The sequence below is a fragment of the Fulvia fulva genome, chromosome 5 (genome assembly GCF_020509005.1).
Source record: "Fulvia fulva chromosome 5, complete sequence".
Taxonomy (NCBI): Eukaryota; Fungi; Ascomycota; class Dothideomycetes; order Mycosphaerellales; family Mycosphaerellaceae; genus Fulvia; species Fulvia fulva.
Window position 1 is genome coordinate 3100730 of NC_063016.1, and position 72089 is coordinate 3172818.

The 72089-nt window shown below is 45.0% G+C and overlaps 2 protein-coding genes across 2 annotated transcripts; both read left to right on the forward strand.

The window, feature by feature from the left end:
* Window positions 1-30988: 30988 nt before the first annotated feature.
* On the forward strand, window positions 30989-31297 carry CLAFUR5_06050 (uncharacterized protein; the record flags this gene model as incomplete). Its single annotated transcript, XM_047905198.1, has 2 exons — window positions 30989-31116; window positions 31174-31297. 2 exons carry the CDS (start codon window positions 30989-30991, stop codon window positions 31295-31297), a joined length of 252 nt encoding a protein of 83 aa, XP_047761859.1.
* Window positions 31298-36396: 5099 nt separating this feature from the next.
* On the forward strand, window positions 36397-36729 carry CLAFUR5_06051 (uncharacterized protein; the record flags this gene model as incomplete). The annotated part of the gene is made up of 2 exons (XM_047905199.1): window positions 36397-36469; window positions 36530-36729. 2 exons carry the CDS (start codon window positions 36397-36399, stop codon window positions 36727-36729), a joined length of 273 nt encoding a protein of 90 aa, XP_047762478.1.
* Window positions 36730-72089: the final 35360 nt, after the last annotated feature.

A 72089-nucleotide genomic window follows, 5' to 3' on the forward strand; every position in this document is an offset into this window, starting at 1 on the left:
GGCGCTTCCCCTTAGTAGCGGGAGGAGCGTAGAGGTAAAGAAAAGGAAGAGGATCGGAGAGAGCGATAAGCCCTACGGGATCCCTATTTCTATAGGCCGTATCTAAGGTTTACGCTACTCCCCTAGTACGAGCTAGGTAGACCGGTTACTAAGAAAGGACTTAATAAACGCGACGAGCTAGCTAGGCAGACCTTTCGCCCGGAGGTTATAGAGTAGTCGGGCGTAGGAAACCTTATCGAACGCCCCCGAGATATCGAGGGATAGTAGGGTAGCGACCTATTATCGGCGTATTACCTAGATTATATAAACCTATTCCGTAACGAGTTCTAGGGCGGTCATCGTAGACCGCCCTAGTCGGGCTCCTATCTACTCGGCTAGGAGGAGCTAGTACTCCTCGGCTAGCTTAGAGATATAATCGGCTACGATACGCTCTAGCGCCTTACCGATCGTACTAAGTAGGGCTATCGGGCGGTAGGCCTTCCTAACGTCGTATCTAGCCTTACCCTCCTTACGGAGGACGACTATGCTCGAGTACCTAAAGGGAGTCGGTACGTATAACTACTAGAGGTATACCGTAAATAGCCCCGCGAGGTACGGGGCGAGCGTCTAGCGGTAGTACTTAAGGAAACGGTTAGGGATCTTATCTAGTCCTAGGGCCTTATCTAGTAGCGCCGCTTTTAGTACTATTAGTACCTCCGCCTCCGTTACTTCTTAGCTAGTCTCGAGCTCCGTTAGGTATACGAAGCCTTCGATATCGTCAAGTCGGGTAGTAACTAGGGGAGGGAAGAACGCCTCTACTAGCGCGTCGGCTCTACCTTACTAGGCTTTCTAGAGGACCTCTTACCTATTACGGATAGGTAGGAACTATAGTAGTAGTAGCGGCGTCTCTAGCTTCCTTATACGCGCCTACCTAGCGAGCTTCTAGACCTTACTTCGGTCTCCTATAACTTCGCGGACGGCCTTACGCTACGTAGTATTGCCCTAGCGCCTAATAATCCTACCCTTCTCGTTATCTAGTCGGCGGTATCGGGCGTATTTAGCGTCCTATTTTATCTCGTTCTACCGGCGCCGCGCCGCTACCGTTATACGGACTACGTCTACGTATTCCTACGACTAGGCTAGCGACACGTACTTCGAGGGTCGGGTATAGGGGATCTTATCCCGGATTACTCCTACTATATACTACTATAGGCTTCTTACCGCCGCGTCGATTTCTGCCTCTAGGCGGAGGGGTACCGGCGGTACGAGGGCCGTTATTCGTTCTTATAGTGCCTTATTAATCTCCTTCTAGTCCGCTCTCTTCTACTAAGGCCGTAGTTCGAGGGCTAGTAGCGCCTATAGATATATTACGTCGAACGTCGTACGGATAGCTAGGTAGTCTAGATAGCCGGTATCGAGTTCTAGGTCTATACCGTAGAAGATAGTCCGCTAGGCTATCTACTATATCGCGAAGGTTAGATTAATTATCTAGGTCGTATTTTTCTACTAATACGTAGCCGTACCTACGGCTAGTACTAGGCTAAGGCCGGATACCTCTACTAGACCGATAAGCGCGTCTACGGCGCTATAGGCCGAGAGTACGCTATCGCCTCCCTATCTTAGGTAGTAGAGGTTAAGATCGCCGACTAGGATATATAAATTAGCTTCCTCTTAGAGAGCTTCTTAGAGCTAGTAGAGGGTAGCCGACTAGCTATAGTCTTCTATCGAGCCCGGTACTAAGTACGGGTTATAGGCGTTATAGATAGCTACTGTCTTACCGTCGGCGAGGCGTAGCCGTAGAGAGGCTATATCGCTAGAGTAGGTATAGGTCGTCTACGTTATTATCGCGATTTCTTTACTTACGTAGAAGTAGACCCGCGCTACCGGCTAGTTACCTTAGGGTACTATAAGGTAGTATCTTAGGTCTACGAGTATCGTCTTCCCGCTTATCTACTACTCTTAGATAGCGACTATAAAGTGCCGGCTAGGGTGTAGTAGGCTAAGGAGTAGCTTCTAGGCCTTGTCCTTACTCTTATTAGCGTTATACTATACGATAGTTAGCTAGGTAAGCGTACTATATATAGTTAGACTATTATGTTAGCTATAGTTCCCTATTCTATCTCCGTAGGTTTACTACTACATTGTCGTTCTCGTTACCCTCGCCCTCGCCTTTGCTATCCTATCGCGGGGCCGGCGTCGCTAGCGTGGCTACCGGTAGGGGCGCGCTACCTCCGTAAGGGCGGAATATCGTCGTATCGAGGCGCGCCTATCAGAGGCCCTAGGCCCGGGGGTCGGTAAGCGCTAGTCGACCCGCTCCGTATATTAATCGTCTATCACTATTTAGCCGCCTCTTCTTGCTCCTATATATAACCGGCTAGAAGCCGTTAGTATCGAATCCTAGACGGTATAGTACTATCGCTATCGCTATCGCTATTCCTCCTCTTTCCTAGCGTATACCTAGGCGCGCTCCTACCGCCTATTCCGCTACCTACCTCTTTACTCTATATCCGCCTATCTACGCCTTATAGTCCCCGCCGTAGTTAGCGTACTTGCTTATCTTAGGTTAGGGGTATTCGCGGGTATTATATACCTTCGCGTAGTAGCCGTAGTAGGTTTCCTACTAATAATGTTTTATAGTATACCCGAATCCCTAGTACCGGAAGTACTAGGTTACTATATAGGTATAGTCGTACTTTTTAACGTAGTAGTACGAGTAGGCTAGGACTAGTCCCTTCTCTATAGCCTAGATCCTCTAACTATTATTCCTAAACGCGAGTACGAGCGACGAGTATTTCCGCTCTATTCGTTCCGGCTTCTTTAGCTAGTATACCCGGGTAATAACGAGGCCTAGGATAGTAGCCTAGTTATCCTTTACGATAGCCTCTCCTATCGCTACCGGGCTAGTATCTACTAGGAAGGTATTAACTCGGACTCCGTATATAAGGGCCTAGTATACTAGCGCGACCGGCGCTACGCTCTTCGCGTTTAGTACTTCGACTACCTAGGCTACGCTCTATAGTAGCGTCGGTCTCCCCGCTATAGTTACGAGCGTATAGCGTACGTCTCTACTCTTTAGCTTCTAGGCTATAATAATGTCTTATTTACTAGCCTAGCGCGCCTACTCTACGAGGCGTTAGTACAATAGTACCGCTACCCGCTCTCTTTCTTTAGGGTTGTCTATATATATCGTGACCTCGCGCTAAACTAGCCTAACGCGGTACGTTAGTTACTCTACGGCTACTATAGCCGCTTAGGTATATATCGCCGGCCTAGCTCTTCCTAGCGCCTAGATCTCCCGAAGGAGGTCCGCGTTCGTTACTTCCTTTACTAGCGCTAGCGCCTTCGTCGCCCGTAGTAGCTCCTAGATCGCTTTAGCTAAGCTCTTAAGGAGGCTACGGATCGCGCGTTCGTAGGGTAGATTAGCGCTCGCGAGGGTAGCTATAATTTCGTATATAATCGCGGTATATTCTACCGTGTCTATACCGTGTTTCGTATACTAGTTCTTCTAGTTAGTAGCTTATAGTTATTGTAGTCGTTATAGTAGATAGTCTCCGTGTTCTATTTCTCCCGGACGCGTCGTCGCTCTACGCGTCCCCCTTCGTTCGCCGCCCTTCGAGGGCGCTCTTTACTTTTACGACACTATCGCCCCTTCGTTTATTATCCCGTCTTATCTATATATATAGATAGAGGGCTTTATATATATATATATATACTATTCGTAGTAAGTAGTATTACTTCTCTAGTTATATTGCTCTATTGTTTTCAATAGAAGGATCGTCCCTATTTTAGAAGTAGAAGGTATTAATACGTTCCTTAATAGTAATAGTACGTCCGATTATATAATAGAAGCTATTGTAGCGCGTAGAGTTGTCTTAAATAAGCTATAGGATAATAAGTTAGTAAAAGAGATAAATAGGTAGGAGGATAACGATAACGGCTTTTGTTTGGTATATTAACGGGAAGCTCCCGAGCTAATAGATAGGCTTAGATAAGTACTAGCGCCGTTACGTACGCTATCCTAGGTATTCCTTACTTACCTTAAGGTTATTAGATTCCTCTAACCCTTCACCTTCTACTACCTCTCTAAACTCGTCTAACCTCTATATTAAAGCCCTTATCTACTTTATTATATTATATAGCTTACTAATAGTACTACGAGTATACTAGAACGTATCTACCGCCGCGAATACGCCCTCCTCCGTCTTTAGTTCTAGCTCCTTTAGGTCCTAATTAGATAACTCTCCTAGTAGTAGTAACTTCGCGTAGAGGTTAGTAATATAGCCGAAATATCGTAGGCGGCGGCCCTTACGGTAATAGACCTTTATCTACGGGTATATCCTCCTTATTAGCGTATTAACCGCGGTGTCGTTATTACTAGTGTTATCGGTTACGAAATACCCGATTCGGTATAAGATCGAGTACTCGGTAAACACCTCCTAAAGCGCCTCTATAATATTCGCGCTAGTGTAGTCACTACGTAGTCGCCTAAACGCTAAGAGCTTAGTATAACGCTTATCTCGAGTAGAGATATAATAGGTATAAACCGAGACGATAGCGCGATAATTAGGAGAGGTCTAGACGTCGAATAAGATATAAATATCGCTTAGTGCCTTTAGTATCTCCTAGATCAACTTCGCCTTCTAGTTCTCGTACTTATAGAGCACCTACTTTCGAATAGTCGCGCCCGCGCGTAGTAGATACTGTCTAATGTTCTACGATAGGAAACAAACGAGCTCTCGAAAGTAGGCGTTCTCGACTATACGGAAGGCGATATAGTAGTATATAATCTATCGGATAAGTAGTCGCTTAAATTCGTTAAACTTAGAGACTAACGCCTATATTAAAGTCGTCTACGCCGGATTAACGATAGGCTCTTTAATAACGGTAATAGGCTGACCCTACTTATTTAACCTATAGATAGTAAGGTAAGAAAGTGGCCCTTAATTACCGTTAACAATAGGCAGTTCTTAAGGCTTACCCTCTAGCTTATAGGTCTAGTAGTAATACACCTCCTTACTATTATCGTGCCGTATTAATAACTCGCTATATAACTATACCGGAAAGGTCCGTTTACGCGTCCCTTTCGACTATATCGCCTTCTTACGCGTACTCCTTACTATAGAGCTTGAAGTAGTCCTTGTGCTTATCTAGATAGAAGTCTAGGTTCTTTAAAGAGAGGGTTATAATATTAGATACTAGGGCTCGATTGCCGGTAAAAAATAGCTATACGAAGGGCATTATAGCGATAGTAAGGTAAAAGAAAGAAAGGTAAATATATACGCAAAACGCGTAGCTACGCGACTCTAAGATTATACAAATTTAGCGTATACTAACTACGGATCAGCATCCTACTAGAGCGGCTTAGATACGGGCTCTAGGCTATATATAGATCTACCTCGATACTTCCGTTCCCCCTAGATCGCCGCCTTCCCCCTAGTAATAACCGACGATATATAATATACGTAGTATAGCGTATTTGCGCCTATATCGTATACTTAGTATCATTATTACTTCGCTATAAGGAGTATATTAGAATAAGGCTAAGAAAAGGTGTTATTACTACTATCTACTTAGGGCCTATTAGCTTCTAACCTATAGCCCTATATCTACGCGCTATATATACTAGTTTATACTAATTAAGCTGTCGTTACTACTACTAGATATAATAGGCCTATTGTTACTATTGCTAATGTTAATACTTACCTAGCTATTACTACGACTATTAGAAGTACTATTACTAGACGATACTATAGTATAGAGGCCTTACCGGCTAAGTCGATAGATATACTATCCGTTGCTACTATAACTACTATAATTAGTATTGTTATAGCGTAACCTGTCGACGGTATTACTTAGCTAATATTGCTTACTATCGATAGTAGTCAGCCTATAATCTTGCTCGCTCCTCCTTAGTATATTGTCGCTACTACTTACGAGCCTCTATCTTAGCGAGTCGTTAGCGTAGCATATCGACCTTACTTAGCTACTTCGGCAGAGCTGGTTATAAGGACTCCTACCGAAGGTTATAGTACTCGTATCTAGCAGCGTAATAGGCAGGACTATATACTCGATTGTCTCGTTAGTAAGGGTATTACTAAGTACGGCATTAGCTGCCCTTATAGCTACAATTAGGTACTATCTTCTTTAATTAAGTAAGTGATACTCTAGGCTTAAGAACGAAGGTAGTAGTCGTTACTATAGCCGGCTTCGCTCTCTTAATAGTAGCCTTATTCAAGTCGTCTAATTCACGAGTAGTAAGTACTCGCTTTGTAAGGGCGCGCGTACCATAGGGTCCGAATGAGATAGTTGTTGTTCTACGAAGCTACGAAAGAGGAGCGCGAGGCGCGGCGAAGTTATAAAGTAAAGCCAAGCCGCGCTAACCCGATGCAGAAGGTCCGCGGTTCAGCCGGGCCGACGCAGCTACAGTGAGGGGTCGCGGGCTGCCCGTGACAGTACCCCCCCTCCCAAAACACGCCTCAGTCCTCTGAGCGTTATTCACCTTGTGAGGCCACTTGCCTGTCGAGCTCCATAATCGCGCGAACGCCGAATCATCCTCTAGTGCCCTGTCGTCATCCGATAACATCGCATTCGCTCTATCAAGACTATCCTCGACCGGCTTCCTTCGAGAAACATGTTGCCTAGTTAGCTGGCTTGCCCCAGATCTAAGTCTGTCTTCGGCTCGCACTCGCGTATGATCCTTATGACCAAAGTTGGGTATCATTGCAGGCTCTGTAGGCTCCACTCGAGTATCGAATATGTGCGGAGCAGATTCTATTAGAGGCAAGGCTCGAGGCGACTCATTCGTGACGGTGTCTTTCGGAATGACCCTGATCGAGTTGAGCCCGAGTATCTCAGTGGCTGGTAGGGACCAGTCAGATGGAGCTGCGAAGCCTACAGGCGTAGACAACTCCGGCCGGTTATGGTGAAAGTCTGCAACAGCGGCGGCTGCGTGTTCAAGCATGTCCTCTGCAGGTTGCCAGGTCTCACCATCCTCTTCGTTCTGATATCCAGCCCATTTCACCTTGTACCATGTATCTACTTTGCGCTTGTGCCCCTTCTTCACCTTGCCTGCCCGCTTACGGGTGTACATGTCAAGGATCTTTTCCACCTCGTACATGTGCGTAGGTGCTGCCACTACATCGGCTGCTGCATCAGCCTCGGTGGTGTCAGGTTCGATAGTTATCGGTGGTGGCGGCGCCAGATGCTGCCCTTCAAGTGGTGGGAAATCGGGGTGGTCGGCTCGTTGTAGTAGTGAGGTGTGGAAGCAGTTATCAAGTCCTACTAGAGCGTCTGATAGTTTCAGTCGATAAGAGAGTCTGGCCGGCATAACTTCCGTGATCTGGTAAGGGCCGGCATATCTCCTGTCCAGCTTCTTAGATGGTCGAGTCGTGCGGATGTTCTTGGTGCTAAGATACACCCAATCACCCACCTTGTAGTCTGGAGGAATGCTTCGGTGGCGGTTTGCTGCCTCTGCTTGGAGAGCTTGTGACATTCGCATATTCTCTTGAAGGTGTTTGTGAAGCTCGCAAATTCGACGCACAAAGGTTTCTGCTGATCGCGCGTCCAGTCGCTGGAGAGTGGTCAGTCCTCCCTCCTTTCCAGCGTTCAGGTCAACTCGCTCTATGAACTCAGGGTTGTATCCTAAGGTGGCGTAGAACGGCGACACACCAGTAGTCTCAGACAGGTGATTGTTGATCGCGAACTGAGCAAGGCACAGCCATTCTGCCCAGTCATCCTGTGCCTCGTTGGTGAACATGCGGAGATACTGTTCCATCGCCTGGTTAGTGCGTTCTGACTGTCCATCAGTTTCTGGGTGATACGAAGAACTCAGCTTGCGATTTGTGCGGAGCATCTTGCAGAGTTTCTTCCAGAAGGTAGCAACCCACTGCTTGCCACGGTCTGATGTAATGGTGTCAGGAAACCCGCGCCGACAGAACACATGTTTGAGGAAAAGCCTTGCCGTATTCTGTGCTGTCATTGCGCCAATAGGGATCAGCTCGACTTCCTTAGTGAGCCTGTCAGTGACGGTCATAATGTTGTTGTAGACCATGCCGTCAAGAGTGCTGTCTGGGAGTCCGACAACGAAGTCGACTGCAATGTGTTTCCAAGGCCGATCTGGAACAGGAAGTGGCTGTAGTAATCCTAGTGGCTGGGAGTGCAGAGATTTTGTTGTACGGCAGGTGCGGCAATTCGCGGTGTATCTGCGCACGGATCTCGCTAATCCAGGCCAGTAGAATTCACGTGCTACGAGTTCATAAGTGCGAGCTCGTCCTGGATGGCCTGCTGCTGGAGCGTCATGGTTTATCTTGATTATCCTGGTCTGTAAAGCTTGGTCATTTGGTACCCATAAGCTCCAGCCGTCGTATTGGTTTCGAACATATAGCAGGTCGCCATCCACTTTGCAGTGTGCTGGGTGAATCTTCGCTCTCTGTAGCAGTGTAGGAGTGCGGTCTTTCTGCAGGTCCTTAATCGCGGTCTTGAGCTCGTTATCGGTTACGTACGCCGTCGACATTCGATACTCGAGTTCGGCTTCCCGCTGACTTTCACGCGTCGCCGGTTGTTCAGTAGGCGCATCTCGTTCTGTAGGCATAAACTCTTCAGCTTCAGGGTTTAGCGGTACTGGTTCCTCTTCTTCCGGCGCATCTTCTACTGTTGCCTGTAGTGAGGCGATCTTAAGGAATCGCTTAGGAGGCAGCAATGTCTGATGCTGATGCTGGTTCCGAGGGTCGTCCACCCCCTGCGGAAGGTCCTGGCTGCGTCTCGTCAGGCTGTCTGGCTTTGTACCTTGAAGTCCTGGACGGTATATTATCTTGAAGTTGAACTGTGACAAGAACTCAGCCCAACGCGCTTGTCGCCGATTTAGCTGCTTTGTCGTCATGAAGTATTCCAGGTTCTTGTGGTCGGTGTAAATCTTGACTGGCTGTGAGTCCTCATCATCTGCCTCGCAGGCGAGCTCGGGTCTCCATTCCTCAAAAGCCTTGATGATGGCTAACAGTTCCTTATCATAGATTTCATAATTGCACTCCTGTGGACTCAACTTCTTCGAGTAGAAGGCCACAGGATGTAGCACACCATTCTCGTCATACTGCGAAAGCACGCCGGCGTTCACAAAATCTGAAGAATCTGTCTCTATTACTGTTTCCCTGCCTGGCACGTAATGTGCGAGCATGCCGGCTTTGCTGAACGCAGCTTTCAAATTGTCAAAGGCTCGTTGGCAATCTAGTGACCATTGAATCCTTCTGTTCTTGTGATTGCTTGGTCCGTCCGACTTGGTCAGGTTTGTGAGAGGAGCAGCTATGCGCGAAAATGCTTCGATGAATCGCCTGTAGAAGTTGGCAAATCCAAGGAAGGCCTGGACATCCTTCAGGTTCTCAGGAGCTTCCCATGTCTGAATACATTCGAGTTTCTCGGGGTCCATCTCGATGCCGTCAGGGGTTATGATTAGCCCAAGATACTTCACCTTCTGTTGGTGGAATTCGCTTTTGTCGATGTCCACTGTAAGTCCTGCATCGCGTAGCTTGGTGAGAACCTTCCGCACGTGTTCAATGTGCTCCTCCAAGGTGTCACTGAAGATAAGTACGTCATCCAGGTAGGCCGACACAAAGTCGTCTAGGTGTTCTTGCAAGACCTTGTTGATGTATGATTGGAACGATGCTGGTCCGTTGCACAAGCCGAATGGCAACACTAGACACTCGTAGATGCCGTATCGTGTCGCAAACGCTGTCAACCACTCGTGCCCTTCAGCTATCCGTAACTTGTTGAAGGCTGCTACAATGTCCAGCTTTGTGAAGTACTTCTTGCCGTGCATGCGGTTGAGCGTCTCTTGTATCAAGGGAATCGGATACCGGTTCTTGATAGTGATCGCATTCAATCCTCTGTAGTCGATACAAACACGCAGCCCACCTCCAGGCTTACGTACCACTAGCACTGGTGCAGGAGACTGGTTCGTCTTTTGCCCTGCTTTCCGCACCTTCCCTTCAGATGTTTGCTCGTCTAGCCATTTTTTAACTGCCTCGTTCTCCTTCTCAGCTAGGCCGTAGGGCTTGCGGTATGGTGGCTCTTGTGGACCATCAGGCTTAATGTGAATCTCATGATCTACGCCTAGTCGGTGAGGTGGGAGTCCTTCATGATCCTTAGCTGAGAAAGCGTCCGCAATATCGTGGTACATTGGCGGCAACTTCTCCTTCGGGTTGTGATTGAACTGCTTGTTCAAGAATTGGTCCAGATCATCAGCAGCCATTGCACTCAGCTTAAGCTCTCCGCCGTCGCTCTCACGCCTAGTGGGCATGATGTAGAAGCACTCAGCCCCAGGCCGGTGCGCGTACATCCCCCACGCGCGTTGAGAAACGCCCTGGCAGTCCACTTCTTCATCGTCTATGTCTTCCAGGTCATATGATGAGGCATTCAGCTCTGCTCCTCCTGCTGTGAAGCTCGCTACATCTCCAGTGAAGGGCTCTGGTCCGTACCGTACTGGTGCCTGCTTCTTCTTCTCGCGGTGGTTCAGGGATTGCACTGTTGTCGGTGTCTTATTCTGTAGACAGTGACCAAAGCAGTAATCCGACCTGAATGCCACCTCGCCTGTCTCCCAGAAGATGTTTGGGTTGTGCGCTGTAAGCCACGGCAGGCCAAAGACGATGTCGTATTCGAGGTCGGTGACGTAGCATAACATTTGCTCGTGATGATCGCCTATGACTACGTCTACAGGGGCCGCGTGTGTAATCTGCCGCGCAGTGGCCGTTCCATCTCCCAGTGTTAGTCGTCGGCTTTGCGTCAAAGGGATCAGGGGTATTGTGTATTTGCGTGTGAATTTCCAGTCAAGAAAGAGAGAGGTGGAAGCAGAATCTACAAGGCCTCGAGCCTTTCTCTGTTGTATCATTACGGGTAACACTATGTGAGGGTACACAGCTGGCTGTTGCTTATCCAGTGCGCATGCCGATATCTTAAGCTCCTCACTATAGTCTGTTACCGTCTCTTGCGTTCCGTGTCTCTCAATCTCATGCTCTTTCTGTCCTAGGAAGTTCGGGTGACCGCTGTCTACCACGCTTAGGCAGCGGTCGTGCCATTTCCCTGCCGCGGATCGGCGGCTAGGGAACTGAGGTTCGCGTTCGGATTCGGCGTGGTATTGCGTGGACGCGGTGGGCGATAGTCGCCATCGTACCCATACATTGGGCATTCAGGGTTGGTCGACACGTGAGAACCTGTACGGCAGCGGTAGCACTTACCCTGCTTCTTAAGGTCTTCGCGCTGCTCACGGTTGAGCGTAGGCAGGTTCTGTAGATGTGTCGGCAGATCCTCCTTCTTCTTGGTACCAGCGTACTGTAGTGGGCGCTGTACCAAGGCACCTGCTACACCGGCAGCGGCACTAGCAACTGCGTTGCCGTTGTTCTGGTTGTTCTGGCCGCCATTGCTGTTCGAGTTGCCATTGCCCCGGGGGCGCTCCTTCTGCGGGTATAGTCGATCTGTCTCGTAGAAACTCTCGTCCAGTGCGGTGCACTCCTCGATAACGTCTTGCATGCTGTCTAGGCGGCGGTCGACTTCGCGGTCGCCGAAGGTCTTGATGAAGTACTTGCGGTTCAGTCGGTTACGGAACAGCATGAGCTCGGTCTCATCGGTCCATGACATCCAGGCGCGCAACTTCGAGTAGCGGGCATGGAAGGCTACAAAGGTTTCGCCTTGTTCTTGCTTGCAGGTAGCAATGTCAACCATAGCCTTGGTTCCCTCATTGCGTGTGCCATATTGGCGTGTCATCCAGTCTAATAACTCTTCTCCAGTCTTGAACTCGTTGAAGGACTGCTGTCCAGGCACAGGGATCCTCGGCTTGATGCTTCGCTGAGGATCACCTTGTGTCCACCCATACACGAAGCGCAGACCATCTGCCTCAGTGCGGAAGGTTGCTACAGTCAGCTTTAGGAGAACACTGCTGTACCAGCTGTCGAAATTGGGGTCGTCATCGTTCTTGAAGTGCTTAGGGTCGGGCACACCCTTGCCGATCTCCATGCCGCGAGTGAGGGTGCGGTCAATGGTGAAGAGACGTTCTGGAAGGTCAACCAGTGGTGTCTGGGTGCGGGTGTTGCGCATTCTCGAGTCACGACTGTTGTTGGGTCCTGGTCGCGGACGGTCGTTGTCACGTCCTCGGCCATTGTCGCCACGGTCATCGTCGTCTCCATCGTTATCGTTATCACCACCACCGCCACCGCCCCCTCCACCAGCAGCTTCGCGATACCTACGCAATAGCTGCTCGAGTGAGGTCTCGCGTGGGCGGGAACGAGAGGGTCGGCGGCCTGAGCGGCCCCTACCTCCGTTCTGTGTGGTGTCTCCTGCCTCAAGCCGAGCCTTCAGGTCATCGACTTCTTGTTGTAGGGCCTGGTTCTTCGCCTCAGCATCTTGTGCCTTCTTCTTCTCCTTCTCGCAGATCTCGCTGAACTGCTTGCACAGGTTGTTGGCTTCCTTGTATTTCTTCCCCAGCTCTTGCAACTTAGCTGGGTCGCAATCCTTCTTGCTCTTGAGATCTGCTGCCATTTTCTGTGTGACAAGCTCTTCACTTCGCAGCATCTTGTAGATGCGGTCGTATTCGGTGTACAGCGTGGTGTACTGGGTGTTCTGGAGGTCGTTGGCTCGCTCCATTACATCGAGTTGTCTGCCCTTAGTAATTGCCGTGTTGACTGCTTGTAGCACGAAGTCGTGGGTGGTCTTCGGGTGTTGGGATGCAAGGGTCGTGAGGTTGTCTGGGGTGACATTCTGGTATTCGGATGCGAGAATGTGTTCTGCCTCGTCGAGTGATAGATACACCTCGTCTGGGTCGCCGCCTGGGTTCTCTTCGAGCTTGAACTCGAACAGTTCTGTAAAGTCAATCTCACCACCTTCTTCTCGCTCGAAGGCCTTCTGGTAAGCTTTATCAATCTCTTGTTGTAGCGCGACACCGGTGTCTACTGTGACCCGCCGGTTGTCGTCCTGTGTCTGACTCTGAGGAAAAGAGGAGAGGTCGGGGAAAAGAGATGTGCGCTGCTTGCTTTTGCCCTTAGGCTTAGGTGGCGGTCGCATGCCGCCGTTCGCTGTTTGTGAAGTCATGTTGTCTGGGTTCGGGGGAGGCGTGACGGTGCCTGTATCCTGACTGTCTACGAGCGCGCGACCACCTGCTGATGGTGTCGCCGCGTTGCGTTCTCTAGGCATCTGCGCGCTGTGCGCCTTACCGTGTTCTGTGTTCTGATGCGGCTCTGCGCGTTCTCGAGTTCTGCGGTTCTGTCTGTTCCTGTTGTTACGCGTCCCTTACCTAGATCCGCGATCTGGGTAGTAAGGTAGAACAAACTGTAAGGGCGCGCGTACCATAGGGTCCGAATGAGATAGTTGTTGTTCTACGAAGCTACGAAAGAGGAGCGCGAGGCGCGGCGAAGTTATAAAGTAAAGCCAAGCCGCGCTAACCCGATGCAGAAGGTCCGCGGTTCAGCCGGGCCGACGCAGCTACAGTGAGGGGTCGCGGGCTGCCCGTGACACGCTTCGTCGAATATAACGTTATACTACCTATTATAGGCTTACGGTTACTAAAGTAGATGTTAGGCTCTCGTATTCGAGGTAGTAGCTATACCTTCTTAAGTAGCCTTATCTTATCGAACTTAACGAACTAATAGAGGTCGAAGCGCTATAGTAGTAGCTTCGTAGATCGTCGTCTATTCACCTTAAGAAGCTTTATAATATTATAAACGTATAGCTAGCCTAGAGTCTTAGTAGTATAGTCGTTATACTAACACTACTTATAGCCGTAGCTATACGTAGAGTGCTTAATCTTATTACTAGCATCGTCAACCCTATAGTTATTATAGAGTAATACTTCTACGCGCTTATAAAGCTTAAGTACTTCGAGCAGTACGTAGTTACTAATATAGCGAGTTACGCTCTACTAGAAGTGACCGGTTAACACCTTATAACAACGCTTACGGTTATTAGCGAGTTCACTACGTCGACGGTCGTGGCCTTAGTTCTACTAATTTAGTAATGACTCGAAGAGTATAAAGATATCGTAGCGGCTACTATAGTTAAGCTACTCCTTAATACGGCCGTGATATACTTTAACTCGTAATGTTGTCTTCTCGCCGAAGTGCTTGATCTCGTTTGTCTAGTAATAGACAATACGTGTCTTAAAGCGCTACTAGTTAACGTGTAAGTACTGCTTAAACATTAGATATACTATATCGAGCTTCGTAACGTTACTATTAAACTCGTCTTCAGACTAACTCCGTACGGTATAAGTGAATAGCTTTAAGAATTGAGTAGTAGATAGACTATCCGTCTAATAGCCGTCTTGCCTAACCTGTCCGAATTCACCTCTCTCCTTCCGTATACGTATAAGGATGTCTTGCTATAGATACTAATCGTACACAATATTCGTGCTTTCTAGAAAGACCTCGTCGACGGCGAATATAAGTGCCTCTTTACGGTCAGTACCGAAGACCGTAGGCATTAGATAACTAGTCTATTTAAGGCCCTTATAAAGAGAGCGTAGCAATTCGACAAAGTGTGACTTATTAGGCTTAGGTCGAATCAAGCTAACGCCTAGCTCGATTGTATCGTTTATAGGACCAGTAGATATAATGTCAATAAGCTCTATATTGTATAGGTTTGTGCTATAGGTTGAGTTAATATAGATCGTATGCGGCGTATTCTTAAAGGCTTCAAGGCTCTTCGGATGAAGGGCTATTATGCTTCGAATTGAGCCTGTCTCGGAGTCCGTGTAGATGTCATGATATATAGACTTACTGTTGAGTAGATTGACCATCCTCTCTACTTGATTATGCTCACGCCGAGCGTTAATATTACGAGCCTAAGCAATGTTGTGAATGTCGTGAGGCTTTAGCAACACACGCCCCCTGAAATAGGCCATAATCTTCGCTGTCGACATACGTGTTTTCTAAAGGCGTTCAAGCTCCTCTAAGAACGTAGCAGTCCTTAAACTTTAGCGGTGTGTAATAAGCGCTATTACATCGTCCGGCTTATGATTGTGTCGATAGTGTTCAGGCTTGTCCGAATGCCGTATCTCCCACTCCCCTTTAGGCTCGTCTGGTATAGCAGTAACAGCGTAGAAGTAGAAAGGGCAACCACATCGCTTGGACTTCTTCTTCGCCTTGTTCTTATCGGTCTTAGCAAAGCCAGTACAGCAACACACTACCTTGTAGCGATACCGCTGTCTAGCACGGTTGCAATCCTTAGAGCCCTTCGGATCTGGTCTGTATTCGAAGCCCTCCTCTTTTCCAAACGCGTGGTAGTAATCGGTCAATTCCTTCTCGCTAGAGAACGTGTCTTCTCGCGGCATAGGACCATCTGGCACCGGCTTCATAATGAACGCGTGCTTCTGAGGCCGTGGTGATACAGAGCGTGTCGAATATTGAGGTCGTATGAAGGTGTGAGAGGTGATAGACCGCGTTCTTCGACGCCCACGCGCATCTGAGTCGGAGCGGTCAAAACAAGGTGTTTCTGGCAGCACAGGCGGTTCGGCGGCGGCGGTGAGGTCGATAGTAGGTGGCTGTGATGCTAACAACACCGTCTCGTAATCGTCTATGTCGCTATTGAGGTGGTAGTGTTGCAATGGATGAGATTAGGCTTGAGAAAGTGCGAAAAATGAGGTCCTGGGAGGGCGGATTTCGAGATCACCTCCCAGTGCCGCTGCGAGCCCACAACAACCTAACAACGCGATTAGACGCGATAACATTAGCTTGAATTGATGCGATATTGAATGCCATTTGATACAGGAGCCTATATGGCTATATCTGAAGTGTGGGTATTGCTGGGGGGAAGGCGGCGATCTGGGGGGAACGGAAGTATCGAGGATGGATCTGGTTACCAAGGGCAGTGAGGTACCTCACCACTGGATAACCAACAGCGACAGCGAGGTCACCACAACCAACCAATAACCACCGGTTAGCACCACTAACCATTAGGAACCATACCAATAAGCTCACTGCAGAGGCTCACTACAGAGAGCCTACAAGGAAGCTGAAGCATCTGCTTCAAGCCCTGCCTGAGGTGTATCTTGAGACCAAGAACACCATCCTGGCCCAGCCAGGACTGTCATATGAAGATTGTCTATAACTGCTTGAGTCACATGAATCCAGGCTGGAAGTTGCATCTAAAGAAAAAGCAATGTTTGCAGGAAGAGGTTTCCAGGGCAAGATCACCTGCCATCTCTGTGATGGTGATCATGTGATCAAAGATTGCCCACACCTCTCTGGAGCCAAGCATGCTGTCAGGAAGGACAAGCTCAACAGAGGAAACACCTCTGTTACAAAGAGACAATCATCACCACTCATAAGGAGGTCCCCATCCCCAAGCCTGAGGGACATCCTAGTGGTGATGAAGGACCTTATAAGGAAGGTGGGTGACAGCCAGAAGAAGAAAGCCTCATCCACCAAGAAGCCTATAAGAGCCTATGCAACCCAGGAAGACTCATCGGACCCTGAGACACCATCAGAGGATGATGAAGTTGATGAGGTTGCCCATTCAACTGTGGAAGCCAAAAGCAAGTACCCCTCCTTAGAGTGGTTGCTTGACTCTTGTGCTTCATCCTATATGACTGACCAGGATTCACTTTTCAGGACCCTGAAACCTCTTCAGAAGAGGAAGTGGATCAAGGTTAGGGGTGGCTACCTACATGCCACACATGAGGGGAGTGCAGTGATGGGTGGTCCTTCTAGGAAGCAGATTGTCTTGAAGTATGCCTTGTTTGTTCCTGGCCTTGGAGTTAGCCTTGTTTCTTGGAATCAGTTCAGCCAACAATTTGCTGTCCAACCACCCAGTTTCACCCTTAAATCCCTTTCTGGAAAACCTGTTGTCCAGACAAAGCTGAGAGGGGGTGTTCTATTCATTCAAAGTGTTTTAGAGCAGCTTGAAGCTATGCCTCAAGCATATGCCTCTCTACAGGAGCATGACTTGGATCTGTCCAAGTGAGGTACACATTTTGAGTGTGAATTAGAACAGGCTATGACTGCCACTAAGTCCTAGGACCAGTGGGAGCTATAGCATAGAAGATGTGCACACCTTGGCAAGGGACTGCTAAGAAACCTGCATAGAGTCACTGACAAGAAAGATCCTATTCCTGTTCCTTCTGAACACTAGAACTACAAGGTCTGCTCCCTTGCAAACATGAGGAAGTTCAAAGGACCTGCCATAGAGAGGAAAGGAGAGAGGCTGGCCCTCATCTCTATTGACATCTGTGGGCCTTTTCAAGGTGCAGTCTCAAGACTTGGCTTCAAGTACTGGCTTGAGATTGTAGACAACTTCTTATAGAAGAAGTGGGTAATCCCTTTGAAGGCTAGGAGTGATGCTCCTACAGCTCTAAAGGAATAGAAGGTTCAGGTAGAGAACAGCTCAAGGTGTTTTCTATCTGCAATCCGTAGTGATAGTGCAAGGGAAATTCTTTCCTTGCTAAAACAGTGGGAGAAGGAGTTTGGCATTCAGATGGACACAACTGATGCCTACAACTCACTTCAGAATGGACCTGTGGAAAGGTCAATCCAAGCCTCTGAGAATACAGTGAGAGCTATGCTTGAGGATTCAAATATGCCAGTTGAATTCTGGCTAGAGGCCCTTATTGCTCAAACTGTGGTCAGAAACAGACTTCCAAATAGACCAACAATAGATGGTACTACTCTTTCACTAGAAGAAGCCTTCACTGGCCAGGTACTATTGGTTGACCATTTAAGAGTCTAGGGATGTAAAGCAGTGGTCTATATAGACCCGAGATCCCAACCTCAAGGCTTGAGAAGTGACAAGCTCATAAATAGGGGTAAAGAAGTTGTCTTTGTTGGCTATGTGGAGAACACCACAAAGCAATGGCTCTTCTGGGAGCCTGACATGAAAGCCATCAAAACACACGGGCAAGTTGACTGGTTTGAGAATGAGAAGGGGGGTGATATAGATCTTGGCATCACCTTCACAAACCAGTCAAGCAGAGCCCCAAAGAGAAACCCTGTTAGAAGACCTCCTGCTCAGGTCTCCAGTTCATCAATGCAGCCACAGTAGCTCCAGGCAAAGCCTCTGTTTGTGCAACTTCCCTAACATTAGAGAGTACCAGAAGATTGGAGTAGAGGGGACTCCAAGAAAAGAAAAGGAAGAGGAACTTGTTCAGGAGGATCAACCTTAACAGCCACCTTAGCGTACAGGCAACAAGAGGTCAAGGGGGGATGAAGATGATGGCTCTGCTAAGTATGAAGCCAAGCATCATAGGGCATTGATTGCTTAGATGTTTCATCTTGATCTAACTATGAGCTAGGTTGAGGAAATCCTGAATGATATAGAGGGACATGCATTTGCTGCTGTTAGGCATGCCATAGCCTACTAGCAGGAAGTGCCAATCCCAAAGTCCTATAAGGAGGCAGTAGGAGACCCCAATTGGGGACATATATAGAAAGAGGTAATCCAGAAAGAACTTATTGCCTTAGGAAGCAACAACACCTTAGGTCCAGTTGTACCACCAAGGGGTGCAAACCTGGTTACATCTAAGTGGGTTTTTGATGTGAAAAGAATGATCAGTGGAGCTATTGAAAAGTTCAAGGCAAGACTAGTTGTAAGAGGGTTTTCACAGAAATATAGTGTTAGCTTTGAAGAGACCTTTGCACCTACTGTTAGGCATAATACCCTTAGGGTCGTCACGGCTGTAGTATATAAGAGAGATCTTGAGATACACTAGGTGGATGTGAACAATGCTTTCACCGAAAGCAGCCTTCTTAAAGACATCTATATGATCCCACCCCTCGGTGTTGAAATTCCACTATATATAGTCTTCAAGGTCTTTAGAAGCCTATATAGACTGAAGCAAGTAGCTAGAGATTAGAACAAGCTCTATATTACTAAGCTAGAACAGATTGGATTTACCTGGTCCTAGGTGGATCCATGCCTACTCATCTATAGAGGAAGAGACATTATAGTCCTCACCTATATGGATGACATCCCTATTGTAGCTCTAAAGCTGTTAGATGTTCAGTGGTTCAAGGCTGAATTTGGAAGAGTGTTCAAGATCAAAGATCTTAGGGAACCTAAGAAGATCCTTAGAATGAGGATTACAAGAAACAGGTCCTAAGGTACTTTGAAGCTTGATCAAGGACACTAAATCCAAACTAACCTTACTAAGATAGGCATCTCTCTAGAGAAGGCCACACCTACACTCTTACCTATAGACAGCTATAAGGATCTAAGACCTTCAGCTACTATAGATAAGAGGTACAACAAACAGGAGTACTAGAGTTGCAATAGTACCTAGATGTGGCCAATAACAATAACAAGGCCAGACCTTGCTTTCCCCCTTAGAAGGATCAGCTTATATGTTGCTGACCCTCCAAAGCAACATCTTAGAGCTTTAAAGAAACCCTCTAGATATCTGAGATCATACCTAGACCTAGGCTTAATGTATAGAAGGGGAGGAGGTATTCTCTAGGGATACTCAGATTCTGATTATACTATAGACAAGGCAGACAGAGTCTCAATCCTTAGACATATATAGTTCCTTTATAGATCACCTATGTCCTAGATAAGTAGGAAGCAGAAGTCTGTTACTACATCAACAATAGAGGCTAGGTTCATAGCTATAAATGTAGCAGCTAAGCAGTTATAGTTTCTTACTATAGTCCTTAGAGAGATGAGGTGTCCTGACCTGGTTAGAGAGTGTTCATTCCAACCTAGGATCAAGGCAAGTAAAAGTACTGTTGATAAGCTAAGACTAGTAAAGCTTATAGGTGACAACTAAGTAGCTTTGACCTTTATCAAAGATACCTATGTCTATGATAGGTCAAAGCATATTGATGTAGCATACTACTATGTCAGGAATCTCTAGTAGCAAAGGAAGATTATAGTGGATTACTACTACAAAAAGGATATAGTTACTAATAGGCTGGCTAAGCCCCTTAATAGCCAGTAGTTTCAAAACTTTATAAGGCAGCTCTAGCTTATATAAGGGATTGTTTGAGACCTTCTGACCTAAGTAGGAGTGTTAAGAATATACAGGTCATAGGGTCAACATTAGGTGCTTAGGGGGATTAGTAATCAGGGCTTACTAGTCAAGTCCTAAGTGCAGCTGTCCCTCCTAAAACACCTATACTATTAACTAGCGATACTGTATATAGATACACGCTATCCTATTAGGTCCTTCTTCATTTATATAATCTGTAATTCCTATCTTCTACGGCTATACAATTCGTACCTGTTTAATAGGTAGTAGTTTTATTCTTACCTTTAGATCTTAATTTAACTAGCTTCTAGCTCTAGTACCTAGTTTCTAGCGTACTTTAACTAATTTCTAGGCTATATCCTTAGTTTAGGAGCGGGCTTACTACAAAGACTAAACTCCTAGCTTAGCCTCCTTAGCTCCCTTATAGAATAAACTTATAATCTCCTTTATATCTTTAGGCTAGCTACTTTAACTAGACGCCGGATCTACTTTCTTTACGTATAACTTATAGGTATAGTTTCTTGATTTATATTAAGTATTATAGGGGTAGAACTATAGATAGTTTTGTAATAGAGGGGGATATATTAATAAGCTAAGAGCTCCTTTAGACCCTAAGATTTACGCGTCGAATCTCGTTAAACTTTAGTAGTTAATTACGTAGCGGCGGTATATAGAGACGCTACTATAATATATAGAGCCGGAAGGTAAATTTAGTAACGAGGTAGCGATTTCGAACTAATCTCTTTATAAGGCGAAGATACGAGAATCTAAGAAATTTAGATTTCTTATTTTTTAAGATCTTAGTAAATATTTTAAAGTCCGCGGACCGGTAAATACTAACGTACTTCACTACCGAGCGGGCTATACTACCGAGCGGGCCACTTTTACTAAGAACTATACTACTTCTACTTTAATTACGACGGTATCTTAATACGACGACATCCTATAGAATTATTACTAGGAGGACAATTCCTCTTTAGATTCTTCGCTATCTAGCGAGTCTACTTAATAGGTACGTACGTTATGCCCCGACTCGCTATATCGCTTATAGCGTCGTAGCCTTAGTACTAGCCGAACACTATCTAGCAACTCTCTACTCACTTCCTACCTCCTAGTATCCTCTAGAGGTATTAATTGCGACGCCTTATCGAAGGTTAGAGACCCTCTAGACTGAATATACTTGCGCTTTCGTGCTTTCCGCTATATAAGGGCCTCGTTAGACTTACGTAGCTTACTAATCTCGCTTCGTATAAGAGCCATCTGATACGCTATCTCTCTACTCCCTTTTATAAGCTAATACACCCCTTCCTATAACAAGTTTAGTAATAAACCTACCTAGGTACGCATTTTATTGGTTACTAGTGTCGATTAAGAGTCGATTTCTTTTATAGTTCGTAGTATCTTCGACTCCTAAGGGGTAGAGTCCGGAGCTAGAGGGGTTAGCGTACGTAGCTTAATATTAAGCTTATCTATCACTACCTATAGATTGAATAGAACTAAACCAGCGCCTCTAAAGCTCGATAGGATGTTCTCCTATCTAAATATAGTGTTATAGGCTGCCCGGAAGGCGCGTAAGAACTCTACTTTATCGATATAAGTGATACGCTAGCGTACTAAGCCCGAGAGCTAAGTACCGTATACCTTCTTTAAAGGCAAGTAGTAACCTATATCTGATAGCTAGAGTAAGTACGAGGCGTGCGATAGTATATATAGGGCCAAGATCATGTGTTCCTTATATAGATTCTAGAATGCCTTCGAGTTGTAGCTCTCGTAGCTATCGATAATAAGTAGTCTCTATACCCTAGTCGTACGAGCTATAGTATACTTCTAGAAATGCTCTAGCTACCGTATACCGAACTTATTATTAGTCCAGCCGTTCTCTATTAGCCCGATTGTCTAGTCTAGACCTAAGTTACCGTCTTAGTACTAGGTACTAATATACTGTTTGCCTATAAGGATGACATAGAGTAGGAGCGCTATTCCGTCTATATAGATAGTCTTAATCACTATTACCTATTCTTTATTGCCCTATTAAACGACCTTCCTCTTTCTACTACGCCTTTCTAAACCCGTAACGACGCTCTAAGACGTAATGGTATCTATTATAAACCCTGTCTCGTCGAAGTTATAGGTATCCTAGTCAAGGATACTATACTTCTCCTTTATATTACGTATAAGTAAGAACTACTCCTCGATAACGTCTAGATCTTCTATTAGGGCTCGCTAATAATCGTATCTACGTGTTATACGAATCTTTAGCTCATAATACCGCCTAATAAACCTGTCTGTCTAATTAAGACTAGCGGGCTTAAGACCCTTCTCTTATAGTAATAAATCGGCTATTACTCGTATACTAGCCTTTAATAGCGGGAAACCTCTAAGATCTAGCTCGAGTATATACTTAAGTATCACCCTCTCTTCTAGCTCTATAAGCTTCTTTGTATAAGGCTCGTAGTCACCCCGAGGAGGTCGTCTATTCAATCGATACCCTAGTATAGTTCGAGACGCGTCGTATACCTCTATAGCAAGTCGATTCGTAATTGTCGCGTCGCGTTTCGTAGCCTAGATAGCTAAGGTCAGTTTGGCCTCGTTTGAAGACAATATACCTTACGTAAGCGCTATAGTAAGCGTAACGCGAAGGCTCGCGTACGCGACGACATAGCCGCCTTAAAGTAAGTAGATAGACGTAACGACTCCTTTACCGAGTTCAACGTCTTATTTAGAAAGAGTACGAACATTATGTAGCTTTACCGCGATTAAGAGGACTATATCGATATACTTAAGCGTAAGCTAAATTACCGGTACCTCTAGAAGTTTATCTCTAAGGACCTATAGACGATTAAAGCTATAGAAGATTACTTATATCGAGCTGAGGAGGATTTCCGCCTAGTCGATATACTATACCCGAGAAAGTAGCCTACTAAGAAGGATAACAAGAAGGATAGTAAGAAGGACGAGAAGACCGACCTACCTACCGCCGGTTCTAGTAATAATAACGGAGGTAGTAGCGGTAGCGGAGGACGATCTCGACGTACCCGTAAGGCGTAGGCGGATTGTAGCGAAGTTAGTATATAGGCCGCTAATATCGGTCCTCTTGATAACGCTAAGAGCACTCGATATATAAACGAAGGCCGCTATAAGAAGTATCGTAAGACCGGATACCGCCTTACTAATCGAGTATATAAGCTCTTCGACTACGAGATACTACCCCGTCTACCTACTCTATAATAGCGGGGAAATAGTCAGGCTAGTACTTAAGCGTAGTAAGTATTAGGCCTCTTAGAAGTCTAAAAGAACTAGAGTAACTACCGCTACTAGGTAAAGGGCTATAGATATCTTCGCGTTCCTTAAGAACGATTCGAAAGGAACAAGAATAGTAACCTAAGGTAGTAATACACCTAGTAATGCCTAGTATAGCGAATAGTATCAAATCTTAGTCGTTCTTTAATATCGGTACTAACTCTAAGTTTATAGACCGAATATATACGTATAATAACAATTTCAAGGTTTATTTGTTACTAGAGCCTCTACTCCTTACGCTAGCGGATAGCTCTACCTTAGGAGTAGAGATTACGGAATAGACAACGATAGAACTAGACCTAAATAGTTATAAGGAAGTCATAAGTACGTAGCTCGCCGACCTCGAATATAATATAGTCCTCGGTAGGCCTTAGAGTATAGTACATTAGCTAGGTATCTATTATAAATCTAGGACGCTTACCCTCGACTCGGAGCGCTATAAGGAGCTATGTCTATAGGACGGCAAGCCGGTATAGGTATAGTCAGTTTATAATAAAGGAAAGTAGCCTATATAGATATATGAAACCTTCCGTCCGGTAGTAACTATAGAGGATAAACCGGAGCCCCGTCTCTATACTAGACTACCCTTACTAGTAGACGGAAGAGACACTATTAAGAAGCTATATAGGCGCTGCTTAGGAAAGGACTAGAGAACGCCGGTCGAAGCAACCGTAACTATAATACTAGGTAATTAGTTACTAGACATCCTAGAAGTAGGAGTAGGGGCTTTTATAATATATATAAGACGAAAGGGTGCTTAAGTTCACCTTATATATATCCGAGAAAAGGATGAACTACTAGGATCGAAGTAAAGTACCGATCCTCTATACTTATACGCGATATTAACCGCTTAGCCAAGCTTATACTCTATACGGCGTATAATAGGTAATTGTAGTATAGTAGTAGACGATAAGACTACGTAACGACTAGACGCTCGAGCCGTAGCCTTTATACTAGTAGTAGAAAGATCCGGGCCCTCGTTACGAGCGTATAAAATATACGCGTAAGTAGATGTTGACCGGTTCTATAAATCGCTTAATAAGGACAATATTATAGACCCGGTAGATTACCTACTACCCGAGTACCGTAAGTACGCCCGAACCTTCTCGGCTTAGGCGGTATATAAGCTACTACTATACCGACTAGGCATCGATTATAGGATTAACCTTAAGGAAGGAAGCAAGCCACCTTTTAAGTATCTATTCCGTATATCGCCTTAGGAGGATAAAGTGATTAAGCGTTAGACGGATAGCTACCTAGCCGACTAGAAGATTCGAAGGTACGTAGGACGAGTAGATATAGCTTCGCCCGTACTTATAGTACGTAAGCCTAGTAGTAGACTTCGGGCATACGTAGACTATCGCGGCCTAAACGCTATTACGTTAAAGTCTAGATACCCTATCCCCTTAATATAAGACACGCTTAATAGGATAGCGGGCAAGAAGTAGTTTACTAAGCTCGATATAATCGCCGCCTTTAATCGTATCTATATTGCGGAGGGTCACGAATAGAAGACCGTATTCACTACTAGATATAGACAGTTCGAGTACTTAGTAATGCCGTTTGGATTATATAATACGCTAGGTACATTTCAGTCTTATATTAACGACACTCTTCGCGAGTTCCTTAATAATTTCTACTCTATATACTTAGACGACATTCTTATCTTTAGCGATACCCGTAAAGAGTATATAGAATATATAAAGAAGGTCCTTTAGAAGATTTAAGGCGCGGGATTATAGCTAGACTTCTCTAAGTACGAGTTCTATACGTAATCTACGAAGTACCTAGGCCTTATTATTAGTAAGGACGGCGTGTCTATAGACCTAGCTAAAGTATAGGCTATACGAGACTAGGCTACGCCGTAGTCGGCTAAGGATATCCTCGCGTTTAATGGATTCGTAGGCGTTTACCGAAGATTTATTAAGAACTATAGCAAGATCGTCCTACCGCTAGTTAGGCTTACTAAGAAGGACGTAGTTTTTATATAGTCCTTAGAATGTCAATCCGTATTCGAGGGACTTAAATAGGTATTTACGGACGCCGAAGGTATCGTATTAGCTATATTTAAACCCGGAAGAGAGACAGTACTTAAAACTAATATATATAACTTCGTAACGGCTACTATACTTAGCTAGCGAGATAAAGACGGCGTACTACGGCCTATCGCTTACCTTTCTAAGAAGATGTCCCCCTAGGAATATAATTACGATATCTACGATAAGGAACTACTTACGATCGTCAAGGCCTTTAAAGAATAGCGACCGGAGCTTATAGCCGGAGATATAGATAGCGAGGAAGGCTACTTTAAGAACCTATAAGATAGCGGCAAGCCGGTACTCGTCTACTCCGACTATAAGAACCTAGAGTAGTTTATAACTACGAAAGAGCTAAACCGACGCTAAGTACGCTAGGCCGAATTCCTCTCCTAGTTCTTCTTTAAGATCGTATATCGACCGGGTAAATAAGGTAGAAAGCCCGATAGCCTAATACGATAGACGTAGGACCTACCGGAGCGGTATAATACTAACGACCTACGCCGATAACACTAAAACCGCGTACTACTCGGCCCTGAACGATTCCTTAGTATAGCGGGAATAAACGTCTCCGCCTCTAAGGCTCTAAGTCTCTTAGCTAGTAGGATTATATCTATAGCTACGACTACGAACACTAGTATAGTTATCGACTAGGGCCTCGAGACCGATATCCGGAATCTATATAACTAAGACAACGCCTAAGAAGCTCTATAGTAACTCCGCGACAAACAGAAGGTAACTTTACTCCGTAGTAGTAAGCTTAACGACCGCGACGCTATTATTATTAACTATATAATCTATATAAAGAACCGGTTTAGCGGGCTTAGACTATTCGTACTACCGTCCGAAGATAAGTATTATACGGTCTATAGCCGAATTATTAAGTCCTTCTACGATATACCTACTACCGGATATCTAGGAAGAGCTAAGATATATAAGAAGGTCACCTAGTACTACGTATAGCCGAGGATAGCGCGTACCGTTCGTACTTTCTACCGTAGTTATCGAGTATATACAAACACTACGACTTTAACTAAAAAGCTATATAGCCTACTATACCCGATACCGATTCTATTCGATACCTAGGAAGACGTAGCTATAGACTTCGTAGTCGAGCTACCCGAAGGACGCTATACTACCGATAGCCAGACCTATTAGAACGTCCTAATAGTAACTAATAGACTAAGTAAGGAGAGGTACCTAATCCTAGTACTAAGTATAAAGGCCGAGTATATTACGTATATCTATATTAAGTACGTATTTAGTAGGTACGGGCTCCTAAAGTCGATTACGTCCGATCGCGGTCCGTAATAGTTATTAGTATTCTAGTAACGCCTCTACGAGTTGCTATAGATCAAGCGAAAGTTATCTACTAGATACTACCCCGAGACCGATAGATAGAGCGAGAACACGAATAAGGAAATAGAAAAGTACCTCCGAGCTTTTATTAACTATACCTAGGACGACTAGCCGGATTAGCTACCGCTAGTAGAGTTTATAGCTAATAATAGAGTATCTAAAAGTACGGGAGTGTTACTATTTATAGCTAACTACGGCAAACTACCGCGATACGTAGACGGCGAGCTAGACCTTCCGATCCGAGCGATACCCGCTAAGTAGAAGCTTAACGTATAATCGGCCGACGCTTTCGTAAAGAGAATAAGCGATATACGGGAGTATCTATACGAAGCAATAAATATAATATAAGACTTATAAGCCGACTTCCCTAATTAATATCGTACGCTAGTACCTACGTACGAGGTAGGCGATAAAGTCTACTTAAGTACCCGTAACTAGCGTATAGCTCGGCTATCTAAGAAGCTTAACTATCGCTACGTAGGCCCCTACGTAATAACAGAAGTACTACCGAACGATACGTATCGCCTAAGCCTACCGCGGTCGCTAGGGAACCTATATAACGGATTCTATACGAACCTCTTACTCCCTATATATAAAGCGTTGCCTAGCTAAGTAGAACTAACCCTACCGCCAATCGAGGTGGAGAACAAAGAGGGGATTGATTAGTTCTAGTATATAGATAAGATCCTAAATATACGGAGGAAGTACGGCTAGTATAAGTATCTAGTTAGTTAGGTAGGAGATAACGAGGATCTATTATAGGAGCTAGCGGAGGATATAATAATAGAGACAGCCGCCGCCTCTATTATAGACTTCTACTACAATAGCCTAAGGAAACTAATACCTACCGGCTTTATAGTACTAGAAGGATAGGTAGCGAGTAAAGCGAACCCTCCGCGTCGGTATTAGTTATAGCTAAAGTAGTAACTATAGGTAGGCACTGCCTTTAGGCAGAAATAGCGCCTATAGCTCTCCTATATAAGGTAGATAACTATGTTAGTCTAATAGCGATAGTAGCTTTAGATAAAGACCCGTATAGTACGGACCCGAGAAAAGCGACCGATAGTAGGAATACGAGCAATATACGTCAATACGAATAGGAAGCTTCCTATAACTCTATAACCTTAACGGCACCGCTATCTTCGAATAGTATTAGGTCCTATAGCTCTTTAGATGCTTATATAATAGCGCCTATAACGGAGGCCTTCGTAGACTTCGTAAATCGCTACGACTCTCTCGGTATCCGATATAGTAAGGATAATAATAGTATAGTAAAGCGTAAGAGCGTAGCGATAGACGACTTAACGAACGACGACGAAGACGACGTTATAGAGGACAAAGTAATAGATAATAACGCGATAGATAATAAAGCGGATAATCTAGAGAACAATACGACCTTCGCGTAGGCCTACGTCGTAAGGAAGAATAGTACTAAGGACAGGCCGATTTTTTAGAGGGGGGGGGGTGCTGTCACGGGCCTAGGCGGATGTCTAGTGAATAGTAGTCGGTCACGTGACTCGGCACGGGCCGGCCCGTATGCCTCGGCTTATATATTAACTTTCCGTACCTCGTACTCCGCTTAGATAGCCTGTCTAATAACTTCGTTATTTGCCCTATATTAAGAACGGCTCCCTTATACTAAGATTATACCCTAATCTAGGAATTTAGTTCTTAAAGTCTAGAAAAGGACACCTTATTAGATAGTATAATTCTGATTATATAATAGATAAAGTAGATAGAGTCTTAATCCTTAGGTATGTCTTCTTCCTCTATAGGGCACTAGTTTCTTAGATAAGTAAGAAGCAAAAGTCTATAGCAATAATAGAGGCTAAATATATAGCTATAAATGTATATATAAAGTAGTCCTAATTCCTAGCTTTACTACTAAGAGAAATAGATTATCTAGAGTTAGTAGGAGACTGTTCCTATTAACTAAGAATTACTAGAAACTAGGAGACTATATCAAATTTAAGACTAGTCTAATTAAGAGGTAACAATTAAGCTGCCCTTACCCTAGTAAAAGATATATATATTTATAACAAGTCGAAGTACATTAAAATTACCTATAACGCTATTAGTCCACTTTAGTAGAGGAGGCTTATTGCTATTAAGTACACCCTAACCTCTAAGATAGTTATAGATAGGTTTACAAAACTAAAGACTAGTCTACACTTCTAGAGGTTTATAAGCTAGCTTAACCTATTATAGAAAGGTCTAAGTACTATTAATAGGAAGTGAGCAGACTATAACCTCCTATACGAGATCAGTAGGAGTATTGAGATATAGCATCTCAAAGGGAGTTAATAATTAGGAAGTGATCTAGTAGCCTAAGGCATCTACGATAACTTAGCTTATAGGGAGATACCTTCTCTCCCCTTTAGCTTAGATAGACATCTAATATAATTAACATATTGGTTCCTAATATATTGCTATATACTCGTACTATTAGTCAGTTGAAGATTGATCTCTTACTCTACTCCGCTACTATTAATCCGTACCTATTTAACACGGTACGTATTTAGTAGATATAGACTTCCGAAGAGCATTGTTTCCGACCGAGGTACGTAGTAGGTGTCCGTATTCTAGAGAAGACTCTACGCCTTACTAGGCATCAACTAGAAGCTCTTATCCGCGTACTACCCCGAAACAAATAGACAGTCGGAGAATACGAACAAAGCTATAGAGCAATATCTTTAAGTATTCATAGCTTACGTATAGGATGATTGGCCAGATTAGACACTACTAGTATAGTTTATAGCTAACAATATAGTATCGGCTACGACTAGTATATCACCGTTCTACGCTAATACGGGTCGTAATCTACGGTTCTCCGAACTTGAGTTAGAACTACCTATGCCACTAATGCTGCATAAGTAGAGACTCGACGCCTCTATAGTAGACCGGCTCGCGACAAGGATGGCTAATATGCACGAACACCTACGCTAACAAATGGCCTTAGTACAAGCCGTATAGGCGGAATACGCTAACTAGAACCGAACACTAGCACCTCGCTATAAGGAAGGAGATGCGGTGTATATGAGCACATAGAACTGGACTATAGAGCGACCTTCTAGAAAGTTGGATATGAAGTGGTCCGGTCTATACGTGATCTCGGAGGTACTGCCGGGCAACACCTACAAAGTGGGTCTTCCACCTACTATGAATATCGACAATCGCTTCTACTCACACCTCCTATAACCAGCACACGACCCGGTGCCAGGACAATAACAACCGCCGCCACCACTAGTGCATATCGTAGACGACGAACAACACGAAGCCGACCCTGCCGAACCGGACGAGTGGGAAGTGGAGGAGATCTTGGACTGCAAGAAGCGAGTGCCACGCGGAAGAGTGCCTCGAGGGCAGCAATAGAAGGAACCATATTGGTAATACCTTGTGAAATATGTAGGCTATGCCGAGCCTTCCTATAAAGCTGCGGACTAGGTTATTGAGGGAGCCGCCGCCTCTGTCGCCGACTTTCATCACAATCATCCGCGAGCAACCAAACCACCTGGGTTTCATCCACCTGTAGACTGGGTTGCGAATGAGACGGCTACCGGCATGCGCCTAGCACGTCTAGCACCCGAAGCGGCAGCGATGGCTCTAATGTCGGTGGGATCTGGCCTCAAGGATGAGCGTGAGAAGGAGAGTGATACGCGCCGCGATGACGATCTCTCTCGACACACAGAACAAGCATTAGAAGACGAAACAGCTGATGCGAGTCAATGCGAGTCGGACGATTTGCCAAACACAGTGTGTAGCCGCCTAGATAGCGCGAGTGCCGTCCGGACATTAGCTGAGGCTGTTGGACCGTGTCGCCGCGACAACCCACCTGCGTCACGTAGCATCATGGAAGGAGGCGATGGATGGACAGGTGACGAAGATGATTTGACGGACAACGACATGATGGACGATAAGAAGTTTGCAATGGCAATAATGGGCCCGGAGCGCACTCTCAGAGGGGGGGGTAGTGTCACCGTACCGGGGAACATTCACCTCAACCTACGTGCACGGGCTTGGACCCCTGCTTACGTAAGCGGGTTTGGCGCTCGTATAAGAACCTCGCGCACCCCGCGCCTCTCTTAGATAGAACATCTATTCGACTTGTACCTTATCCGACCACGTGCTTGCACCTGCTTATGACATAGGTCAGAGGGTACGAAAGAGGGCTAGCTAAGTAGACGGCGGTATAGTAACTACGGTCGGACTAGCTGTAACGTACGAACGTACTAGGAAGACAAAGAGAACAATTCTGAATCGGATGAGAGTATTAAGTTCACTGCTAGCGCTAATTAGACTCGCTAACGCTCGCCCAATTAGCGCTGTCGCTTTCCGGTGCAGCTTCGCCCATGTTAAAACGCGCCTTCGGCGCAATCATGCGGCTATGGTGCTTTGGACTTATGGGATGATGCTGCGTAATGCTCCCTGGACGGGTCAGCTGAAGGTGTTCTTGGATGAGGGGAGGAGTGGTGATGTTGAGACATTCATACTCATGGGGAAGGGGCATGTGGAGTAAGGCGGGATGCGGGATGCGTAGGCAGGACAGGTTTGTGAGCTGAGGTATCCTAGATCTGTGCTTGCGACGGGGATTGCTTTGTTTGAGGGCAACTATCCAAACGAGTTACAGGGCAACCTGCCGCAGCTTGTGAGGTCGTTGTGTGAGTTGATGCGGGAGCTTGTCACTTTGAAGTAGAAAATAAGCAGAGGAAGATTTTGCCTCATATCACTTGTTATCTGGAACTTGCAAGTCTTGTTGGCGGAGTCAAATTGCCCTGATGCCCACGAACGTATGGGACGGCCAAGGGATTTGTGGTCACAGCCCCCCATGATACGCTCTGAGAGATAGTAGCCATGCTAGTCTAGGCTCAGGACACCGTACCGTTTCGTGGGCGATGATGCAGGCGATCTCCTATCAGACCCATCGAAGCATCGACAATGAGCTTAATTCATCTTGTCCAGTATGACCAGCTGCAAGACGCGGCACTAGAGACTCTAGACGCAAGGTGCTACAACTTGTGAAGTGTTCATATCGTTCTGCGAAGCGAGCTACACACTACCGTCAAAGTAGCACACTATAGGCCGACCAAATGAGAAGGATCAACAGGGGTGGTCGTCATTCAGTCTCGCGAAAGTTCATCCACAGTGATCAAAATGCGTTGAACATGTCATCCACCAAGATGACCTCCACAGGGCACATAGACAAGAGCTGGCCTAGTCTATACGAGCTCGAGGCAGCTACCTTCCTGCTATGCCTGCGGTTCTTCCTCATACGACTCATGCAAGAGTATGGGTACATTTTGTGTCTCCAGTCCGTAAGTGGAGCATCGACCAGTCTCAATCAAGCCCCGGTGCTCACACTTTCTTGGACTTTAATATGTTGTCGCATCTGTGGCAAGGAGGATTCTGTGGAGGCTCGAAAACCGCGACCGTGTCCCCCGAGTCGGCATATGTTGTACCTGGCCATGCTCCGGCAAGAAAGGAGGACTGGCTTTGCGCACCATCAACCACAGTAGAGTATTTGACATCTGTCGTGTTCCCACTACCACGTAGCGTCGTCACGCGAATGCACAAAGATACGCCGTCTGGACCTTGCTGGCCCCTTCTACGCTTTTGATGTCGCTGAGTTAAACGGTCGAATCAGTGGTATTATGCTGAGCCGAAGCAGATTCCACCGCTTGTTGGTGACTAGGCGGAGGCCATCTCGGACGTTCCAACTGCCGCTCTATGATCGGATCACTCGCACAACATCCACTTCTACTTTCGACGAGAAACAACTCGCACAGTGCCAACATCTCATGCGCTGGCACTGCAACACTCTCGCCAAATTCTTCAAACGTATGACCAAATCCAGCGACAAGCGAAGCGCGAAACGTAACAGGCATTCTCTGTCGATGATCCACCTTAGTCACCTGCCTCACGCGGTACTTGTACGACAGACATGTCAAAGCGGGGAGCTACATGCTGCAGGCATGAGCAGAAGGGGCGATAGATCTGATTTTTGTAAGCATCTAGCTCGTGAGGTACGATATGACCTGCCTTGATTCGTTCTGTGCCTATCGCTTCCCTTGCCTTGTGTTCGGAAGAAATGTTGAGGACAGGACCAGTACCGTGGATAAGAGCTGCACTTCGCCTTTGACGTGATACCACTTTGCGACACGGACCATCGAGGGGATGCTTCGGTGGACAGATGCAGATGTCAAGAGAGGGTCATCGGCATATCGTCAATGGTAGGGTTCTGTGGCCACGCGTGTTGGGGTCCAGCAGACTGTGCTGGTTCAGACTGAGTATCGCTTCCATCCAGAATGGCAGATCCGTCTCAAGGCTATCGGGCGTCCTGCGGAGGGTAAGCCGATCCCGTGTGCTTGTTTGCCATGTATGGTGGGCTCATCTCACGACACCAACACGTGGTGCTCTGTTTCGTGGAGCATTTGCGTTGATTTGCACAGCAACCTTCCATGCCACTGTGCCTTTCCAGTCTCGACCCGTCTGTCCGATCCAAGCTGGTGAGACTGATACCTGGCTTATAGCTGTGCCTCGCTGAGGGCCATTATCGTCCGGCCTGGCTGTGGTCCAGTCCGTGGGAGACATACATCATTGGACATGTCCTTCACCATCAGCAGTACTTCGCGATCCGTAGATGGGAGGAACGCTGCCCCAATCAGCTCAAGAGAGGTATCATGCCTGCTGCATCTGCATCGAATGCTCACACAAATCTCATGGAGGGAGTTTCGTTTACGTAGGACCTGTCCCGTGCCTGCCAAGGTTTCAGAGAGCTTGGATGCCTAGTCGATCGTCAAGTAGGATGGCCATCGCGAATGTGGAAGGGACAGACCTAGGTACATCGCACAGTATGGCCAAGGTCGAGTTAAATCCAACACTGTGCTTGTAGATGCAGGCGCACAATGGGTCGCGCACATTCTTCGCACTTCCACCACGTCATCGCTACTGTAGTAGTAAGTGGAGGCCCCGGCGAAGGATCGTCAACTGCTAATGCTCCTCGTGAGTGACTCGGCACGTGGGGTCTCTCTGGCTACGGATCGTCAAAATGGCAGGGACGGCCATTTTCACGCTGTCCAGCGCAGTAGAGCACTCTCTTGAGCGAGGGCCTGCTGCGATGCGAGTGAGGTCGCGACCCCAGCCAGTGCATGCCTCGGGGGAGCCCTCGAAAGTGGAAGTGAGTGACGCGCGGAGCTTTCCGTGCGGTTCTCAGACTCATGTCAAGCTTGACAGCGTTACGGTCGCGCCTTGCAGACATGTTGAACCACTAAAGACGCTCGTGATTTCAATATGACCACTACTCCAGCCCAAAAGAATTCGAATTGACCAGCGAGACCTGAGTGCGGCGGCATCTTCCAGCAAGGCTTGATGAGGACCGGGAGTCTGCACGCATCCGTAATATAGGACAAGGGCACTGCGCCGTTGAGGTGACGGTCCTGTTGCCGGGTCGTGTGATGTCGTAGAGCATTCGTGAGCTATAGCCATCACAGTCTTGCTCCAGCAGGATTTACTGGCAGCTTGCAGTTCTGTCCACTCCAAGACGCCAAGGTCCATATCTGATGTCGCGATTCCGAGTCGAGCGCTCTCGCAAGACGATGCTTTGTGGTCATCATCAGCTTTCCGAATGCCTTGCTCCGGGTAGTGGTTTTTTAACGGGCGGGAGGATGCTGGGTGGGCACGATTGGGGAATGCATAACCAGGAGCGAGACCTTATGGCTGAGGAAGCAGCCGAAGTCGAATCCGCAGCTAAACCCCGGCGTGGACCGCCTCAAGTTCGGACCGGAAACATGAAGACACCTTGCGCTCCTGGCTATGGTGAGGTAGCGTTTGGTGTTCAGAGTCCTTCGATATGCAGAACGCTGGATTGAGCCCTCTTTGCTACAACGGCGTGTCCAGTTGAATGACTTTTGCCAGGACAAAGGTTCAATATCACCAGGTCCTCATGTCGCATGCGACGTGATACCATTGGAACCGATGAGTCGGGAGCAGAGGCGAAAATCGAAGCTCAAAATCCCTAAAGCGGCGCGTCATCACCATGCAAGACGCACGTCGACCAGTGGTGAGCACATGTCGCAGACCAGAAGAGGAAGTCGTCAGCAGTATGGTGATAGGCGGTCCGATGTTTGCGCAGTGCGCTACAGCAGCCAGACTAGCCGTGTCGGTCCCCATGCACCCGCGAAGCGGGTGTTGGACAACCCAGTGATATTGGACACCTCAACGATATCAATGAGGTGTATTCAACTATCTATTGGCTATATCGTCCATACAGGCAAGCCATATTGGCATAATCTTCCGTCTCTCCACTGGATAAGCAGGTCTGTTGTATGTCCCCTTGATATAGCTCATAATCTTGCTTATCCGGTGTCTCAATTCACCTGTTCTTGCACGTGCTAGCTGGGCTTCAAGCTGCTTTACTGTGTTCTCTTCACGTTCTTGTATAGCAGCTCTTGCGTTGATAGCCTTCATGACACCTCCACGCTGAAGGTGTTGTCTCTTCTGAGTGTTGCGAGCATTGCGAGCGTTCTGGCGGACCGTGGTGTTGTTCAATTCAGCTACTGCTTCGGCGCCCTCAACGATAGCAATCTGGGCTCCACGGAAGAGTGGCTCCAGTCGCTGCTGAATAGACTCATCTATCAATGGATCAGCTATAAGCGCAGCAGTGTATCGACCGAAGGTCCTCACTGTTGTTGGAAGCTGCTTATCGTTGACAATCGGCTCCGGTGTTGAGACTCGTTTATTCGATCGAAGAGCAGCTAGGTCTTGCCTTGCACGAGCCAATATTGGCTCCGGATTGAAGGGGTAGATACCACACTTCTCGAAGCCGCTTATGATGGTTGTTGGCTTCATTGCTTGCCTTCTGAAGGCCTCGAAGTCATGCAAGAACTAGATCCAGTATGGTATCGCTTGAGGATCGAATTTGCGCTGATCTGGACCATCCGGAGTCGCGCGGATACGCCTATCTTGTCACACCTCCTCAAGTAGGTTGCAAGAACAGCGTCTTGATCGTCTGTCAACACCGTGTGCGTACGCGGCCGTGTGCTGCGTGAGTTGTGACCGAGAAGTCGTCTTCTGAAGCGTTGGTAATCGACACCCCAGTTGGCGGCTACCTGCTTGACAGGACCTGGATTTGACGCGTCGCAGTACCACTGCACGGCCTCACTGATGAGCTCCTCTTCTTCACGATAGATGGAAGCAACCATATTGATGAGATAACGCGTGTTGAATGGAAGATACGCGTGTTGGAAAGCGTGGTTTTATTGAGGTGTCCAATATCACTGGGTTGTCCAACACCCGCTTCGCGGGTGCATGGGGACCGACACGGCTAAAGAGTGCACTATAGGACAGTAGTGAGGTGCCAACGGCCGTCAGATCTTATCTCACCGGTGCCAGGCCCACCAGCCAGGGCTTCACAGGGGGCGGCCGCCATCTACCCAGGAGCGCTGTGGAGATCGGTTGCGAGGCGACGGCCAGCACAAGCGCCGCATGCACGGTCCGCGTTGGCGGTGCTGCGGAAGTTGAGCCGTACGCGCGACCCGGGACAGCGAGCAGGAACTTGGAAGATGCCGTCAGCATCAGCATATTCTCATGCAGCCCTTGGCACCGTCGAGGCACCTCGTCAGACGCCGGAGGGGAGGCGGCATCATGTTATGCGTTTAGGGAGGCGTGCTGGTCTGGCTGTCTGGAGTGTTTCGACCACGTGGTCCCACAGCAGTATTCGTCCTGACTCCTCTCAGAGTCGTCGGTGGTTGCTCGACAATCTGCCGGTGCTTGTGCTTGCTGGGGGGCGCGACCAGCATGGTTGCGCTACAGCCTACGTCGCTGCATCCTGGATCAGGCGGATTCGATGCGGCTCCACGATCATGTCCGGGTAATAAACAGCAGATGGGCGACGCCATGTCTGATGTTGGTGTGCTGACACAGTGCTAAGCTTCTCATCAGAAGATTGTGGAGTCAGCTGCAGGTGTACAGGTGTACGGACGACCGTTAAAGACTTTTGTGCAACAACTCGACATAGAAATAGCGGCGGCGGATCTGTTCCGGTACTTTGTCTTATCTATAATACGGAAAGCTCTGCTATACCTTAAGCTACGTAATTACATATTTCTAGAAATGTGTATTATGTTTTAAATAGAAAGGGATATATAGGTTATTAGTATATATCTATTATAAGGTTAGATATACCTTTCCACTTTATATATCCTTTAATTAGACGTATAATAGAGGAATAAGGTAGTACGGTAATATAAGAAGGAATATAGATACGACTAAATTAAATAGCTATCTTATCCTATATTCTCCTAGGTCCGACTATCATTCTTCTTATTATAATTATACTATTTTACGCCTCTATACTATATACTTCGTCCTATCTAGTCTTCCTCTAATTATATAGGCCCGTCTGATTGATCCTAGGCCTTCTATATCTCTAGAGAGGCGGGCGATACCTTTAAAGCTATACGCTTATACCTAGAAGTAACTAGAGTTAATAGACGTAGTTTCTATAATTCGTGAGCTAGTATTAGCCGTTAACCTATATGTATAATATATACTAGCTCCGGTTCCGGGCTTCTAACGTCCTCGTCTTTACTTAATAGCTTACTATTAGTTATTAGTAGACTAGGCTCTAGCTTAATAGCTAGTACTAGAGGATCCTTCTTAGTTCACCGCTCTTCTTTAACCTCTCGCTTAATCTAGGGTACTATAACCTCTTATTATATATATATAGATGATTAGAAATAAGTCTTATAATTACAAGCTTAACCTTAGTAGAAAGCTTTACGTTGTCCTTATTCTTCGCCTTCTTACCCCGACCCTTCTTAACCTTTAGCTACTCTTCCGGTACCGGCGATACTATATATAATACCGACTAAGATTTCTCTTTAGCCTTATACTTAAAAATAATCTATATCTAGTATAGATAAGTCTTTATCTTACTTTACTTTATATCTACTTTAAGATTATAGAATCTACTTAGCGTAGTATCTATAAGCAAGGAAGAGGCGATACGTATCGGATCTAACTCTATACTATAAAAATATATAATATATATATCTTTATTAGTAGCGTAGTTAAACTATCTTAGTCTATCCGGAAGATATTTATAAAGAAATTAGATTATTACGGAGTAAATGACGTATATACTAAGGTTTGTTATAGTATATATATATATTTTTTATTATGCTATTATAGAGCCTAGTAGCCTATATAGCTATACTACCTACTTCTAGTTATAAAGGGGAAACTCGTATTATAAAGTAAAAACCCCTCTCCTCTCCTATATGTTCTTCACCTTACCTTCTTTCGTATTTTCCTTATTAAGAGTATACTATTAAGAATATATAGGTCATAGGGTCAACATTAGGTACTTAGGGGGATTAGTAATCAGGGCTTGCTAGTCAAGTCCTAAGTACAGCTGTCCCTCCTAAAACACCTATACTAATACCGGCGATACTATATATAGATACACGCTATCCTATTAGGTCCTTCTTCGTCTTTCGTATGATCCGCCGTCTTCCACTACTACGCAACTCGTACCTATTTAACATATACTAGTGTTATAGGCCTACCCTAATAACTACCCTATCTACACCCCCTTAACCTCCCGCCTCTTCTCTATCTACTCCTCCGTCTCGCTAGCTAGCGCGAACTGTTTAAGAAAGCCCTACTATAGTATCTACTATACTATCCGTCTTACGTCTTACTTATCCGTTACGATTAACTAGTAGTTACGTCTTACTACCTTAGCTCTCTACTAGCCTCGTCCTTCTACCTATTACGGGTACCGTAGTATTATATACTCCGGGTTCTATAACGGGTAGTTATACTAGTATACTAGGCTATATACGTCCGGGACTTTCCTTCTATATAGGTAGGCCCTAAACCTAATATATTTGGACCTAATCTATATCGCGATACTTACTTCGGCCCTTATTAGGTCACGGTAGAGTAGGTCGTTATGTCTCTAGAAGGGGCGTAAGGCTAGGGGTCCTCGATTTAGTAGGGGGTTCTCTTTCTATTCCTATTCCTAAAGGTAGCCCGCTACCTACTCTACGAGGCTTTACGTCTTTACCTTATTACCCTTTTTCCTCCGTACCTTTTCCTCCTCCTCCTCCCTCTCTAACTACTCCTAGGTTTGCTTAACGACTTTAAACGTACGTAGGTCGTCTTACTTTTAGCTTTAACGTGCCCTAAGGCTAGGTAGTCGGTCGTACCTCCTAGCGATCTTCTCCGTAGAGTCCCGAATAGCTTATTATACTAGATAATCCGCCGTCTTCCTAGCGTATTAGATCCTTATTTCCTTAATATAATGCTTAATCGGGGGGGACCCTATCTCTACCTCCGCTACTCTCGTTAGCGTTATCTTATAGGCTCCTAGTATCCGTCTAAGGCTCGCGGCCTACGTCCGGTTTAGGGGTCCCTCTATCCGCTTCGGGATCGGTTTACCTACTCCTCCTATCCCCTATATCTAGGCCCCGTAGAGTATTACTAGTTTTACGATCGTCTTATATATAATCCTTACCTTATTAAACGTAGCTCCCTATATTAACGTTATAAGTCTAGTTATTATAGCCTCGTTAACCCGGGCTCTATTCTAGGCTTTCCTAATCTAGGGGTTCTAGCTAAGCTTAGGGTCTAGCTAGATTCCTAGGACTCGTAATTCGGGAGAGGGCTTCGTTACGTAACCCTAGATAGTTACCGGTACTTATATATTATAGTAGGTTCTTGCCTTACTAAAATAGATAAGCTAGTACTTTTCCGGGGCGAAACGGGCGCCGTGTCGACGTGCCTATTCCTATATACCTCGTGTCTTTCTATAAGTAGCCGGTAGTTTTCTTCGGTCGTCGTTAACTAGGCTAGGATATTCGTATCGTCGACAAACCCCGAGGCCGACGTCTATAGTAAGGTAAGTAGTAGGATTAGGTCCGCTATAAAGATTTAGAAGAGGATCGGGGATAGTATAAAGCCCTAGGGAATCCCGTATTCTATATATATAAAGTTACTCTCCTTACGCTTCCTAAGGCTAATCTACGTTATTCTCTCCTTAAGGAAGGAGTTTACGAAACTTATTACCTACCGTAGGATTCCTTTTTACCGTAGGATATAGAGGAGTCGCTCGTAGGAGACGTTATCGAATGCCCCTAAGATATCGAGAGATAATAGTAATATAACCCTGTTCTGTCTATAGTACTAGAGAGTATAAATCTGTTCGGTAATAAGCTCTATAGCCGTTAGGGTAGATCGTTTGCTCCTACTACCTAACTATATCTCTAGGAGTAGGTTGTTATCCTCGACGAGCTATATAATTCTTCTTACTACGACCTTCTCTAGTATCTTTCCGATTATATTTAGGAGTACGATCGGCCTATAGGACTTTAGCTTTATATAGTCTTCCTTCTATAGCTTCTTTAGGACGACTATAAGGGACCGCCTAAATGGCCGTAGGTAGTACCCCTTACGTAGGTAAGCCGTAAATAGTTCGGCGAGGTGTAGGGCGACTTCTTCTTTATATTCTTTAAGGAGGAGGTTTAGGATACCGTCGGGTCCCGGGGCCTTACGGCCCTTTAGCTTTCCTATAATCTCCTTTATCTCCTCCTCGCCTACTATCTAGTATATATTGAGTAGCTCCGGGTAGATCGTTCCCTCTATATCCGCTAGGTCGCATCTTCTGGGAATGTGAAAGAATGGACACAGAAATCCATAGAAGCACCCACAGACTACTGCAATGTTTCAAGTGCCAACAGTATGGTCATATCTCTACTAGATGCCTAAGCCAAAAGGACACTTGTTCCCACTGTGCTGGTAGCCACAAAGTACAGAATTGCACAGCCCCAAAGAGTGAAGCCAGATGTGCATGCTGTAGGAAGAAACACCCTTCCTGGTCCTAAGACTGCACAGCTAGGATCGAGGCAAAGAGGAGGGCAAGAGAAGCCAGGATCAACACCCCTATCAGATTCCAGACAGGGACAATCACCCAAGAACCCCTAAGGACTGTCTACAACCCTCTGAAAAGAGGCAGAACAGAAGAGACCACACAGGCCCAAGGCCACCCTGCTATGGGTAGACCAAAATCAATTGTGGTTGCAGGAAGAGACCCGTCACAAAGCAGGCTCAACCTTACCACAATCCCAAATAGCAGCCAGCAGCAGGAAGCACGAGAAGACCAGTAGGAGACTAGCATAGATGAGTCATGATTGAGACACCTGATCTTACCACTATCCAGTACAATGTCAACAAAAGCCAGCACAAGGTCCAGAGAAGCTTTCTCCAAGCACTGGACCTAAAGAAACACCTAGTTATTGCAGTCTAGGAACCTTAGATCAACAGCAAATCTAATAGACCATCTACTGCTAACGGCCTAAGGTATCACACACTCCTAGCCAAACAAGGCACCCCTAGAACATGCATGTACATCAGCAAAGAGATGGCAACAGACAGCTAGGAACAAATCCAACAGGAAGGGGGAGACATCACCTCAGTCAGACTCAACACTAACCAAGGCAGCATCCACATCCACAGTGTATACAACCTACCCCCCAGCTCCAGAAGCAGCACCTAGCTAGGCACACTACAACAGCTGCCAGACATCTTGCAGAGTGACTCCTAACACATCGGGCTGGGAGACTTCAACTTGCACCATCCTACATAGGGATCAGACTTTGCACCTGCCCATCACTTCCTAGCTAACAGACTCCTCTCCACTACCCAAAGCAACAACATACACCTAGTTACCCCAAAGGGCCTAACTACCTGGTCACAGAGAGCAAGCTCAAGCACTATTGACCTGTGCTTTGCATCACATGACCTGCAGCAGAAGGTCACCAGATGCTGGGTTAACCAGGACTTGGAGTCCTCATCAGATCACCTCCCAATTCAGGTGGATTTTGAAACACAGACACAGCAGGAAGGAGACCTAGAACCTCAGCTGGCCTAGAAGGCAGCCAACTAGGAACAGATCAGACAAGACCTGGAACAGAAGCTAGCTGGACTAGAGACCAGGAGACTGGAAACAGCCTTAGACATAGACCAAGCAGGGGCAGAACTGGTTAGAACAATGCAGGAAACTGCAGCAGCCTACACCAGAGAAAAGAAACAGTCACTGTACTAGAAGCCATTCTGGACAAAGGAATGCTCAGAGAAGGTCAAGGCAGCCAGGCAGGCCAGGAGAGCCCTTACCCAGAGTCACTCCCAGGAAGCATAGGACAGATACAACCAGGCAACCAGAGACAAGAAGGCCCAGATTAAGAAGGACAAGATGCTGGAGTGGAGGTCAACAGTTGGATCCATTACCCAGAATCCTGAGAAGATGTGGAAACTAGCAAAGTGGGCAAGACAACCCACACAGGACAGAAACATGCTGCCCCAGTTTCTAAACATTAAAGACCAGGAAGGAGTAATCCAACACACTCTCCCAGGAAAGGCACAGGCATTGGGGAAACATTTCTTTGGCACATAGGTAGAAGCTGACCTGCAGGATCTGGAGGGCAGTGTGTACCTAACACCACTAGAGCAATCCTACACAGTGGGAGAGGGAGAGATCAAGAGCATCATTAAGAGACTCTTAGGAAACAAGGCCCCAGGACCAGATGGGATTCCAAACTTGTTCATCAAGACATGCAAGGACCAGATCTCCCCTGCACTGTCAAACATCTTTTCACAGTGCATGGCCCAAGGACACTGCCCTAAACACTTCAAGGAGTCACTGACTGTGGTCTTGAGAAAACCATAGAAAGAGGACTACACAAAGCTAAAGGCATACAGACCTATTGCCTTGCTCAACACACTAGGCAAACTCCTAGAAAAGATTATAGCAGAAAGGCTGACAAACCTAGCTGAAGAACATGGAATCCTTCCTGAAGAACAGATAGGAGGCAGGAAACAAAGATCAACACTAACAGCTGTAGAACTTATTACAGAGCAGATCAAGACCCTATAGCACTTTAGGAATAACAAAGCAGCCACACTCCTCTCACTAGACATATTAGGAGCCTTTGACAATGTCTCACACTAGAGGCTGATCCACATCCTGAAACAGAAGGCTATCCCCAACTGGACAGTCCAGTTTATCCAGTCCTTCCTCAGAGGCAGAACCACAAGACTAAGACTGGGCAGATACAAATCTGACAGCATGCCTACAGAGACAGGAATCCCACAGGGATCAACAATGTCTCCAATCCTGTTTCTCCTCTTTATGGCAGACCTGCCAGCAAAGCTAAACTCCAGAAACACATCAGCCTCAGGGTTTGTAGATGACACAAACATCCTAGCCTGGTCAGACAGCACAGAAGAGAACTGCAGAATCTTGCAGAAGAAACACAAGGAATGTGAGGAATGGGCCAGGAAACATGGAGCCAGATTTGCCCCAGAGAAGTATCAACTCATCCACTTCAGTAGAGCCAGAAACAGACACAATATGCAAGCCCCAATCACTATTCAGGGACACACAACAGAACCCTTAAGTGAATTAAGGGTGCTAGGAATATGGCTAGATCTAAAGCTCAGCTAGGGACTATAGGTCAAGAAAGCACAGGCAAGAGCAGACAACAATAGGCAATCAATTGACAGGCTTACAGCCTCTACATAGGGAGCCACATTTGCGAAAGCAAAGGTTATGTATAAGGCCATTGTGAAGCCAGCCATGCTATATAGAGCCCAGATCTGGTCAGCCCAAGACAAGATCATAAAGAGAATTGCAGATCCCATTAGCAGAGCCCAAGCCTCCTGTCTGAAAAAGGTGCTTGGAGCATACAAGTCAACTCTAACAAGGGTGGTCGAAATGGAGTCTGGCTCCCTACTAGCCAAGCTCTACCTTCAAGGGTTGAGATGCCAGTATGTAGGAAAGACGTCTACATACCTAGCCTAGCTAGTAATCTAGATAGCAGTCAACAAAATCAGGAGCTAGTGCACAAGAAGGCATAGACAAGGAAGACCCAATCCAGCCCTATAGAAGCAGCAGGACCTGCAGAAGTCCAAAGAACTAACAGAACAGCTGCACCTAGCCCAGCAGGAATAGGACAGAAGGGCTCAAGGGAGAGGATCAGCAGCTAGCTAAGGGAAGAAGCAACAGTCTCTAGCTAAAAGGATGGCAGGACTCCTCTAGAAGACTGAATAGACAAGAACCCCATAGAGGCTAGGAACCCTAAAGGCACTCTAACAGTTTGGTAGCCACAACTACCTACTGTACTCAGACCTGACCAGGTTAGAAGCAAGCATAGCAATACAAATCCGCTCTGAACACATCGGAGTCAGGGCATACCTGCATTAGAGAAAAGTCCTAGGTATCGAAGACAAGAGTTGCCTATGCGGCTACCTGTCCTAGAATGTCGAACATAGACTTCTAGTTTGCAAAGAATGGAGTACAGGGAGAGGTGAATAGAGGGCAAGGGCAAGGAACAGATACTTCTAAGCCATGATCAGCAATAAGGGAGACCTCTAGAGAATTACAAGGTGGATCATCCACTAAGGATTTTTGGAGCAGTTCTCTCTTACTAGGGAAACAGAGAGATGGATTAAGGAGAGAAAGAAGGAGGAGGAGAGCAGGAAGAGGGGGACAACTCCAGGGTTGTAGACAAGGTAGTCAGAGGCTAACCACTATGACACTAGTGCACCCTAATAGAAGGAAAACTGAGAACTCATAGCAAGGAAGCTATTAGAGAAGGAGATGAGGTTTTTACCTAGGAACAGGTTTCCTACCTTATGTAGCAACATATATAGACATAAACCCGTATAGGCCGGAGGGCACTATAACGGGTAAATGAATCATCTATCTATCTATATCCGTTAGGTCGGCCGTTAACTATATCGTAAAGAAGTGGTCGGCGAACGCCTTCGCCTTCCCTTCCGGCGTTATCTATATTATGCCTATCGTATCCTAGATTAGGGGGAAGTACGGTGTCCTGTCCCCGTCTCCGGCCCTTACCTACTTTATAAGCCGCTATATCTACTCCGGGTTCTCTATTACGAGACCTATAGTTACCCTCTAGTCTTATCGCTTATCTTGTCGTATTTAGGCCTTCTTTGCCTAACTTGCTTCCTAGTACTCGTCCTACGCTTCTTAGCTTTGCTCCTTCGTCTATTTTCGCCTTGCCCTCCTTACGTCCTTGACTTTAGCTAAGCACTCTAGGGTCTAGAAGGGCTTCTAGTACTTTAAGGGCCTTAGTTCTAGTATATATTCCTCGGCCGCCTAATATATCGTCGTTATTATCTATTCTACCGTACTATTAAGCTCGACTTCCGTCTCCCCGATACTAGTGTTATTTAGGTACTATTTAAGTAAGCTCCGGATCTCTTCCTAGGGAGCTTTTTCTAGTTAAGGCGCTTTTTACCCCGAAGCTCCTCTTCTATCCCCGTCGCTATCGTTGTCTAGATAGGGATGTAGTCTAACCCTACCTCTAGGGCAAGGTTAGGTCTATACTCTACTAGTCTTATTACTACGTCCCTCGATAGGAAGTATAGGTCGATAGTACTCGCGCTTATTCTTACCTTCTACGTCCCTATACCCTTTAGGGTTACGAGCTCTATATCTATACTTTCCGTGATCTCTAGGAGCTTACTACCTAGATATACGTAAGGGGGGGTGAATTCTAGACCCTACGTTAGGTAGTAGAGGTTAAGGTCGCCTAGGAGGATATAGTTTATACCCCCTTAGTCGAGTATCTAGTCAAGTCGTACTAGCGTACCGAGGTCTCTACTCGTTCTTCCCTAAGGGGGAGGGTTATAGACGTTATATATCTATATAGGTCCTTAACTCGTAGTAATTTAGATAGTCGTAATATCTCCTTAACTCCCTTCCGGGTACGAGATTACCTTCTAGGCGTCCGTACGTAATACTTTACTAACGTATATATATATCCTTAGGGTATAGCCTATACCTCTCTCGATAGCTATATAGTATCGTAGGTCGGTATAGGTAGTAGGTCTTCGAGTGTATAGGTTTATCTATAGCTCTTATATCGCTACGATATAATGTCTTTAGTCGTCGAGTTCCTAGAGGAAGTAGAGCTAAACCTTATCCTTACTTTTATTAACGTTATACTATATAATAGTAAGGTTGGCTTATATTAGTATTACGGACTAGCTAGGATAAGGTCTATTAGGGTGCTCGTTCGCTATATAGCTCCTTCGTTTGTTATACTATCCTATTAGATTAGTTAGCGTTCGGTTATTAGGGGGCGCCCGAAGATCCGTATCTATCTAGCTTTATTTACCGCCCTCTATAGCCCCCTTAGGCGTCCCGACGGCGGGTAAGTACTCTACTATATATTTTGTATCGCTTCGTCTGTCCTTTTTCTCTTTACGGCCTCGAATCCTCTATACTAGGAATTACCGAGCGTTAGTATAGAGTACCTCGCCGGGGTTATAACCCTAGCCTAGCGGGCCTTTTCTTACGCTACTATCCTTATAGGGTATTAGTTCGAGTATGCCGGGTGTTTACGGCCGTAGTACGCGCACCTTAATTCCTCCCGTAGGTATTATTTTCCCTATTTTAGTCCTACGTAGTATAGGTACTTAGGGGTCTTCTCGGTATACTTTAGCGTAATATAGCCGTATTATTAGTAGTTAAAGTATTAGAGCACTCTATAGCTACTTTTATATATCTCCGTATCGAGGCGTTCGTATTACTAGAATAGTTCTCCTTCTAGGACCTAGTTCGCTTATTCCGCGGTAGCTATCTAGACAATTAGAGAGGAGTACGTCTTAGTAGCTTCGACGTTCTTGTTTAGCTACGCTACTTTAGTAAAGCGTACTCCCGGTAAGGTGTTACTATACCGGCGTATATTTACTTAAACCCGCGGGCACGTACCTAGACCTCGCGCCCGCTAACTAATCCGACTAGCGGCTTAGCGCCCGTATATAACTCTCGCGCCCTCCGCGCCTCCCTTAGATAGAACATCTATTTGACTTGTACCTTACCCGACTACGTACTTATACCTACTTATAACACTTCGAATAGATTATTACTAACATATAGAGAGACACGAGAAGCTATATTCGGGAGATTATAGAGAAACCGCGATAGTATACGAGGAAGTACTAAGATTAGGTATCGTACTCGCTAAGTCGTACCTTAGAGTAGATTATAGCTAATATAGTAATAATAGCGAGACAGACCGGTACCGGCGTACTAGGCGTAAGTATAGAGAACACCGACAGACGCGTTTATCGCGCGTCCCTTAATAGATTATCCTTCTTTACCCTACTATCCGATCTACCCGATAATAATAGCGCGAACCCGGCGATATAGACTTAAGGACGTAAAGAGGATATCGTAAACAGGCTCCTCGACGAGAATAACTAGTACTATAAGTAGTATAAGAAGGTGTTCAACTAACTCAAGGCGATTAAGGAAGAGGAGGTCGAGATAGAGCTAAACTTAGCTAACCTATATAGGGCGGAGTTTATCGAGGATAAGACAGAAGATAAGGGTACTAAGGTACCGAGGAAGAGGAGGGTTACTATCGACAACTTCTAGGAAGCCTTCGACTCGTTACACGGGTTAAATATAGACAAGTTCAAGAAGACGGTCAATAACTATCCCTAGTAGATCTATAAGATCCTCTATAATATCGAGTCCGATTACCGACGTACGTATAAACTTAATACTACGCTCGATATAGCTAACCGTATTAACCTCCGTAAGGCGTAAGATACTAAGGACTAGATAGACCGACTCGAGGATATAATCGATACGGAATAGGCGACTAGACAGTCCCTAGAAGAGGAGGTTACGCGACTAAAGGAGGAGCTCGCTAAGCGCGATAATACTATCGTTATCGACCTAGACGAGCTTACGAGGGCTAAAGATATAAAGAACGTATATCGTACGTAGTATAAGGTAGCGGAGAGCAAGCTAGTAGAGACCGAGACTAAGCTCGTAGTAGCCGAGAAGCGTATTACTAAGCTTAAGAAGTAAGAGATAGACCGTAGCCGGTCTAAGGAAAAGCAAGACCTACTACCTTAGCGAACCGAGTCTAAAGAATTACTAGAGCGTCGGCAAAATAGAGGCAAGCCTAATAAGAAGAAGTCGGACCCGGATTTATCGGACTTATTAGACGACGAGGACGACGGTAATAAGGGCCGTAAGAATAGCCGTAAGGACGGTAGTTATAAGGGTAGGAAGAATTACCCGAGTACCGACTTAGATAGTAACCCTATCTCTATATATACGACTTATAACGCCGATATAACTACTAGTATCGAGTCCTCTAACGAGCTAAAGGCCCCTACTAAGTTCGATCTAAAGAGCGACAATATTGAGTTCTAAGAGTAGTAGCGTACTACCGAAGCTAAGCTCTAAGCCTCGAAGTACCGTACTATAAAGGACTCCCTTTAGAACGTCTAGAGCTAGTTAAAGAACGGTATATAGACCTATATCGACTTAAAGATCCCTAGTCTTACTAAGTCTACGGAAGGTACGACTACTTAGTATACTTCTATAGATAAGATAATAGAAGATCTAGCCCGGCGCTACGGTACCCTTAATGCCTATACTAATACTATAACTAAGCTTAATAGTCTATAGTAGGGTAATAAGGAGAAGTTTAGTAACTTCTACCTATCCTTCCGTAAGAACGCTAATATCGTTAACCTTAATAACGGCGCGAAGGAAAAGAAACTCGAGAAGGACTTCCTACTCCGTAAGTTAAACTCGCGCTACGACAACCGTATTATAAACGAGGACATAGTTAATATAACCCTTAAGCAAGTCGTGTCTACGCTATATAACTACGAGGACAAGTTCGAGGCGTTCGACCTTAAGTACGGTAAGACCGGTAATAGTAATAAGACCTAAGATAATAAGAAGACTACTAAGGGTAACGACGATAAGAAGGATATAGCTTCGAGTAGTAGCGGCAACAATACTAACCCGAACGCTAAGACTAAGTAGGCTAATCGACCTTAGGTATTTTAGTATATCTAACCTTTAGATACTACTCGTACCTAGGAATATATCGATTAGAATCGGAGCTTAAAATACGAATAAGAAGGTTACCGCCGTGTCGATACCGATTAGTACCCCCTTCGAGATGTCGCCCGCCGCCTATTTACGCTAGGCTATAACCTAAGTAATAACCGCCGTAACGGTAGTAAAAGTAGTAACGCTAATAATACCGGCGGCGCGGGAAACGCCTAGTCCACTCCGTAAGCGCAATACGTAGTAGACCGTACGAGTTAGAGTTACGAGAAAACGAGAAAAAGTATAAATATAAATATAGGCCTCCTAAGGGAGGTAAGGTTTTGAGTATATCGGTATACTCCCTACTAGCTACAAACTACTCTATAGATAAACACAATCTAGTAATAGCTTCTTATCTAGTTATACTATATATAGTAAATAGAAAGATCCCTACTTGAACCCTTTATAATAATAGTACTAACTCTACGTACTTTAATATCGACTTTACGTATAAGAATAACCTTAATATAATATAGCTACCTAATCCGTTAGGGCTAATATTAGTAGATAGCCGACCTACTAGTGACCTTATTACTTATAGAACAACGGTATAGATTCAGATCGGTAACTACGTAGAGACTAGGTCTAGCTACTACGTATTACTAGAATACGATATAGTCCTCGGCCGTCCCTAGTACGACGAGTATTAACCTACGTTCTACTATACGTTAGGAACTATAACCCTATTCTTACTATATTGTCGACAGAACTATATACTCGGAACTAAACTAGTATACGTATAGTCTATTAACGACAAGGGTATTGTACTAAGAGGCGTTCTTTAGACCGAGATACTAGTACTAGAGAGTTCGCGACCTTAAGCTCTATCTAATTACGCTAATCCCTACGTAGAGGATAAAGACAAACCTATAGTAGTATAGGAGACGTATACGACGGAGGTAGTAATACGACATACCGTCGACACCTACGATAAACTAGAACCGTCTTACTACGTCCGCTAGCTACTACCCGCCGATAGGGTTGAAACACTTAAGCGCCTAGCGCGTCGAACGAAGAAAGAACTAAAGGTCGAGACTGAGCCGGAGATCGATATCAAGCCTATTAATGTAGAAGGACTTCGGCGTATAAGCCGGAGGAAGGGCTATAAAGTATATATAATATAGATGTTTAACCCGAAAGAAAATCCTAATAAGTAAGTCGCGCGAGACCCGCTATCCGCGTATATACTAAAGGCTTTCGGTATAAGAGCGAAGCTAGTACTAGGAGGTAGCGCGGCGATATTAGTAGATACTAATACTTAAGAAAACATAGATAGATAGGAGGAGCCCCGGGGTGACTATACCTAGCGGTAACTTAACGCCTCTACTATATTAGCTAACGACTATTAACGTTTTATAAACGGTAAGGACAAAGACTAGGATCCTATCCCTTTGTTACTAGTAGAGTTTAGAGAAATAGCTAGGCTATTTAGCCGTAAGGAAGTAGATAAGGTCCTACCGCGACGGCCTAGCGTAGACTATAAGATCAAGCTAAAGAATAGTTAGACACCGCCATTTCGAAGACTATACTCCTTCTCTATACGAGAGAACGAGGTGATTAAGAAGTGGATCGACGACCAACTTAAGAAAGGTTTTATTTAGAGAAGCGTGTCACTAGTAGTAGTACCTGTTCTAATAGTTAAAAAGCCGGGTAGAGGGCTACGAGTATACGTAGACTATAGAGCTCTAAACGCGCTTACGACGAAGAGTCGCTACCCAATTCCACTATTTTAAGAGACCTTAGATCGCATTACTAGCGCGCGATAGTTTACTAAGCTAGATGTTATCGCTACGTTTAATCGTATCCGTATTGTAGTAGGAGACGAGTAGAAAACGGCCTTTACTACTAGATATAGGCAGTTTAAGTACATAGTTATACCTTTTAGACTATATAATATACTAGGAACGTTTTAGTTATTTATAAACGATATACTAAGGGAGTTTCTAGATGACTTCGTGTTATATTACCTTGATAACGTACTTATCTTTAGTAAGACAAGAGAAGAGTATGTCTAATATATCCTAAAGGTTCTACGAAAGCTAGATACCGCCGGGCTCTAGTTAGATATTAATAAATGCGAGTTCTTTAGACACGAGACTACTTATTCAGTTGTTATTATCATAAATAAGGGTATTAAGATAGACCTAGCTAAGATTAAATGCGTTAAGAATTGGCCTATACCCGCGAATGTTACCAACATCTTATCGTTTATAGGGTTTACTAACTTCTACTATAGGTTTATTAAGGATTTTAGTAAGATCTACTTACCTATAACGAAGCTTACGAGGAAGAATGTCCTATAAGACTAGTCTCTAGTATATTAATAGGCGTTCGAGGCATTAAAGTAAGCATTTATCGATACGCCTACCTTAAAACACTTCTACCTAGGGCGAGAGACTATTCTAGAAACAGATGCCTTAGATTACGTAATAGTAGTAGTACTCTTATAACGTGACGAGCAAGGGATATTATATCCTATCGCTTATATATCTAAGAAGATAGATCCCTAGTAATATAACTACGATATCTACGATAAGGAGCTCCTAGCTATTATATAAGCTTTCGAGGAATAGCGACCGGAGCTAACTATTAACAAATACGGTACTAACGATTATAAGAATCTACTAGACCCGGAATCTAAGGACAAGCCGACGCTTATATACTCCGATTATAAGAACCTCGAATAGTTTATAAGCACGAAGTAATTAAACCGTAGATAAGCTCGCTAGGCCGAGTTTCTCTCGTAGTTCTCCTTTAAGATCGTCTATAGGCTAGGAGTTCAAGGTACTAAGCTAGATAGCTTAACCCGACGTTTATAGGACTTGCCGAAGCCTAGAGACCTAGATAACCTACGAAACTAATAGTAGTATTAGGTGTTACTAGGCCTAGATCGTATTCTAAACCTATCGTCTACTAGAGTATTATCGGTATATAATAATAACGTTATAACCCCGCTTACGACCGCTATTCGAGGACTCTATACCTAACTAGAGGCTAAGGAAGCCGTTTAATAGCTAGAACGAGATGATCTATATACCTTACTAAGGAAGTACCGTATCGATAACCGTTATATAGTCCTAGTCGGAGGCATAATATATATTAAGAATATATATAGTAGTTATAGCCTATTCGTTCCTCCGGAGTTAGAAGACAATCTAGATAAAGGTAAAATCCCGGTACGTACTCGTGTCGTATAGGCCTTCTACGACTATATAGTAGCTAGTTACTTAGGGGACGAGAAGACGTATAAATTAGTAGCTCGTAACTATACCTAGCTAGGTATCTTACGATTTATTAAGAGCTATATACGTGCCTACCGCGCTTACTATACGAATAAGAATACTAACATCTAGTACCTAGGGCTATTAAGATCGCTACTAGTACTATTTAGCGCTTAGGAGGATATCTCTATTAACTTCGTAGTTAAACTACCGAAGGGAACAAGCGTAGTCGATAGATAAACGTACGAGAACATTATAACCGTTATATACCGCTTAACTAAGGAGCGACACATTATTCCTATTACCTCGATAATAGTAGAGTATTACGTACTAGTATTCCTTAAGTACGTATTTAGTAGACATAGGCTCCCGAAGTCTATTATCTCGGATCGTAGTACGTAATAGGTTTCCGTATTCTAGCGTAGGATATACGCGCTACTTAGTATTAATCGAAAGCTATCTTCGTCGTTCTACCTAGAAATAGATAGATAGTCGGAGAACACAAACAAAGTAATAGAGTAATACCTACGTATATTTGTTAACTATACCTAGGACGACTAGCTAGATTAGACGTTATTAGCTAAGTTTATAGCAAACAATATAGTATCTGTAATAATAGGCGTCTCGCCGTTCTATACTAATACTAGGCGTAATCTAAAGTTCTCTAAGTTCGACTTAGACTTACCTATACTACTAATAATATATAACTAGCGACTAGACGCCGAGTCTACGGACAAGTTTACGGCTAAGATATAAGAGATATACTAATACTTACGATAGTAGATAGTCTTAGCATAAGTAGTCTAAGCTAAGTACGTAAACTAGACGCGTATATCTATACTACGGTACGCCGAAGGCGACGAAGTATAGGTAAGCACTAAGAACTAGACGATAGAGAGACCTTCTCGTAAGATAGACGTAAAGTAGTCTAGACCGTACGTAATTACGGAGGTACTACCGGGTAATACTTATAAAGTAGAGCTCCTACCTACTTTAAATATCGACAATCGCTTCTACTTATACCTTCTTATACCAGTTTATCCGCCGGTTATAGGATAGATATAACCCGTACTACTACCGATCCGAATTATCGACGACGAATAATACGAAGCCGATCCCGCCGAACCCGATTAATAGGAAGTTAAGTAAATTCTAGACTATAAGAAGAGATGGCCGCGAGGACTAATACCGGTAGGAGGTAAATAGCTATATTAGGAATACTTAGTGAAATATATTAGATATAATAAGCTATCCTATAAAGCTACGGACTAGGTTATCGAGACTACCGCCGCCTCCGTAGCCGACTTTTACTATAACTACCCGAGAGCGACTAAGCTACCTAGTTTTTAACTACCTATAGACTAGATACCGAATGAGAATGCTATAGGCATACGTATAGCGCGCTAACTAGTAAAAGTAGCGATAGCTCTAATACCGGTAGAACGAGGCCTCCGGGCTTATAAGAAAGAGAGCGATACGTATAGTCTAATAGATAATAAGGTGTTTACGAAGGTAATAGGAGATATAATAGATACGAAAGATATAAGAGGAGAGGAGAGTACTCCGGAGCGTACTCTAAGAGGGGGGGGGGTAGTATTACCGTACCGGCGTATATTTACTTAAACCCGCGGGTACGTACCTAGACCTCGCGCCCGCTAACTAATCCGACTAGCGGCTTAGCGCCCGTATATAACTCTCGCGCCCTCCGCACCTCCCTTAGATAGAACATCTATTTGACTTATACCTTACCCGACTACGTACTTATACCTACTTATAATATAAGGTGTTCTAATTTTATGTCTAGAGTAGGGCGAGGTCGTTCTCTACCCTAAAAGTCCTTAGTACCCTATAGGCTCTTATCGTAAACTACTAGTACGAGACCTTTACCGACCTTACTACCTTAACTATCTAGTCCTTAAGTGTCTCGAGCTTTTGTCGGTCTGTCTCCTATACTATAAAGAGGCGTATTACTCCTCTAGGCTCGATTTTAGCTCCTACTATCTCCTTCTAGCTAATCCTATCTACTAGCTCCTTACTTATAAGGCCCTCTAGCTCTTGCTTCTCCTCCGGATCCGTAACGTATACCCTAATAGCGTTATTTATCCTTTAGGTCTATAGGTTAGGGGAGTTAGCTACTACGTTTGCCTATATAGGACTATACTAGGTAGTAGCTTTCTATTTTATCTACTAGATTACTCTCGGGATCTAATATTTAAGTACCTTAAGGGCTCCGAGGAGTTAGGCGATCGTGTTCTTATATACCCTAGCTAGGCGCTTATCTACTTTGAGTATCTCTTAAGCCTCTTTATAGAGGTCCTTCTATATAGAGGTTTAGTTATCCCGGAGGGGTGGCTTACTCTATATTTATAGTCGCGGTTACTATAGCTATTACTAGTTTAGCTATTATTACTAGCTATACTATTGCTAGCTTAGTAGTATTATACTTGGCGTCTGTTTTTAGTAGACGTAGGTTTCCCTTATAAGTTGCTTAATACTTACTAGCTAGGCTTCTAGTCTATAGTCTATGTCTCTAGTTTGCCTTCTCCTTTTCGAGAGGACTAGCGGGCGGCCATTTAGGTTATAGCGTAAGGTCTTATAAGTGTTCTATATGTTACGCGAGCTGTATATATTAAGGGTATATAGTAGGTTTATAGTGAATTGCTAGTATAGCTTATAATCTAAGCTAGGTAATATTCTAGCTAAGTTTCGGCTAGTCTAGAAGGGGGCTTAGGGCCGTAGCGAAGCTATAGAAACAGGGTGACTAGAATCTCGAAACAGGCTAGCTTTAGAGCTATATATCTCGATAGGTATCCGGTACGGATAGTTACTTTATACGTTCCTAAGTTACTCTTAATACGCGCTATCGAATACGCCGTATTTAGTAATAAGAAGGCCGGATACGTTTATATATCTATAGTTATAGTATATAGTAAGTTCGATACAGAGAGAGTATAAGAACTATCGGGCGCCGCGATAAAGTCTATAGTCGGAAGTACGGGCCTAGCCCGTACTAAGACCTAAGGGCTCACCCTTTATCTTACTCTCTCTCTCTTCTCCGCTAGGGATACGGGTTCCGCTATATATAAGGCGGCTTTACCTAAAATACTCTCGCTTTTAGTAATTATCTACTTATATAAGTCCCTATTACCTAAAACATATACTTTTCCTTAAGTATAGCTATTATAATCCTTCGTCCTCTTTTCCTTAGTACCCGTATCCTTTAGAGTAGAATATATATAATACCTATTATACTCCTCTATTATTAAGGCGTATCGTAGGCCCTTACTATTATCTAGTAATAATAGAAAACTATAGGTATCTACTCCCTTTTTATCGGATCTTACCTTACTTATAAGGTTCCGACTATCGTATACCTTACTATTATTAACCTCTAAGGAGGACCGATTTTCGCCTTATATCGCTAGATACGACATATTCGAAAGCTGTTATTAAGGCTATTCTAACGATCTATAAAGTAGGCCACTGCCCCGAGAATTAAGGGAGTTCTACCTTATTTAACTTAGATAGCTTAAAGTTCTCTTTACCCTGTTTCTTTAGCTCTAAACGCCGCGGAGGTGCCTAGCTATATTAGGCAACTCCTAGGCAATAGTAGCCTAGGCTACGGCACTACCGGCGCCTACGGCTCTATAGGCGAAGCTCCCCTAAGACAACTAGTAGCAACTTATAGAGGACGTAAAAAGTATAGAAACTAACGATTAGCTCCTATACCGGTCTCTATAGGTGATAATTACTTAGCTACGTACGGCGCTTATACTATCGTATTACCGAGGGTAATAAGAAATAAGGACGACGTCTTAGGCGATTAATAAGGCCACCCGGAATTAACACCCCTCTAGCTAGATATCGGTCGCGGTATCGATACTAGGCCCCCGCCTAACGTACGATATAGTTACGATCCGTATTATAGTAAAGGAAGACTAGGCCGAAGTTACGAAGCTATCGAACAAGGAGCTCGCCTAACGAATTAATTAACTAGGGGTGGTCGTAGTGAACTAATAGTCTAACGGCACTCTATAGATCTATACTAGCTCTACTACTACTAGGAGGCACCTAGAGGAATAGCTATAGTAGGCATCTAAGGTTACGGTATTAGCGGAGGTCTTAACGAAGTAATTTACGATCCTAGTCTACGATATACCTAAGGAGTTCGACCTAACTAACTAAGGTCACCTACGTACTCTCTAAGAGGACAACCCGGTCACTCTTAACTCTCTAATCTAGAAGGCGACTTAGCTCTATAGGAAATGGCTAGAAGGTAAGAAGGCCTCGGCGCTAATCGTATAGCTATAAGATACGAAAGCGGCGGATCTAGCGATAGAACAAGGCCTAATTTAGTAATATAGCCTTAAGATAGTAGAAAAGCACTCCTTATCCTTTAGTGTCCTCTAATACTTCAAATGCTAACAGTATAGACACTAAGCCTATACGTATATAAACAAGTAGGCCTACTCGAACTATATAGAAGACTATATATCTAGGGACTATATATCGGCTACGAGACGGTACGCGAACTGTTCGGGGTACTACCTATCGTATAGCGCGGAATGCCTATAGCGGAAACTAGCGAAAAACAAGGCAATCACAAACAGAACCGTCGCCCTAAGATTCTACGGCGACCGTAAGGCTAGTCTATACCGGAACTAGCTAGCGGCGGTCGGGTATAAGCGCCCTAGGGCCGAGAATAATAGAAAAGATACGTAACCTAGGGCGTACGGGAGGCCACGTACTCTACTAGCTACGGCGAGGGAATCTAACTAGGCCCGGCTCCCCTTTAGTATATAGCCGATAGTCGTAGACTAGGACGTATAAGGTAGTAGGACATAGGATATTATAGAGGAAATAATTGTCGATAATAATAACTAGCCTCGATACGCTTAGTATTATCTAGTATAACGTTAACTATAGTAAGGATATAGTCTAGAACCATTTCCTATACGAGGCGGACCCGTACGTCTACTACGTCCTAGTAATCTAGGAGCTATAGATTGACCCGTACTATAAGAGACTAACGACCTATAAGTTACTAGGCTATACGATATCCCTACGAGGCGACGGTAGACCCCGTACGTACTTCTATATTAGTAAGGACATACTAGAATCCGACTAGGAGGTAGTATACTACGTAGACAAAGAAGGCGGGGGCGATATTACCTCCCTCTACGTAGGTAGTACCTAGATATACAACTTATATATATAACCGCTAGCCTCGAGGTCTAGCCGCGACCTAGGGGTCTATAGATACCTAGACAGTACGCTTAAGAGACAAGGGTACCACATTATAGTAGGAGACTTTAATATATACTACCCTTCCTAGGAAAGCCTTATATAGCCGTACCCTATAGCCGACGAAGTACTCGACTTAATAGCGAGTAACGCAATTGCCCTTAATACCCCGAAGGACCTAGGCACCTAGAAGAGAGGGGGACTCTAAGGTACGATCGACCTCTCCTAGATCTTAGATAGCTACTACTATATAGTAACCTACTATAGGATCGAATATAAACTCGAGGCGTCGTTATACTATATACTAGTTAGGACCTCTATTACGATATAGATATAACGTATACTAGCGAGAACCCCTAAGCTAAACTAGGGAAAGGCCTACTAGGCTAATATCTAGGCGTACCTCGATAACTCTAAGAGGCTAGTCTAGATCGCGTAGTAGTAATATAATAGTAAAGACGAGATAGACGAGGCAGTCTAAGGGTTAATAGACGAAATAAGAAAAGCGACCTTACTTTACGTTCCGCTTACCTAACTAACGATATAGTCTAAACTATACTAGACGCCGAAGTATACTACGGTAGTAAGAGAAGTAAGGAGAGCCCGCCGGGTATAGACGAGCAGCTATAGCGAGGAGGCCTAGAACGTATATAGGGAGGTATACTAATAGAAGAAAGCTATAATACGGAGGGAGAAAGTAGTCGGCTAGAGAGCTATAGTAGAAGAAATCGCCGGTAAGCTACCGAGGATATAGAAGCTAGCGAAATAGGCCCGATAAGACCCTATATAGGGCCCCTCCTTCTCTATCCTAGCGCTATAATCGCCTAGTAGCCCGGTTAGCGACCCCGAGGCTAAGGCGCGTCTACTAGCTAGTAAGTTCTTCCCGCCCCTAGTCGAGGCTAATCTAAGCGACATAAATAGCTCTACTCCCCTAGCCCCTAGTATCGCGGTCTAATAGGAGGTGTCCGAGGGAGAAGTTACCGCTATACTTAGGAAGTTACCAGCGAAGAAAGCCCCGGGGCCGGATAGGATCCTAAACGAGCTACTAAAGAAGTATAGAGATCAACTAGCCCTAGTAGTCGTAGCGATCTTTAACGCCTACCTATAGACCGGATACTACCCGATAGTATTTAAATAATCGACGATAGTAGTCCTACGTAAGCCGTAAAAGGAAGACTATACGTAGATAAAGTCGTACCGCCTAATTACGCTCCTTAATACTCTTAGGAAGGCGCTTAAGAAGCTAGTTATAACGAAACTCTCCGAGGCGGTAGAGGAATACTCCCTACTCCCGGATACCTAGATAGGTACGCGCCTATAGCGATCGACGCTATCCGCGATAGAACTTATTACCTCTTAGGTAAAGGCTATCTAGTATAAGAATAGGGACAAGGTAGTATCCTTACTTAGTCTAGACATATCGGGAGCCTTCGACTACGTATTATACCCGCGGCTACTCTATATCCTAAGGTCGAAAGGACTCCCTAAGTAGCTTATTAACTTTGTACGGTCCTACCTCTAAAACCGTAGTACGTCGATCCTAGTCGCTTAGTATAAAAGCCTATTTTAAGTAATCTATACTAGAATCCCGTAAGTCTTAACGCTAGTACCTATCCTATTCCTCTTCTTTATAGCGACGCTACTCCTAGCCCTAGAATCCTAGAACACCGCTACGAGCGGCTTCGTAGACGATACGAACATCCTAGCGTAGTCTTTCTCGACTAAGGAGAACTATAGGCTACTAGAAGAGAAGTATAAGATCTACGAGGACTAGGCTAGGAGGTATAGGGCTCGGTTTACCCTAGAAAAGTACAATCTAATACACTTTATCCGCCGGCTATAGTTCTATAATATATAAGCTTCTATCTAGATATAGAGGTATACGACTAACCCGGCAAATTAGCTTAGGGTCCTCGGACTATAGGTAGACCCGGCGCTACGGTAGAGGAAGTACGTATAGTTAGTATTACGGAAGGCTAAACAGAATATAGTATTATACTAGAGGCTCACTACGTCTATATAGGGGGCGGACTTTCGGTAGTTATAACTTCTATATACGGCTATTATACGGCTAGTCCTTACCTATAGTAGCTAAGTATAGTCCTTAGGCGAGAGGGCCTACCTATTAAAGGGACTCGTCGCGCCGTTAGCGAAGATCTAAAACTAATACCTAAGGAAGGTTACCGGAGTATATAAGTCGATACTAATAAGGATACTTAATGTTACGGGTCTAGGCTACTCTCGGTAGGTAAAAGGGTATCGTAGCTAAGTAATCGAATAAGTTCTACAGAGAAGAGAAGTTCTAGCTAAGGCGCGTATCGAAGATAAGCGCGACGTTCGCCGAGCCGAGGCGTTACGTTATGTTTACGAAGTCACGTGACCCGTAGGCCGTAGGCCATAGGGCTACACCGTGATACCACTCCCCTTCTCAAATCGCCTTAAGCGCCTACGAGGCGGTATCTATCAATTCAAAATAAGCAACGCTCTATAGGGTATATCTATCTAACTCTATAATCTAAAACTCCGGTATATATAAAGATACGACTATAGACGAGCCTAAGCTACGAGTAAAGCGACGTTACTAGCGGTAGCGAGTCCTAGGCGCAGATCGTAGAAACGAAGTGACTGTTTATTATGCCTTAGCACGCCTTAGGTTGTATCGTGACTAGTACTTAGCGTCGGCGGTAACGGTCGCGTCGTTATTAGTATCGCTAGTACTGTCCGCCGAGTCTATTAGCTCTGTTATATCAGGCTCTAGTGCTTACTATCCGCGTAGAGGTCCTGGAGCGCGAGGGTTCTTATGATAGTAGTCTGCTATAAGTTCGTCTATAGTGCCTTTTAAGTTGATATAAGGTTCTTTAGTATATAACCTATCTACCTATTTGATAGTATAGCTGACACTCTTCTTTGCTTTTCTAGTCTAGCGACTGTCTACCACTACTACGGTATCGTGCCATTCCTTAACTTCGCTATCGACTTCGGTGAGCGTAGGTTCGTGCGTCTATAAAGGGAACGGGTCTTCGGCGGATAGTCGTAGTAGGTCGGTATAGAACACGTAGTATATTCTTATACTCGTAGGCAGGTCGAGTTCGTAGATATCGGTCGCTACTTTCTTTGTGATCGTGAAGGGGCCTACGTTCTTATAATCAAGCTTCTTCGCTAGTCGTTTAGTACGAATATTACGTAAATTGAGCCAAACCTTATCTCCTACCTTATAAGACCGCGTAGGTCTCCGGCTATGTTTCTGATAGTCGGCTTCAAGCTATGCTTATATATACTTAAGCTAGTTGATGTAATGTGTATGTACACGGCTTATATAAGTTTCGAAAGCGTCTATATCTTGTTAGCTAATTTTCTACGTAGCTAGTAGTACGTCCGTACGGGTAGGTCTACTAAGAACTTCTATTCTTAGGTTTCTTCCTAAGGTTACGAAGAACGGTAATACGCCGGCAGTGCTTTTTATGTTGTTCAAAGCAAACTCCGCTATTAGTAGCCAGTCGTATTAGTTGTCTTGGGCGTAATTGATATATATACGTAGGTACTACTCTATAACTTAGTTCGTGCGTTCGGACTGACTATCGGTCTAAGGGTGCCATACCGTCGACATCTTATACTTGATGCCTAGGCGTTCGTAAAGCGTCTTCTAGAAGCGACTTACCTACTACGAGCCGCGGTCTAAGTAGATAGAGCGGAACAGGCCTTGATCCTTAATAACGTAGCGGATGATCATATCTATAGCTGTCTCGGGCTCTATGTCGACGACTAGCATAAGGTACTTGCGCTTTATAAGACGATATGTTAAGGTAAGGATGTTGTTGTACTTGACGCCCTCCGGGCTATAGCTGTCTAGAAGTACTATAATATAGTCTAGGGCCACTTCCTCGAATATACCGTTAGGTATTAGGATTTGCTTAAGGTTGCCCTAGTACGTATTATAGAAAGCCTTAGTTCTAGTGTATATATAACAGTTCTTCACATATCGTGCGATGTTAGCCTATATACTAGGCCAATAGTACGTACAAGTCATCAGCTCGTATATCTTCTCGCGCCCCGGGTAGCCGGCTATAGGGGCATTATAACAAGCGGCTATAAGTTCTTCGCGGATGTTGCCACTATTAGGCACGTAGAGGCGGCCTTGAATATGAATCAGGTCGTGCTCTAGTTCGCACTCGCTAAGATTGATATACGTGTTTAATTTCTACGGTAGCCGACTATCGCTAGCTTATAGGCCTTTCTTAATTACTACTACGAGCTCGTCCTGATCGTAGGCGTTCTGGATCTCTTCCTTAATAGACGCCTTATTCGCGTTAAGCACGGCAAGCGCGAGCTGATATTAGTCGCGAGCGTTCGTATACGTTATTATTACTAACACTCTAAGATACTCCTATACTTTAGGGGCGAGGTTGCGTTCCTTTAAGACCGTTTGTTATCTATTCTTGATATCGTCTATTACGTCTATGTCCTAAGTACGGCGTGTTAGGGCATTAGGCTTACCGCCTAGCTTGCCTAGTCGGTATTCGATCTAGAAATCGAACCCGGACAAGAATTCACTCTATCGTACTTGTCGGCGATTTAGCTACTTAGTGGTTATGAAGTATTATAGACCGCGGTGATTAGACAATACCCTAGTCTTACTACCTAGTAGCTCTGGCCGCTATTCCTTAAAAGCTCGAACGATGGCTATAAGCTCCTTGTCGTAGATCTTATAGTTACACTCGGCTAGATCTATCTTCGTCTTTGCCTTTTATATATTATTAGAAGTCGGACGCTGCTATAGCGCTGAGCTACATACTAACTTCTTCTATAGCCTCCTTCTTAGTCATAGGTAGCGCGTCGTCATTCTGCTCCTAAATTAGGTAGCCTTCTTATAGTTATTAGCCCTCTTTAAGCTAATCTTCTAGACATTCTACGGCCTCCGCAGTACTTATAGACGAGATGTCAATGCCTATAATTGCCGCTACGTCTGTCCGATCGGCACGCTATTACTACCGAGCTTGTGCTTGTTTTTCTAGTTAATAGCGTACCGTCGTTAGTATTCTTTCGTAATAGTCTCCGTAGTAAGACGTAAACGTGACGGTGTTCGTCTAGTTCCCGAAGTCTAGTAGGTGTTTCTGTACCCACGGTATACTAAGAATGAAGTTATACTTAATGCCGGTAACAAAGTAGTTCAATTCTTCGACGTGACCGTTCAGGTCTAGAGTCGCTTTTACGTACTCCGTAGCTTCGTTCTTCTTAGACGGGTCTACTATACCGATTCTAAATAGAGTAGGTAGCTTTGTCCGATCACAATCCTTTATAAACTTCGTGCTATAAAAGATCGACTATGCGCCTAGATCTACTAGGCATCTAGTAGGCTTGCCTTTAACGGTGCCGTATATAATAAGACGATCACTACGTAGCGGGATGTCGACTTTGATTGCTCCGACCTTTATAGTCTCGATATCTATGACCTTAGGTATGTCTGCCTCCGAAGTCTACCGCTATAGTAGGTTGACCTTTTTGTTTCGTTACTAGGGTATCGGCGTAGGTTCTAACATCCTTAGCGGGCCTTTGCCTAACGGATATGTACTCGGTTCTTCTAACGTAAGGTGCTCGTAGATGTTCTTAGGAGGATCTTTACTAGGCGTAATGTTAGCTATAGTAATAATAGCTATACTCTGAACTATACGCCTTAGTCTAGAGTTGCCCCGTTTCCCTGTTATTAGGGTTCGAAGTCGATAAGGTTCTAGTCGACCGTAGTAGCTACGTTACCTCTAGCATTACCCTTACGGAACTAGAACTATTCGTAAGATCGGTACTACTAGTTATAGTCCGGGCTCTTATATACGTAGTAGAACGTCTTGTCCTTCTAGTACGCCGCTTCATCCTTCGTGAGCTTGCGATATGTCAAGCTAGTACGCTTAGCGGCTACTATGTCGTACTGTTAGTATACCTTCTCGTCTATACGCTCGCTACGCGGCTTGCCTATAGGTCCTCGACCGCCGCCGCCGCCGCCGCCTCTAGTGCTACCGGAGGAACCTAGTCGCGCGTTGCCTTGGCTACCGGTCTGGCCTCCTCTACTTAGCTTCTTACCGGGTAGTTGCTACTACTAGCGCGGTATGTCGTCGAGGTCGATCTCGATATTACGGAGAGCATCTTCTATCTCGGTCAGGCTCCTAAACCGTATACCCGCGATCTTCGCGCGTAGACGTAGAAGAATCTTCTCCTTAAGGTTCTCTATTAGTTCTTCGCGCCCGTCCTTAGTAGTATGCTTCCTAAGGTAGTGCGTATACTCGGAAAACTTCGTATAGAAGAGGTCAAACTTCTTACCCTACTTCTATTCGAGTTCGTGAAAGGCCTTACGGTGACGACGCTTCTCGAAGTAGTCGCTATACGATGAGTCGAGGATCTCGAGAGCCTTATTCTAATGCTTAATAGTGGGCTTATAAGGTCGAATACGGCCGAGAGCGTTCGTGCCTACTAGGCCGTAGAATATAATATACAATTCGACATCCGATCGATTAGGTTCTATAAGTAGGTACTCGCTAACCTTCTTACGCCACTTAATGTAGCTGACCTTGTCTTCCTTTAGGTCGGCGTAGAAGACAGGTAGGACCTTAATAGGGTTCTTCTAAGATGTATTAATAGACTTTATAGACTACGTACCTAGAGTTAGGGTAGGGGTAAAAGGACGCGCGTATAGATTAGGCGTATTATTAGCGTCGCCGAACCTACCGAGACTCCCTAACATAAACTAGTATAGAGTCGATGTGCGTATATTACGGATGCTATCGTCGTAAGCGGTCTCGAAGTTATTAATACCTATGAATTCGACTTCTTACCTACGCCCGCCTAGCGCGCTAGCCGTACGTTATAGTAGCGTAGTTCCGAGCCCTCGTAGTAGGACTTTCTCTATATACGTATTGACGCGAACACCTAGAGTGTTTCCTACGTCCTTCTTTCGTGAATCTAGGAGGGCGCGCAGCTTAGAGGGCTAGCGAGCTAGTGTCGTTAGTCTCTCCGGCTATTACTATTACTTCTAAAGTGCTTCGAGCTCCTTAATACGCTACTTTAGACTCTCGACCAACCTACGCTAAGTGTTGTTATCCTCTTATAGGCTCTCGATTTCTGCTATAGCATCTTCCGTATCGCCGTCCTTAGTCTATACCTTAGCTTCTAGTTCTTGAATTCGCCTATCCTTTTCCTCGTTCTGAACGGTCAGACCTTTAATAATGCCCGCCGCTTCTTCCGAGTCCTCCTTTTCTTGCTAAAGGGCTGCCTCGAGGTTGACTTTCTCACCCGTTAGGTTAATAACTCGGTCGCGAGAGTTCTTAAGTAAGGCCTTACTATAAGTATATATCTATATCCTAAAGTCGAGGACATCAAGCCAAGCTTTAGGTCTCTTTTTGACTGACGCCGCTAACTCTTCGTAGGTATATAGCTTAAATGCTTATAGATCGTATCGGAACTAAGCGCCTTTACTATCTTCTATAGGATCTAGGGGCATAGTATACGATAGGTCGAGCGGCGCGTACTAGCCTCCCTACCTATCTACTCTCGACGATGTACCCTGTCCTCTATCTTGTTAGTAAATGCGCTCACGCCGGTCGTACTTAGTCTTAAGAGTCGTATACGTGATTTCCGTCTTCTACTATTAACCCGCCGTCGCTTGTCGTATCTAGTAGGTCTAATCTTAGCTATCGACTATAGTCTAACTTCTGTCATTCTATTAGGTCTACTACGGTTACGGTTCGTGATTATCGGTAGCTATAGTCGCGGCTATCTCGAATCCTCGACGGTTCGGCGGATATTAATATTGATCCTACGTGTCTCGACGAACTCCTACGAAAGTGTCTACGACTGACTATATCGTATCCTCCTCTTCTATACACTTCCTACGTATATAGGACACCCGATTGTACTACTATAATCCGCCTCGAACTCGGGGTCTTGTTCGCTAACTCCTACTAAAGTGTCGTAAACCGGTCGGTAATATCGCCGATAATACGCGCACTTACTATAGAGGGATTTAGAGTAGTAGAACTTAATATTACGGGTCTAGGCTACTCTCGGTAGGTGAAAGGGTGTCGTAGCTAAGTAATCGAATAAGTTCTACGGAGAAGAGAAGTTCTAGCTAAGGCGCGTATCGAAGATAAGCGCGACGTTCGCCGAGCCGAGGCGTTACGTTATGTTTACGAAGTCACGTGACCCGTAGGCCGTAGGCCGTAGGGCTACACCGTAACACTTAAGTATAAGACCGCTATACCGCTAATCGACCTATATATCTAGAGGCTACGGACCTCCTTCTTAGGCAAGTCGGTATAGTACCTAGTATAGAAGGTCATCGCTAGTATAGTCGTAAGGGTCCGCGGATTAGTACTAGCGTATAAGGGTATTCGACCCGGAAATAAGCTAAACTACCGGGTAAGGGACGAATAGCTAGTAATATAATAGGAAGGTAAGAAATCGTTTATAGAGTAACTATAGAAAGAGAGGTAGAATAACTAGGTTATAGGGTATAGTAGACGCCCTTAGCTAGCGGGACAACCTAAGGAATAGTTAGCTATAAAATCCGCGGTTAAGTACCCCCCGAAGCTTATCTACTACCGCCTTACGAGAGTATAGAGTAGTATAGTAACCTAACTACAAAGCGAATACATCGGCCTCTAGGGGTACCTATTATAGAGGAAGGTTCTAGAATATACGAATACTAGCTACCCCTATAGCTATTACTCCTAGAATGTACGGTACGTACTCCTTATCTACCCGAGGTAGTCGCTAGGAAGGGGGGAGTAGATAGTAAAGGCGAGGAACCGGACGATTAGGGCACTTCTTAATAACGTTAAGGACCTACGGCGTATTACGAACTAGATACTAGAGAATAGCTAGCTAGAATAGTACCGCCTAGTAGGAGTAGTATAGGAAGAGAGGATACGGCGTAGCGCGACGAGACCGGCTAGGAGCGGGGGCTAACGGGGTAGTAATATAGACTACGTACGTTCAGAGGGAAAGCTAATCTAGATAAGGAGAAGTTAGGGGCGGGAAGGGTTTTTACCTATTCGGGTTTCCCTTTATATATAATAAGTAGTAAGTCGCTAGATAGTATTTAGCTAGTACTAAGGCTACGACGCTATAAGCAATATAGCGAGTCCGGGCATAACGTACGTACCTAGTAAGTAGACTCGCTAAATAGCGAAGAATCTAAAGAGGAATTGTCCTCCTAGTAACGATTCTATAGGATGTCGTCGTATTAAGATACCGTCGTAATTCAAGTAGAAGTAGTATAGTTCTTAGTAAAAGTAGCCCGCTCGGTAGTAAAGCACGTTATAATATATAAATATATATATTTACTAAGAACATTATATTATTCGTTAACTCCTCTATCTTACGGAGTCGTTCTATACCCTATATATTGTCGAAGGGACCTATAGAGATACCGGTCTATCGAGATTAGAACTAATTACTACTATCGACAACGACTATCTATTCGATAGCCCTTATCAAGACGAGTAATCTACTTAAGTAGTAGCGACCCGCCTACGCTAGCGGCGGCGTAATCGTAGTATAAAGAATCCTAAAACTAAGGTTCCGTTTCCCTAATAGTAGACCCTAGAGTTACGGAGTTACGGAGGATAACTACCTAATTAGGAAGCGCGACCTCACCCCGAATAGTAGCGAAGGATAGTAACTAACGAGAGCTATAGCCTTACGAGGCTAACGACAAACAATATAGCGTAGACGACCCTATATACGGAGGCGGAAAACTTACTAGGGGATAACGAATACCTAGCCCGGGTATATAAGAACACTATAGTATAGCTACTAGGAGCGCTAAAAGCGCTATTATACTAAATCCTAAGGACAATCTAACAAGTAATACAGAAGGTAGCCTAGGGACTAACTATATAGATAATAGTAGTAGTAGGTAAGAATTGACCCCCTACGAAGGCAAGTAATACGGTACGCCTATACATTACTAATCCGGCGGAGAAACAAGAAATCGTAGCCCTAATAAGTAAGGAGATTGTTAACAGAATCGGCTAAAAGGAGGTAGTTAGAGCGAAGGTAGAGGCAATAGGCGTAGTAAGACTCTTTACCGTATAAGAGTCTAATAGACAAAAACTAGAGACCTATAAGGAGTAGACTACTAAAGTCGCGAAGTCGGTACGAGTCTCCTACTAGTAGTATACCCTTATTGCCTACGGGGTCCCTAGGACATTTAAGGTTAAAGACCTTCCCTAACTCTAAGTATAGAACTAGAACATATCCCTAGGAGTACGACTAACGAAGGCGGTATAGTTATATAAGATAGTAGACCGAGAGAAGATGTATTTATCGCTTATTATCTAGAGAGAGATAGCGGAACAAGCTAACTAGATACTAGATAATAGGCTATTCTAGAACTACGAGAGAATAGATACGGAGATCTATTAGAGTAGCTATAGGGTGCTATAGTACTTCTTATACTAATAGTACGGTTATATAGCCCTAAAATACGGGGAGAAGACCCTAAGGTGTCCTTACTACGTAGGCCTATACTAGGGAAGGGAATGCCTAAAAAAGGAGAGTAGGTATATATACTACGGTAGAAGGTACCTAGCGTACTTAAACTAATACCTAGCTAGAATAGTAGTATAAGAACGAGCAAGACAAGTAAGGATCTCTATACTAGCTAGGTACCCCTACCGATAGTAGGAGGGACCTACCGTATATAAGGGCTTCGAGCCGAGTAAGAGGAAGAGGGTAGAAGAGGCGAAGGTCCGTATAAGTATAAGTATAGCCGACCTATACTTTCTATTACAACACTTAAAGAAAGACTAGTCTAATACCGACCGAACTACGCGCTAGAGGCCTCCTTAGACTATATCCCTATTAAAACGACGGTAGGGGTGAAGGCGATAGAGGAGCTAGTAAGTAAACTACGCCGTAACTAGAAGAAGGCACGCTAGGACGATATAAGAGACTTCCTAATAGCGAATCTACCGTAGTATAGGGAACTCGAGACGATAGCTTAGCTAGATCAAGTAGCGGAATAGATTACCTCGGTTATATAGTAAGTAGCGGAACAATATTCGCCGTTACTCCGGCCCTTAATATAGTAGAAGGCCTTCTAGACCCCTAAATACTCTACGAAGGTAAAGGAGGTTAGAAGGGTAAGGCGATAGTAGACAAAGGAACATACCTAGGAGACGTAGGAGCAATACTATCGCGCGACATAAGAGAAGAAGGCATAGATAAGACGCGATAAGCTATAGGACTAGAGAGCGACGATCGGGCTCGTTATAGAAAACCCGGAATAGATATAGAGACTAGCTAAATAGGTACGACTACCTAAAGAGTAACGAGCCCCTTACTTCCCTCTAATCGTAGACCGCGAAGGGATTAGGATATCGATCCGAGTATATACCCGGAACCCCGAGATATAGATTAGGCGGTTAGCTCTAATATAGTAATAGGAGTTATAAGTAAGCTAAAAGGACGAAAAGCCCTAGGCCTAGACATAGTACTAAACCTACTACTAAAAGAGTATAGAGAAGAGATTACGCCGAGCCTTATAAGCCTATTTACTACGTACCTATAGCTAGGGTATCACCCGAAGCCGTATAGAGAGTCTATAATAGTAGTGCTACGTAAGCTATAGAAGGAGGACTATACTTAGCTTAAATTATATAGGCTAATCGTACTTCTAAACACGATAAGGAACGTCCTAGAGAAGATAGTAGCCTAGAGACTTACGTAGCTAGCCGAGAACAACTACGTACTCCTAGTAATATAGATAGGGGGAAGAAGCTAGCGATCGACACTAATAGTAATAAAGCTAATTACGGAGTAAATTTAGACCCTCTAGTACTACGGTAGGAACCGAGCGGCGTCCTTACTATCCCTCGATATCGTAGGAGCTATTAAATAGGTACGAGTTACGTAGTAGTAGAAGACGGCGGATTATACGAAAGACGAAGAAGGACCTAATAGGATAGCGTGTATCTATATATAGTATCGCCGGTGTTAGTATAGGTAGATACTAGGTGTCCGGATGTTTACTAGCCTATAGGCTAGCAAACCCTAATCACGTGATCTAGTCCCATGACACACCTACACCCACATGCTTGTCCTACGGCCTATATGTTCTTAATAGGAGCCTTCGATAACGTCTTATACTAAAGGCTAATATATATCCTATAACAGAAAGGCATCCCCCGGTAGGTAACGAAGTTTGTCTACTCCTTTCTCTAGGAACGGACAATATACCTAGTCCTAGGGAGGTATACGTCCGACCCGGTAAAGGTAGAGGCTAGAATACCTTAGGGATCTACTCTCTCCCCTATTCTATTTCTAATATTTATGTCTAATCTAATCCCCCTACTTACCACTCCGTAGACCTTAGTATCGGGATTCGTAGACGACATAAACATTTTAGCCTAGTTAGACTTAATAGAGGAGAACTATCGCCTCCTTAAAGATAGGTATAAGAAATACGAGGAGTAGGCAAAGAAGTATAGTACCCGGTTCGCCCCTAAAAAGTACTAGCTTATATACTTTAGTAAAGCGAGAATATACTATAATATAAAGGCGGCGGTAAGAATCTAAGGCTACGAGACCAAGCTATTAGCGGAGCTACGAGTACTAGGGATCTAGCTCGACCCGAAGCTAAGCTAGAACGTATAGATTAAGAAAGCCTAGAGTCGAGCGCAAGTTAATGAAGCCTCGATAAAGAGGCTTACGGCGTCTATATAGATAGATAGATGATTCATTTACCCGTTGTGGTGCCCTCCGGCCCATACGGGTTTATGTCTATATATGTTACTGCATAAGGTAGGAAACCTATTCCTAGGTAAAAACCTCCTCTCCTTCTCTAATAGCTTCCTTGCCATGAGTTCTCAGTTTTCCTTCCATTAGGGTGCACTAGTGTCATGGTGGTTAGCCTCTGACTACCTTGTCTGCAACCCTAGAGTTGTCCCCCTCTTCCTGCTCTCCTCCTCCTTCTTTCTCTCCTCAATCCATCTCTCTGTTTCCCTAGTAAGAGAGAACTGCTCCAAAAATCCTTGGTGGATGATCCACCTTGTAATTCTCTGGAGGTCTCCCTTATTGCTGATCATGGCTTGGAAGTTTCTGTTCCTTGCCCTTGCCCTCCATTCACCTCTCCCTGTACTCCATTCTTTGCAAACCAGAAGTCTATGTTCGACATTCTGGGACAGGTAGCCGCATGGGCAACTCTTGTCTTCGATACCTGGGACTTTTCTCTGATGCAGGTATGCCCTGACTTCGATGTGTTCAGAGCGGATTTGTATTGCTATGCTTGCTTCTGACCTGGTCAGGTCTGAGTACAGTAGGTAGTTGTGGCTACCAAACTGTTGGAGTGCCTTTGGGGTTCCTGGCCTCTGTGGGGTTCTTGTCCATTCAGTCTTCCAGAGGAGACCTGCCATCCTTTCAGCTAGAGACTGTTGCTTCTTCCCTTGGCTGGCTGCTGATCCTCTCCCTTGAGCCCTTCTGTCCTGTTCCTGCTGGGCTAGGTGCAGCTGTTCTGTTAGTTCTTTGAACTTCTGCAGGTCCTGCTGCTTCTGTGGGGCTGGATTGGGTCTTGCTTGTCTGTGCCTTCTTGTGCACTGGCTCCTGATTTTGTTGACTGCCTTCTGGATTACTAGCTGGGCTGGGTATGCAGACGTCTTTCCTGCATACTGGTATCTCAACCCTTGAAGGTAGAGCTTGGCTGGTGGGGAGCCAGACTCCATTTCGACCACCCTTGTTGGAGTTGACTTGTATGCTCCAAGCACCTTTTTCAGACAGGAGGCTTGGGCTCTGCTGATGGGATCTGCAATTCTCTTTGGGATCTTGTCTTGGGCTGACCAGATCTGGGCTCCATATAGCATGGCTGGCTTCACAATGGCCTTGTACATAACCTTTGCTTTCGCAAATGTGGCTCCCCATGTGGAGGCTGTAAGCCTGTCAATTGATTGCCTGTTGTTGTCTGCTCTTGCCTATGCTTTCTTGACCTGTGGTCCCCAGCTGAGCTTTGGATCCATCCATATTCCTAGCACCCTTAATTCACTTGAGGGTTCTGTTGTGTGTCCCTGAATAGTGATTGGGGCTTGCATATTGTGTCTGTTTCTGGCTCTACTGAAGTGGATGAGTTGATACTTCTCTGGGGCAAATCTGGCTCCATGTTTCCTGGCCCATTCCTCACATTCCTTGTGTTTCTTCTGCAAGATTCTGCAGTTCTCTTCTGTGCTGTCTGACCAGGCTAGGATGTTTGTGTCATCTACAAACCCTGAGGCTGATGTGTTTCTGGAGTTTAGCTTTGCTGGCAGGTCTGCCATAAAGAGGAGAAACAGGATTGGAGACATTGTTGATCCCTGTGGGATTCCTGTCTCTGTAGGCATGCTGTCAGATTTGTATCTGCCCAGTCTTAGTCTTGTGGTTCTGCCTCTGAGGAAGGACTGGATAAACTGGACTGTCCAGTTGGGGATAGCCTTCTGTTTCAGGATGTGGATCAGCCTCTGGTGTGAGACATTGTCAAAGGCTCCTGATATGTCTAGTGAGAGGAGTGTGGCTGCTTTGTTGTTCCCAAAGTGCCATAGGGTCTTGATCTGCTCTGTGATAAGTTCCACAGCTGTTAGTGTTGATCTTTGTTTCCTGCCTCCCATCTGTTCTTCAGGAAGGATTCCATGTTCTTCAGCTAGGTTTGTCAGCCTTTCTGCTATGATCTTTTCCAGGAGTTTGCCTAGTGTGTTGAGCAAGGCAATAGGTCTGTATGCCTTTAGCTTTGTGTAGTCCTCTTTCTGTGGTTTTCTCAAGACCACAGTCAGTGACTCCTTGAAGTGTTTAGGGCAGTGTCCTTGGGCCATGCACTGTGAAAAGATGTTTGACAGTGCAGGGGAGATCTGGTCCTTGCATGTCTTGATGAACAAGTTTGGAATCCCATCTGGTCCCGGGGCCTTGTTTCCTGAGAGTGTCTTAATGATGCTCTTGATCTCTCCCTCTCCCACTGTGCAGGGTTGCTCTAGTGGTGTTGGATACACACTGCCCTCCAGATCCTGCAGGTCAGCTTCTACCTGTGTGCCAAAGAAATGTTTCCCCAATGCCTGTGCCTT